The sequence below is a fragment of the Mustela nivalis genome, assembly GCF_964662115.1.
Source record: "Mustela nivalis genome assembly, chromosome: 9".
Taxonomy (NCBI): Eukaryota; Metazoa; Chordata; class Mammalia; order Carnivora; family Mustelidae; genus Mustela; species Mustela nivalis.
The window spans coordinates 83,206,816-83,275,365 of NC_139028.1; the positions used below are offsets into that span (position 1 = coordinate 83,206,816).

A 68,550-nucleotide genomic window follows, 5' to 3' on the forward strand; every position below is an offset into this window, starting at 1 on the left:
TCATTTACAGCTTTTAAGAAATAAATAGTTCATGCTTGACTAAGTAAAGAAGGGGAGAAGGAGGACATAAGCAAAATATCCCAGATAGCCACAAGGTTATGAGTTATCACATTTTATTAATCCTTAACGCCCAGTACACTGCTTAACACACAGGAGTACTCAATAAAAAGAAAGCTTGCAGAGGACTTACAGCAGTTAGACGAGTAAATTGGATTTTGGTCCGTATCACAATCCAGCTCACTGATCATCATTCAGGGTGACTTTGGGAACATTACTTTAACTCCCTGTGCTCCATTTTCCACGCAGTATAATACTACCTAGTTTTATGTCCTGCATGCTTTGAGAATGTCAGAGTGTTATAAGAACCAAGCTTTATTTTCAATTACGTTTGTATTCAATTTTAATCAAAATCTCGTCCAATCAGTTCTTTTCAGAGACACATTCCCAATTTGAACTTTCAGATTTTTCCATGAATGGCTGAAGTCTCTGTGTCACTCCAGGTAGCTGTTTACGGGGAGCCTGATTTCCTTAAACAGCACAGAAACAAAGTAGATGTAATAGTAAGACTAAAAAAAATAAACACCTGATTTAAATACAGATTTCAGATTTCAATGTTTCATGGCTTTTAAAATCACCTGACAGGCTACAATACCATAAAACAAAATGTGTCTTTGATCATCCCATGGGGCAATGCATGGAAACATACAAAATCCCCGTATGTAAGGGGCGCCTGGGTGGCTCAGTGGGTTAAGCCTCTGCCTTTGGCTCAGGTCATGATCCCGGGGTCTGGGATGGAGCCCCACATTGGGCTCTCTGCTTGGCAGGGAACCTGCTTCCCTTCCTCTCTCTCTGCCTGCCTCTCTGCCTACTTGTGATCTCTCTCTGTCAAATAAGTAAATAAAAATCTTTAAATAAAAAAACAAAATACCCTTATTTATAATCTCAAACTGAAGATCATGAAGAGGAAAACTAAACAGCAGGACAAGGCTTAGTATGGAACTGAACTTTGAAGACTCATGGAACTGAATGAACACAAGGTTTGCCATCGAGTGAAATCCCATGTTATAAAGAGAAGAGGGAAAGTGAAGTGGGTCAGACAACTGCCGTCACTTTCACAGAGGCCAGAAAGAATAAAGTAAAATGGAATTTCAAATGTAGTTTAGAAAGTCCTCAGAGGTTGATGGGATACTTTGTGTGGGCTTTTGTACTATAAATCGATCCTCATGAAGGTCTGTTGTCTGACTCTTACTTTGTGACTCGAGGGATAAAATTCCAATCTGCCAGGGCTGAGGCACATGTGGGCTTCTAAAAGGATTTCTTGTGATGAGCACTGAGCATTGATTAGAAGTGTTGAAATACTATATTGCACTCCTGAAACTAATATAAAACTGCATTCTAATTATACTGGAGTTAAAAATAAATAAATAAAATCTTGAAAATAACAAAAATAAAATAAAATGAAATGAAATAAAAATATGTAGTATTTTTAACCCTATTTAAATACAAGAGGTTCTGCCGGCAACACAGTGATTATAGTTAACGTTGTACTGTATATTTGAAAGTTTGTAGGAGAGTAGATTTTAAGTATTCTCAGCAGACACACAAGATGGTAACTACATGAGGTGATGGGTATGTTAATTAACTTGATTATGGCAATCATTTCACAGTGGATATGCATATAAAACTGTCACACCTACAGCTTGAAAAGTCATATTTTTCAATCTAAACATACAAAATTTTTGTCAATTTTACCTCAATAAAAGTGAGAACAAATAAAGAGCCAAACACACACACACACCAAAAAAAAAAAAAAAGAGCCAAACACAAGAATGAAGAAAGATGAGGATTATTTATTTCTCAAAAGAAAATCAGTGTTTATTTTAGAAGTAAGATAATGGAGATAGGATAAGCAAAAGAAAAAAAGTTCTAATATTTATATTAATTTGCATTTATATTTGTATTTGTACATGCATTTGGAGTATATTTATTATATATAAAGAAATACACAAATATACATGTTTGTATAAATGTCTGTATGCATACACATACATACACTACAATAACTCACTTCTTTCTTACTCAGCTAAAACTATTTGAGTCCCAGGTATTTGTTGATATTTGTGTGAGGGTATCTTGGGTGGCATTCTGCATGAGATCTAGGTTTTGCTTAGTATGTGCAGAGGCACATTTGGGTGATCTGACTTCATGAGTCATATGACCTACAGTTTGAGTCAGACAACTTACCTTTTTTGGAGTAAAGGCCACAAAGATCTATAACACACACTATTGCATTTCTAGGTTTTGTGGATGAATTACAAGAAGTAATGAAGCAATTATATAATTCAATCTATCAATGGAGACTTAATAGAGTGATTATTAATGCCTTCTTTAATGTTGTTCTATACTGCAGGTTTTCTAAGTGAGTAAATTAAAACAAAACAAAACGCAGGATAGTATCTTCAGTAAAACCTGAAAATAGGCAGCTTTAAAGATGGGGAAGCTGGTTAAGTCCCATATCAACATATTTCATTACAAAGTTTTATTTTATTTTTTCATTGTAAAAATTTTAAACCAGAAGAGCTTAAGATAAGCCCTTATCATGTCTTTATTGTGTAGTTTTCTCATTAGCAGCAGGTATTATAACTCTAATACAAGGCATTTACAACATTTGGTGAACATAAATAAGATCCTTAAAGAAATAAGCTTAGGTCACTAAACTATGTATTTAGTTTACATGCATATATATATATATATTTGTACCTACATATATGTATGTTTGTGTGTGTATATATATATATATATATATATATATATATGTATATATAGTGAGTAGTGTACATTGAAAGAGGCAGTTTACTAGTTTACTATATGGTGTGATACATACAAAAACAAAAATAAGACTGGATTTGGGTTGAAGTCAAACCTCTACAATTAATACACTATTGTCTTCAGGCTTAAAAATGCAAAAGTGAAAACCAAAAATATGTTGAACTGGGTTAAAGTCAGATGTTGTTACCTTTTAGCTGTATGACCTCTGGAAACTTACGTAGCTTCTGAGTCTCTTTTCTCCAGTCCACATAGTCATTAAATAATATCCTATACATGAAAAGAATAATATAGAAGTTACTGCTCCTTGTAAAGGAGCACAGTTAGCCCTTGAAAATTCATTATAGATCTCCAATTCAGTAGAATTTAGCCAATAACACAACTGGTTAAATTCTATAGGCTAAGTAAGCTATGAGTTACGTTATAAAGGTCATAATACATAGCATGTTTTAAAAAGCATTTATTAAGAGAATGAATAATTCATTTTAAGAGAAGAGATAAATGAAAAGAATAGGTGTAGCAAAACCAGGGCCAAACTCAATTATGTATGCAGACATTCTGCAAATTAAATCATACTCCTCAGATGGGATTATTTACAGTGAAACCCTGATGGATGTAATTGTCTCCCAATCCTGTTAGATTATGGAGAGTGGGTTCTCTGTATTTTTTTTTTTTTTTACATTCTCCAAAATCATTTATCTAAGTGTAGGAAGAGAAAACTTTTCCCTTCTTCCCTTCTAGATTCTTTGCTGGTCTAAGTAAAGTGATATAAGACAGACCAGCAGGAGAAAAACAAATTGAATTTAGTACTACAGGAGTCCCAAAGATATAAGACTCCCAGAAGTGACCAAAGCAGATGGTCTTAGTACCTTTTAGACAAGGAAACAATGTATTTGTGAAGAATTGGCAAAGCATAAGGGTTTGGGCTTGGGGTAGCAAATTAGTGAAGAAGTGACAAGGTTTGTTTATACAGCCTTTTGGTCCTGAATTTGATATCTCTGACATAAAGAGACTTTATTTCCTGCTTTCAGAGGGAAAAGCGGGGGGGGGGGGGTCAGAGTGTCCTTCATGCACTGGTAATTTCTAAAGTAACTTTGATTCGGAATCATTAATATGTCAAAATGGCATATTTGAGGGTGATGTATTCTTTCTGTCACAAACTGATGTGCAGGTTCTCCAAAGGGCTCTTGCTCATCTGTATTGGACTCAACAGAGTATAGAAGCTATCTGCTAAGTATCCGAGTAGCAGGTGGATGTTTGAAGCTTATGTACGAGTCCTCTGCTACTAATATGTCACTTATGGATTTGAGTATCCCTGTGACTGGTGATTTAATGTATTTGATGATGACAAGTTATGGCCTTATAGGTCCCCAAGAAGAGAAAACTTCCCCTGAAAGGAAGAGTGGCATTAGAATTCAAAATATTTCTTTGATCATCTAAAATTGCAGGGATTTTGAAACCTTACCTAGGCCCAAATTCCAAGAGGTGCTTTCCTAATACTCCTACGGCCTTCTAAATTGGATGACTTTTATTTTTCTTGCTGGAAATAGATAATGGGCCAAATACTTTCAGAGTTACTTGAAGACATCTGATGCAGTAACATACTCAAGACTCACTTTGTACGAACAAATCTAAGAAAAGTCCATTTTGATATTTCTTGGGTTAATATGATTGATAAGGATTGTTGTTTAGTGCAACAAACAATATGAACAGACATTTCTCATATTGCTTTCTACTAGACATACTGTCTAGTAGACATATTGTTCTTTGGGTGTTGAGTTTGATAAATTCTTTATAGATTTTGGATTCTAGCCCTTTATCTGATATGTCATTTGCAAATATCTTCTCTCATTCTGTCAGTTGACTTTTGGTCTTGTTGACGGATTCCTTTGCTATGCAAAAGCTTTTGATCTTGATGAAATCCCAATAGTTCATTTTTGCCATCGCTTCCCTTGCCTTTGGCGATGTTTCTAGGAAGAAGTTGCTACAGCTGAGGTCATCATCTTTATCCATTCATCTGTTGATGGACATCTAGGTTCTTTCCATAGTTTGGCTATTGTGGGCATTGCTGCTATAAACATTCAGGTGCACATGTCCTTTTGGATCACTACAATTGTATCTTTAGGGTAAATACCCAGTAGTGCGATTGCTGGGTCATAGGGTAGCTCTATTTTCAACTTTTTGAGGAACCTCCATGCTGTTTTCCAGAGTGGCTGCATCAGCTTGCATTCCCACCAACGGTGTAGGAGGACTCCCCTTTCTCCTCATCCTTGCCAGCATCTGTTGTTTCTTGACTTGTTAATTTTAGCCATTCTGACTGGTGTGAGATGTATCTAACTGTGGTTTTGATTTGTATTTCCCTGATGCCAAGTGATGCAAAGCACTTTTTCATGTATCTGTTGGCCATCTGGATGTCTTCTTTATATACAATGGAATCCTATGCAGCCATCAAAAGAAGTGAAATCTTGCCATTTGCAACGACATGGATGGAACTAGAGGGTATTATGCTGAATGAAATAAGTCAATCAGAGAAAGACAATTTTCATATGATCTTCCTGATATGAGGAATTTGAGAGGCAAAGGAATTTGAGAGGGGGCTTGGAGGTTAGGGAAGGAAAAAATTAAACAAGATAGGATCATGAAGGAGACAAACCATAAGAGACTCTTAATCTCATAAAACAAAATGAGGGTTGCTGGGGAGAGGGGGTTAGGGAAAGGGTTCTTGGGTTATGGACATTGGGGAGGGTATGTATTATGGTGAGTGCTGTGAAGTGTGTAAGCCTGATGATTTATATACCTGTAACCCCTGGGGCTAATAATACATTATACATTAATAAAAATATATTAAAAACAACCTTAAAAACAGAAATTAGTATAAGTAAATGTGGGGGAAAATCTTTAATTTCACAAGTAACAAAAAGATGATACTTTTTAAGTAAATGAAAATTTTGAAGTGATGCAGATTAATGTTGAAGGCCATTTACCCTATGTTAGCGATTTAGTGAACATGAGCGAATTATTTGATCTTTATGTGATAATTTCTTCTGGAAAAGAGAAAATTGGTAAAAAATGTCTGGAATACTTGCCTTGCATTGAGCACAATAAGATACCAACATAAATGTGCCATACAGTAAAAAAAATGTACACATTTGGTGTTATTTCTTCTCATACACATTTTCATCCCAGATACTGATCATATGCCTTTGTAGAGAATGCATTTCAAATGATTGCTTTCTAAATGGCCACTAAGAAAAGCTATCATTAAATATATATATATTTAAGGTGATATATATATATATATATATATATATATATATATACACACACCATAGAGATCTACTTCTGTTTAATGTTTTGTTTTTACTTTTTTATTCTGAAATAATTATATTTTCATACCCACTGGAAAGATAGTACAGAGAGATCCTCTGCACCCATTACCCAATTTTTCCCAATGGCTTCTTCTTACATAATTATTGTAGAGTATCAATATTAGAAATTTGATATTGCTACAATGTATGCACATAGTTCTGCAGTAGGTTTTTAAAAATGGCCTCCCAAAGACTTATTCAACTCCTGATCCCAAGAATCTGAAAATATTACTTTAGACTGTGAAAGAGTTGAATATTAATTAACTAAGGTGTGATTAAGTTAAGGATCTTGAAAGAAGAAATTCATCCTGGTTTGTCCAGTTGGGTCCTAAATGATATCATAGTTGTGGGTGACTATGTGGGTGACTATGAGAAGTTGTGGGTGACTACGGACAAACATAGAAGAGAAGGTGAAGATGGAAAGAAACAAAAGAGATGCAATCACAAACCAAGGATAGCTTCCAGCCACCAGAAACTGGAAGAGGCAAATGATGAGTTTCCCCCTACAAATTGTGGAGGGACGGTTGCCTTGCCAACATGTTACTTTCAGCATAGTGGTACTGATTTGGGACTTCTGTCCTCCAGAATTTTAAAAGAATAAATTTCTGTTGTTTTCAGCCATTCTGGTTGGTGAGAATTTGTTTCTGCAGCCACAGGAAACTTATACAAGTTCCATCTCATTTTTATCATATGGAAAGATTGGTATAACTACAAATGCAATCCAGACACAGAACTATTTCATCACAACAAAGATCTTCCTCTTGATAACCCTTATAGTCTCTGCTTTTAAGAATTTTTAAATTATTTTTTGAAATATATACAAACATAGTGATCTGAAGGGGCACGTGCACCCAAATGTTTATTTATAGCAGCAATGTCCACAATAGCATACTATGGAAAGAACCTAGATGTCCATCAACAGATGAATGGATAAAGAAGAGGTGGTATATATATACAATGGAATACTATGCAGCCATCAAAAGAAATGAAATCTTGCCATTTGTGAGGAGGTGGATGGAACTAGAGGATATTATGCTTAGCGAAATAAGTCAGTTGGAGAAAGTCAACTATCATATGATCTCCCTGATATGAGAAAGTGGAGATGCAACGTTGGGGGTTGGGGGGTAGGAAAAGAATAAATGAAACAAGATGGGATTGGGAGGGAGACAAACCATAAGAGACTCTTAATTTCACAAAACAAACTGAGGGTTGCTGGGGGAGTGGGGTTGGGAGAGGGTGGTGGGGTTATGGACTTTGGGGAGGGTATGTGCTATGGTGAGTGCTGTGAAGTGTGTAAACCTGGAGATTCACAGACCTGTACCCCTAGGGCTAATAATATATGTTAATAAAAAACTTAAAAAAATTTTAAAAAGAAATATAATGTCCGGGTTTTTATTTGTAGTTAGTGAGAAGAATAGAGAAAACTACACCTAATTGTAATTTTAAACATAAATGTAATTGAAGATGAAAGTCCCAATCTCTTATGGTAGTAGAAGTCTCCAGAGTCTGTTGTTAACAAAGTGTGCTGTGGTTTCCTTCCCAAGTAATATGCAATTCACATGCGAGTCCAATTGTATATGCCTAGTTATATCGGTTGTGAATTTTATTGTTACCCAAAGGCAGGTACACAGCTTGCAAAACTACTCATATATTTTAATGGATATTAAAGACATTATGTCTACTCTGTATTTATGTTTTAAATTTAAATCTCATTAAAAGAAGACAGTGGGTTAGCAAAACTGCTTCTCTTCAAAATAAAACTTTGAATAGGAGAGGATATGCATTTGTCCCAACAAATAACTAGACATTTTTTTAAAAAGGATATGAGATTTTTTTTTTCAAAATAAAAGTTATCGAGGGCTGCAGTTTTATAGGAAACTTGAAACAGATAAAAAAATCAAAAGCATAATAACCCTAATCCGGCAATCCCACCTCTCTGCATTCATTACTGATCTATTTATTATTTTATTATTTCTATGTCATGAATCTCGCCAAAAGGAAGGAGCCCAGGTATGGGGTTGGCAAATGCCATTTGGCCTTAGTATACATTTCTGGATGCTGTTCACTCCTCCTTCAACCCCTTTCCCCCTTTACAGTTTGCCTCAGTTTACTATGCCTTTTTAATCACAATAATATGTTAGACAATCTCTTTGGAACACACTGGTCTTCCAAACACTGGGTAATCAGGTGAGGGACAGCTGCCTGTGACTCTACGCCTCTGACAGTCCTTCCCAATGAACTCAGTGTCACCTCCTATGGCGCACTCAGGTTCCACTCCTGGCAGATTGGAGTTCTCTTCCCCACCATCCCCCCCAGCCCGACCCTCCCCATCCTCTAGAGAAGCGGGACTAAAGAATCCGCCTCTTTGGGTGTGCAGCGGGAAACCCGAGCGCGCGGGGCCATCGCTGGGCACCCCCTCCACTCTCCAACTCCAGCGAGAGACAGCGCACCCTCTGGCCTTGGGAGCAGCGGCGCCCAGCGATCCCCGGCAGGGCTCTCCTAGGCCGCCGGTGACATCACTGGTGAAACGGATTCCAGGCGCCCGGCTCCTGGTTTTAAGAGACGTAGGTCGGTCAGTCCGTCTCTGCCTGTCGGCCGCGGAAGAGGGCTGCTCATCGTGAGTTCCTGGGACACCGGAGGAGGAGGGAGAGCGCAGGCAACGAGGGAAGGAGGACCCCGGCAGGCGACCGCAAGGAGTTCAGCCCCGTGCACTTCCCTGCTGCCTCCGCTGCCCGCGCTGGGCCTCAGCACCAGGTGAGTCCGGGAGCGCGAGGGACTGGAGCCGAGGGGCTCTGCCTGTGTGAGGCTGGTCCTAGTGTGAGTCACTTATGGGAGCCAAAGGCACACAGTTCAGCTCTATGCATCTCCTGCCTCTGTTAGAGAGTTGCTGGGATCAGGATTCTGATCTGCTGGGGCCATAAAGGCCTTTTGGAGGACAAAGGATTTTTCTTAAAAGACATGTTTCTCTCCAGCCCTAAGAGTAATGAGCATACAGTCTACAAGTAACAGAGACCAAAGAAGTAGGATAGAATCAAAATACAGGGAGGAAACTGTTACCAGGGAATGTCTCTGCAGCAGCAGCCTCCAAACTCAGGTGCTTGGGTTTGGGGTATAGAGAGCCAGAGAAAGAGGACTGGTTCTAGGATACCTGAAACCTTGTACAAAAAAGAGAAGAGAGAGGAGAGAGAGAGGAAGAAGGAGGGAGGGGAGAGAGAAAGTAAGAGGGAGACAGAGACAGAGAGAGAGAGAGAGAGAAGAAGGGAGAGAGAGAGAATGAGGAAGAGAGAAAGGAAAGAAAGAAAAAATGCACAGAACTCTGCAATGACCAGGTTTAACTTCTGGAGGAAGCTAAGTGGTGTAGATAAAGAATGCATACACTTTCATTTGTGTGTCCTCTGACCTGAGCTAAATAAACAGCAACAGGGCCAATTATAGTTAGAAACATTTAGAATACTGAGGCTTTCTCACTGACTCCAGATGTGGCCTTTTAAAGGTATTATTTATAGGTAAGAGACTATGCACATTTTAAGTGAGCAGCCAAACTGAGTTTGGACAAACATATGCAAATTACGATACAGGATATTTATGTGCATCACTTCAGAAATTCCCTGAGTATCCCCCTTCAGGAAACACCCCCTTACATGTAAACCCTTTTCTGACTTCTGCCACCATAGGTTAATTTTGTCTGTTCTTTAAATTTTTATAAATAGAATTATGCAGTATATACGCTTTGTACAGTTTCTTTTACTAGTAAAAAAAGTCTCAAATTCATGTGTATTTTCGAATCAGTAGATTGCTCCTTTTTAGTGCTGAGTGATATTCCATCGCATGAAGAAAGCACAGTATGTTTTAGCCTTTTACTTACTCTTGGGGCATTTGAATTGTTTTCAGCCTTGCCTTATAAAATAAAGTTACTAAGAACATTCTTGTAAATCTTTTTTCAGGTATTTGGGAATCAATCTCTCTCTCTCTCTCTCTTTCTCTGTAATTGCTGGGTTATAAAATAGGTATAATTTCACAATATGAAACAGAGGCCACCTGTTTTTCAAAGTGCACCATTTTTTAGTGTGACCAGCAAAGTAAGAGCAATCTAGCTGTTCCCCATCATTCACAACACTTGGAATTTTAATCTTCCTCATTTAGCAACTCTAAATTATAGTTTGCCTTTTCACTTTATTTATCATGCTCTTTGCAAAGCAAGTATTTTTTCATATTGGTGAAATCCAATGAATCATCTTTTAATGATTAACGTTTTTTTTTTCCTTATCTAACAAAAATTTTCCTACCACAAAGTCTTAAAAATATTTTGCATATTCACTTCTAGAAACATCACCATTTTAGCCCTTATCTTTATGTCTGTGATCAGCTCTAATTTTATGTGTTTGGTAAAAAATAGGGGTCGGGGCATTTTTGGTTTGTTTGTTTTATTTTTCCAAATGGATATCCAGTAAGCGATTTCAACATTATTTGCTTAAAAAGCAATTCTTTCCCCCATTGGATTGCACTGGTGTCTGTTGAAAAGCATTTCACTGTACTTGTGTGGGTCTATATCTGGTATTGTGATTTTGTTTCATTGACCTACTATCTATATTTATAACTTGAGATTATGTACTTGAAGATATTTTTATAGAACTTCTTAAAATCAGGTGATGTAATTTTCAATTTTTTTCTTTCTCAAAATGCTTGTTTATCTACAAATATTTTAAAATCAGTTTATTAGATCTATAAAATGTCTACTGGAATTCGATTCAAATAACAAAGCATCTTCAGGAAAGATTGAGGAGAATTTACACTCTAACAATTATAAATCCTCCAAGCAATAAGTCCGATATATCTTTCATTTATACGGATCTTTTAAAATTTCTTTCCGGAATGTTTTATAACTTTTAGTGCATCAGACTTGCACATTTTGGTTTAAATTTAATCCAGTGCAATTTATGTATTTTGGTGCTGTTGCAAATGGCAATACATTTTCCAATTGTTTGTTGTCAATTTTTAGAAATATGATAAAATCTTGAATATTTACTTTGTATCCCTCAACTTTGTCACATTTGCATAGTATCTCTACATATTTTGTTGTTGAGTCCTTAAACATATCTTATGTACACAACTATTTTGTCTGGAAATAAATATGGTTGTGTGTTTTTCTTTTCAATTATTATGTGCTTTTTTTTTTCTTGTCTTATTTCACTAAGTAATTTCATTTGACTAGGTTCATTAGCACATACTGAATAGGAGTGTGAACACCCTTACTTTTCCTCAATCTCAGGGAGAAATTATTTAATATTTCACCAGTTAGTATTTTGATAACTATAAGGTCCTTTTACCAGAAGAAAAAGTCCTTTCTTCTCCTATTTTTGCTGGGAATTTTACAAATGAGTGTTAACTTTTGACGTTTACTGCATCTATTATAACAACATATTTCTTACTTGTACTGTTATTATGGTGAGTAACAGTTTCATATTTGGTTGTAGAAACAATCATGCATTCCTGGGATGAACTCAATTTGGTCATTTTGTCATATAGACATTGCTAGGTCCTATTTTAATTAATTGATTAATTAAGACACAGAGACAGAGAGAGTGTGTGGGGGCAGAAGGAGAGGGAGAGACAGAATCCCAAGCAAGCTCCATGCCCATTTTGGAACTGGTCCCATGACCCTGAGATCATGAGTCAAAATCAAGAGTGGGATATTTAACTGACTGAGCCATCCAGGCACCCCATTAGTTTTTATTTCTAATGTCTTATTGATGAATTTTGTGTTATGTTCATGTATGGTATTGCTTTATATTTTCTTTTGTTGTAATATTCTTTCCATGTTTTCTTACCACTTTATATTGGTCTCAGGAAATAATTTGGAAAATTATATATTGTTCTACTTTCTGAAAAAAGTTTTGTAAGATTGGTGTGATTTCTTTCTTAAATGTTTGATAGCATATAGCAGTGAGCTAATTAGTGCCTAGTTTTCTTTGAAAGAAGATGACAATAATTCAATTCCTCATAGTTATAGATAACAGTTTTTCTATTTTTTAAATTCATTTTATAGTAAGTGTGCTCTTTAAAGAGTGTCAATTATATCTAAATTGTTGAGTTTGGGGAGTATGAAGATGTTCATATTTCCTTTTAAAATTATAATATTTATAGATATAATAGCCATATCCTCTAATTCATAATTTTAGTAATTTTATTTTCTTGATCAATCTTACTTGGGATTTTTCAAGTTCCTTTTTTCCTCCCAAAAATCTTCTATTGACTATGTTAATTTCTCTTCTTGTTTGTTATTTTTATTCCCATTCTTCTCTTTATATTCTTTCCTGTACCTACTCTGAGTTTATTTTGCTCTTAATTTTCTAGTTTCTTATGGTAGAATCTTTTAAATTGCTTTCAAATTGTTTTATTTTTTAAGTATTAAATCTAAGTATAAATTTTCCTCTAAAACTGTTTTAACATTTCCTCATAAATTTGGGGGGTTTTATTGCTTTTTAAAATTCATGTTGAAATATTGACTAATTTTTTGTATGCTTTCTCCTTTGACCTATGGTTATTTGGGAGTATTCTACTGAATTTCCAATCACTTGGGAATTTTTACAATATCTTTTTGTTACTAATTTCTGCATTAATTCATTTTTCCTGAGAATGTACTGTATGATTTTAATCACGTAAAATGTATTGAAGCATATTTTATCATCCAGCATATAATATATCATGGTGAATATTCATTGTGTATCTGAAAATAATGTGTGTGTGTGGGGGGGTTTGTGTGGTTTCTTTTTTTCATTTGTTGTGCAAGGTGCTTCATAAATGTAAATTAAGTTAATTTCTGTGGTAGTAATTTTCAAAATTTCAATATTCTTATAAAAATCCCAAACTATGGATTAAGGATTTAGTACTGTCAACTTTTTTTCACCATGTTCTTTGAAGTGCCTTTCTGAGAGGCAAACACTCTTAGGTTTTTCTTCTTGATGAATTGACCATTTTATCATTAAGAAACTTCCCTCATATCTCTGGTAATATTCTTTCTTTTTCAACTAAAGTCCACTTTACAAGCTATTAATATATCATCTCCAGTTTGTTCTTTTCTTTCCAAATCAGTAACACTTTCAGTTTTTCTTTACCAATAATATTACGACAGAGCCTGTTCTTTCTAGGAGAGTTACTTATTTTATGTATTTATTCCAATCATCTGTAAGCATTAAACAGAAAAAAAAAACTTACATAATGCACCTTTATACTGGCACTTACTGCTTAGGGTTGGAGAGCAGGGGCACAAAGGTACAACGGAGAAGTTCTTACCCTGTGCTTCAGGGATCTGAAAGTCAGAAGATGGGCTGGCATAAGCCCTTTGAAATTGTTTGCAACTTCAAAGATTATGTATGTGTACATTTTTCTAGGTAGGAGATCTGAGCTTTCTACAGAAGATTTCTTACTTTCCCAAATAAGAACAAGACATAATTGAGGCAGCTTTCTTAAATCTGTAAATATCATGTGGATAGTTTTTCTCAATCAGAAGATATAACTCTAGCCACTTTGTGCCTAGCGCCCTAGCGTAACTAAAACTAATTTGTGCTAATCCCTTAACAATGTTTTATCATTGAAATTTCGGTTGCTACAGTTTATGCCTCAGCAGTTTTTACATCCTTAATTAGCCTTTTTTTCTATTATGAAAATTTTAAAACACATTTGAGCAAAAGAGATTTTAATAAGGCCATAATTATCTCATGCGTATAGATACAAATTAGAAATAAAATAAATTAAAAAAGACAATGATCATTACATAAGGAACTATTTCTGCAGAAAGAGCGCTCAGGCCCTATGAAACACTCTCCTCTTTCATGTTCTTTATAACTGTATGTCAGAGTACATAGTATATGTGCATCATTGATTTGGAAATCATCATTGAAGAACAAGAGGATCCCTGTTATGGATGTGGGGGCAGGTGACTTGAATTTGGTATCTGCCCTTGCAGTATCGCCCATAGTGATTGTGGACAGTTTCCGCCTCTCTGGGACCAATGCTATCTATTGGAAATAGATATGTGTGAACCACACATACAAGCACATAGGAATTTAAAAATTTTTTTTTTTAAAGATTTTATTTATTTATTTGACAGAGAACACAAGTAGGGAGAGAGGCAGGCAGAGAAAGAGAGAGAGAGAAGCAGGCTCTGCACTGAGCAGAGAGCCCGATGCGGGCCTTGATCCCAGGACCCTGGGATCATGACCTGGGCCGAAGGCAGAGGCTTTAACCCGCTGAGCCACCCAGGCGCCCAGGAATTTTAAATTTTATAGTAGCCATTAAAAAGAGTAAAAGGATAACAATGAAGTCAATGTTAATACTATATTTATCTCAATATCAATATTATTATCATTTCAATATGTAATCAATATAAAATATTATCAAAATGTATAATATTTTATCAAACTAAGTTTTTAAAATCTATTTATACTTTATGGCACATATCTCAATTTGGATTCGTCACCTTTCAAGGACTCAACTTTGACATCTGACTATCTTCTATTTTATTGGCTTATAGGCTTATATAAAATTACTGCTTTAATTCTATGAACATGGAAGTTAATGAGAAATAAAAATTCATCTTTAGAATTTTGATTTGTGGTTTTATTATATCTCCTGTGTCTGATTAGTATGTTCTATGATTTCTCTATCTTTTTGAAGACATGTAATAAAATCGTACTAATTTAATAACCCTATCTACTAATTCAATCACTTGCTACTATGGTTCAGTTTGGATTGACTGAATTTCTCATTATGGATTGTGCTTTCCTGTCTCTCTAAATATCTGGCAATTTTTAATTGGATGGCAGTGCATTGTAAAGGTGACGTTATTTCGTACTGCATATTTTTAGATTTTTTAAATGTTCCGAGTCTTGTTCTAGAATGCTGTTATTTGGAAACAGACTTATCTGTCTAGGTTCTGCTTTTATGTTTAACTAGCTAGGACCAGAAGGATGTCCAGTCTAGGGTTAATTTTGTCCACCGCCAAGGCAAGTTCTTTCTTAGCACACTGCCATGTGAATTATTAGATTTTCCACTATGGCTTATGGGAACTGGTGTTATTCTAGGTCTCCTGTGAGTGCTAGAAACTTTCCCTTGTAATGCATTTGGTTGGTTCTTTCCTCGACCTAAAATGGTTTCCTTATGTGCACATAGTGATCAATACATCTGAGGGGAAGCAGAATCTGCCCTTCTAAGTGAGCCACATTGACTTCTGGATTGTTCTGAGCGGAAGGCAGTTAAGACCCAGGAGATCAGGAAAGCTTTCTACCTCTCCCCTAAACTGCCTACAAGAATATAGATAGGGGGCTTGAACCAGGAAGAGAACTGTGACCAGTAAAAAGACTTTTTCGCATGGTATAGGAACCATTTGTTCATCAAACTTTCGCTCTTCTCATCTTTGTGTAAACTGTCTTCCTCTCCTTTGGAGTCCGAGTCCTCTGCCCCTTTCTCCTAAGCTGGTATATAAAGCTGAATTACTTACCAGCCTAGGAGTCTCATATTTTTACAGGACTCCCATAGGTATGAAATTAAATTTGTTTTTCTCTTGTTAATCTGTCCTTTTCAGTTTTATTATTAGCCAGCCAGAGAACTTAGAAGGAAAGAAAGGAATTTTTCACTATCCTTCAATCTAGTGTAACTGGGCTTTCCTTTCAGTATAAGGATTGTTGGATCATTCTCAAGTTTTCTGCTTTGTCTTCCTTTGCACATGAAAATATTTGAACTTCACAAAATAAAATTGGACGCCGCTAATATACATTATTTTCCAAAAAAGTTAATAAAATATGGACTGTTTTAAAGAAAGCAGTTCCTCAGTATCATTATATCTTGCTCCATTTATAGGTATTTAATTATTTTTCAATTGACTTTACAAAGAAACAGCCAAATTTAAATCATAGTTTTTCTGTGGAGCTTTCTGCCCCTTTTTCTAACTCTCGAGCTGAAATTTAATAATCACATATTTATTTTTTCTAGAAAAAAAGAAATGCTCATAATTATGCACTTAGGCAGATGCTTCTCAATATATGCTAAAACTTACTATAAAAATTATATTTTTATATACGTAATTTATAAACCCTCATGATGCAATAATATTCAAGACAGAGGAAATAACATTCCTAAAGTTGCAATGGTATATTTGCCTTCTGAGCATCTTATAATTTAAGTGTTTCAGAAATCTTTATTATTCTGGCTGCCAGAAAAATAATAATGGTTAAATTAGGTGAAGAAAACTAACTACAATTACTTTTTACTGTAAAGTTTCACAAGACAAAGGATCAAGTCTTTATTTCAAAAATTTGCATGTGTATTAGCACAAAAAATTAGAGTAGACATTCCTACTAGTGAATTTGGGTAGGAAATTTCTGAAATATAAATTTATCTCGAGGCTGTGATAGATTCTTCTTAAATTATCCTCCCCTGTCAATTCATCCAGAAAACAAAACAAAACAAAATGCAAGAATGGTCTTGAAAAACAAAACCCAAAGAATCAAAGTATAACTTGTTGGTATGTTACTGTTCAATTATTTATACTCCTGAAAACTTATGGCGCTCCATCCCTGTGGGCCGATTTGAAAATGAATATGGTGCTATCCATGGTTCATTTTGCCAAAGAGGTTATGATTTAATTGACTCTAATAAAAGGTCATTCTCTTTTCCCCTCCTTCTCTTTTTCCTCCTGTTCCCTTCCCTCTTTACATTCAACAGTCCTTGTTTACATTTAGTTATGATGCAGGCTAGAGTCTGAGCCACTCAGGTTCAGACAAGAACCACTTGCAAAACCTGCTGTAGCACTGAGTGGCAAGTTCATCTTTCTGCCTCTGAAAACGGCTTAGCTCCTCAGTAACAAAGGATTTTCTAGTTCAAAATGTCTTGTAACCTAAGTTCTATGTAAAGCAGTATCTCTAATACCCACTTTGCTAGTACTGAGTTCTTTTCAAATGTTGGGGAACGTGAGATTGAAGGCATTGATTCAAAAATGTATTATTCAGTATTTGCTGTTTTTTATTTAGTAGATCAAAAGAGCAACATTGTTTTAAGGTAACGTATGCAATTAGAAAAATGATAGTCCTTGTATAATATAATGACAAAGATAAAAGGTCTTCATTTAAGTATGAAATCTTATAAATTTTAAGGTTTTGTCCAATCTCACCTTTTCATGAACAGTTTTAATAGCTGAAGCACTGCTGCACTTATTAGTCCATAATTTTCCCCATATTGAACATATATTAGGGCCCTGGTGAGACTTTCTTTACTCAGCCTTCAGGAAAAAGCCAAGCATTTTGCTTTTTTTGAAGTGGCAAATCCCATAGATATAAGAAAGCTATTTAGTCTTGACAATTGGCTCTTCCCTTCAGGAGGTGGCAGGTAAAGTCAGTAAAAAGCAATTTAATGATACGAATAATAACCAATATAGAAGCTCATTTAAGGTATGCACAAATAACTGTGGTCAACGAAAGTAAACATGCGTTGGTTTAATGGATACAGCATAGAATGACTGCACTTTTTAAAATGCCTTCATTCTGTCGAAACATTAAATTGCTATTCCAAGACAGGCAATAATTTCCTTCACAAGGAAAAAATGTTTAGATATTCAAAGAAGTAATATGAAGTGTTCTTTAGTTCTTGGTGAATAAAGGACCAGTGGGATGCTTGAGAAGGCTTGTGTTTTATTCTGCAGAAGCTTTTTATTCCTTTGCGCTGTGGTTCTGCTGTTTGTTTCTTGGTTTGTTAAGTATGAAATGACTTGTTAGGGAGAGGGACTTCACAGGCAAGAGGGAAACTCTACCAACTTTTGGTAATTTTTGCTTCAAGCGAGTTTAGCAGATGGTTGATTGTAGTCCTTCCAAAAGGAGGCAACTTGGGGTTCTCTACTGGGCCCTCAGATCTGGAGCCATCATACTACACATTTATTTGTATTCTATTTTAAGAAAATGTTATATATTGATGACTCCTTGGCCGCCTCTTTTTCTCTCCCGTATTCTCACCTTAGTATCCAGCAAATAAGTTTGATGTTGGAAGCGGTTCCAGTTTAACTTCTCTGAAATACTCTCAAAGAAATTTGAGCTACTTTTCCTTAGTTCTGAGGGGGCAGAGCTGACACTCTCTTTTTTTTTTTTTTTTAAGATTTTATTTACTTGACAGACAGAGATCACAAGTAGGCAGAGAGGCAGGCTGAGAGAGGGGAGGATGCAAGCTCCCTGCTGAGCTGAAAGCCCATGTGAGGCTAGATTCCAGGACCCTGGGATCATGACCTGAACTGAAGGCAGAGGCTTTAAAACCCAGGCGCCCCCTAGTTTTCCTTAGTTATAGTCATAAAATAAGATTCCCACAACCACTTCATATGACTCTCTATGCATTCATTTATTTGTGATCAGTTCTACACCATTCTGAAGCGTCAAACTGTAGGATTTTATTCCTCCTATATTTAGAAGATATTAATATGCCAGTGATTTTTGGGGGGGGGGGTGAGTGTTACTTTCCTGGGCAAAAAGTGTAAAATGTTCCAAGGAATGAACAGTTTCCCTCTGCCACTCATCTTTCATCTCTGCCAACTGAAGTGCTGGAAATACTGTTTTATTTTATATTATTTCAAGAAAAAAAAATGGAAGCAAATTAATTTCACATAGTAACTTTGAGTACCCAATAACTACTCCACTGTGTGTTTTGTTTTTGTCTTATAAGGATGAAAAGTAACAGGTTTTAATAAAAGGTCATCATTTTTCTGGAAAAGTCTGACATGGACGGTACAATGGGAGGAAACCATAGAACCTCCTTGCTTTCCCTCATGTCATCAAAACAAGAACATCACCTCTACTGTACTGGCCTTTAAATTGTGTCAAAACATATATCATCTTAAGAGCACTTGAGTGGTGCAGTCAGTTATATCCAGCTCTTAGTTTCAGCTCAGGCAGCGATCTCAGGCTTGTGAGATCCAGTCCCCAGCTTCTGCTCCCCACTGCCGTGCACTGGGCTCCACACTCAGCATGGAGTTTGAAATTCTTTCTCTCTCTCTGCCCCTCCCACTCATGCTCTCTCTCTCTCTCTCTCAAATAAATAAGTCTTTACAAATGAAACAAAATATATATCATTGTATAGAAGAAAATATAGATTATAGCATAAATATCAGTATTTCCACTTACTTAATTCTAGGAACTCTTGTCAAGCATCTTTGTCAAATTGTTGGGTGTTTCTCCATTTTCCTAAAAATAATAAAAACTGAACCATGCATCTAATCATATGATTTAAAGATATTAACATACCCCTGATAATGTTAAGTGTGTCTCTCTAAGCAATCCCAGACATGAGAAGTAAGTAGAAGGTACTCCATTAGACAGAAAGTCTTTTGAGGGCAGAGTCCCAAGTCTTAGGATTCTCGATGCCCTGCATGGATCATTTTTGAGTCTGGCAAGTGTGACATATATACGTGCCATATATATATATTTGAAAATAAAGTCAGATTTTTTGTATTCTCAGCTGACTTCTAAGCACTATTCCTACTTTTATAAGATGCTGTATCTTTTGGTGTTTATATAATACACTGGGAGAATATGATATCTTTTAATTGAGTCCCATGAGTGTTATGATCATACTTTTGACAAGAAATTCTGTTTCAGTTGTATTTCTAGTTTTAGTCCTGTCCATATAATTATGATACTTTTCAAACAAATTTACAGAGTCAAACTATTCCAGATTTCTAACTTTAAGAAGTAGACAACATGCTTTTTAAAAAAATATCTTCTGGTTCCTCCTAATTTTGCACTTAGGAATTACTTCATTTATATTTACTATGTTTTTTTTCTCTGCCTTCTCTCTCTGTCTCTTTCTCTGTGAATCACACACACACACACACACACACACACACACACAAACTGCAACTTGCTACCTTGTTTCTTTCAGCCACATAATAATAACCTGACACGGATTCTTCCTATACTTCTGAGGTGGGAAAGCTGAGGGGGACTCCATTTTAGAAAAGTTCCTTCTCTGCTGGTTTTCTGCTAGGTCCCACTGACTCATCTTCTATATTTTGCATGTGAATAAGCCACAGAAGCTAAGCTCCCACTCTAAGTGGGAAGCAAGAAAGTTAATCATTCTTTGAGTTTTGTCCTAGGCCCCCAAACACATGATAACACCTAAAGAGAGCCAGATCCCAAACACATTCCAGGTCATCAGCTGCAAACAAATCTCAGCTGATCATCAGTACTCCTTAAAGAATATCTGCTCTTTACCTGTCACTCAGCTTTGATCAGAACCTACCCTGGATTCCCTCTTAGACCTTTTTCTAATACAAACCCCAACCCCAAGTGATGGAGAGACTCACTCTTCTTTCCTTCCTGAGTCTCCCAGACACTCCATCTGCTCTACTCTATCACTTAAGCTGTTTAACAAAACTCTGTTTTCACTTTCTCTGGCTTGCATATGATTTCTATCCTGTGTGAAGTCAAGGAATATTTTGGCTGGTATTGCAGGACACTCCTGAGTTCTCAGACCCAGCCTACCTCCATCACTAACCATCCAATTCATACTTCCTCTTTCTTTCAAGGCAGATCATCTGATTGTCTCTAAGAAGTCTCTTCCTGACTAGCTTTCAGCTAGCATCACGTTATAGGGTGAATCTGCCATATGCTTGCATAAGTATTACCTTCTATTTATTCTTTTTTAAAATCTTACTTAAAATCAATTAATTAATATATGGTGTATTATTAGTTTCAGAGGTAGAGTTTAGTGTTTCATCAGTTGCATATAACACCTAGTGCTCATTACATCAAATGCCCTCCCCAATGTCCATCACCCAATTACCCAATTACCCCATTCCCCCATCAACGCCCCTCCAGCAATCCTTAGTTTGTTCCCTATAGTTAAGAGTCTCTTATGGTTTGTTTCCCCCTCTGATGGTGTCTTATTTTATTTTTCCCTCACTTCCCCAAAGTTCATTTGTTTTGTTTCTTAAATTCCAATTATGATTGAAATCATGTATTTGCTTTCTCTGACTGACTTATTTTGCTTAGCATAATACTGTCTAGTTCTATCCACATTGTTGCAAATGGTAAGATTTCCTTTTTTATGGCTGAGTAATATTCCATTATATACATTAATTCTAATGTTAAACTTTTCAGTATATATATTTCTCATGTAATTCTATTTATTCTTATATACAAACTCTTTAAGAACTATAATTCTGGCCTAAACTATATGTCCTACTGAACTATACCTTATATTAGTAAAACTTCTCAAATATACAACTTTAGGAAATAAGTTCCTTCTTTTTGAAGAAACATTTAATTTCCAGCATACCACATTATATATACTCATTTTAAATTAAAGAAAAGTATAAAGACAAAAATTAAAGCCTCCTATAATCCAAGTACGTGAGCACTGTTGCCATTTTTTTTAAAAGATTTTATTTATTTATTTGACAGAGAGAGAGAGATCACAAGTAGGCAGAGAGGCAGGCAGAGAGTGAGGGGGAAGCAGGCTCCCTGCTGGGCAGAGAGCTGGATGTGGGGCTCGATCCTAGGACTCTGAGATCATGACCTGAGCTGAAGGCAGAAGCTTAACCCACTGAGCCACCCAGGTGCCCCTGTTGCCATTTTTTTAAATAATAATGAGTTCAATATATAAGAAAAGTTGAATAATGATTTGTGATTACATCAGTTCACTTAATAAGTTCCAAATTCCTTGATATAAATCAAGCTCGGAATTTAGATTAATTCTAAAAGCTGATTAAGAAAAGATTAATTCTAAAAGCTGAACTAATTTTGATAGTTCATGCTTAATAATACATTATAATGCAGGTTTGGTCATATTGCTTAACCTATCAGATTAGTAGTACATTTAGATCATTTATTTGGTTTCAATTAAGGATCTTAGTAAATAGGATTTATAAGTAAATTACCCAAAGGAAATAACTTATTACTTTGATAGTTCAAATGAGGATTTACCTAATTTCTCTGAGTGCATAATCTTCAGTTGACTTGTTTCTAAGTGTATGCCTGCATTAAAACTTTAGATCTTAATAAACCATCTCAAATCTTGGCCTTTAGAAGCAGGGCATGAGAAAACATTAGCTAAAATTGTGGCTATTATTTATAGGTGTGTTTTGTTTAAATAAGGTAAAGATTTTGAAATTTACTCTGTGTGAAAACTTATCAAAATGCTCGTTAGGTGGAGCAAAAGGAGAAAGAAGGGGTGAACTGATTTTTTGTTGTTATTTATGACAAGAATGAGACAATGTAATTTACATTTAAAAAAAATTCTGTTGGATATATAATTCTGGCCCTCAAATTAATGACCTTGAATTCTGGAAGTGCTTCCAGAATTTAGCTGGCCAGTTTCATTGTTTTCTGCCAAGTGATAGAGGTTTTAATTGCTGCATTTCATTAGGAAAACAAAATAAAGCATAGTTATTACAGCCTGCACACTGTAATTTAAGTCCTATCTGTTGGTCTCTTCCAGCGACCACCCAATGTAATGGCATGAGACTGGTTTAACCAGGCATGGCCCAACTCAACTGCCCTTTTCTGTAGAAAGATTCTATCCTTTCAACTATTGTGATTTCTAGTTTCAAGTTTATCTATTTTTTTCTTTTCATTTAAATTCAGAGTTTGAATCTTTTATATAGACTTTAAGTAACTCAAGGTGAAACAATAGTCCTTTTCCTGAGATCTGCTATGCATAATACCACTGATATATTTATTGAACAGAAAATAGCATAGTTTGCACATTAGTCCATTAACTGCTTCATATTTATTGTTTTAGCATCAAGGGAGAATGACAACATGGTTCTAAAATTAAATCAACCCACCATGTTAGATACATAGCATTGAAAAGCTGTTTTTGAAATTAAAATGATGGGCAGCAAAAGGTTAGGCTCCTGAAAAGGATCTGAAACCTTGTCTCGAATATCATTCAATATATATGCATTCTTCATTAATTTGTAGAACCAAAAAAGAAGCATTTCACCCTTTTTTGTTGTTCCAAAATTATGATCTCAAAATCATTCAGTTTTGAACATTTGAATCTCTATCAACTAGTTTACAAAGCTTATGGAGTAAGCTGTAAGTCATGGAGCAGGGACTAGAAAAAAAAAAAAAAAGAGTGCAGAATCTTACTGCCTTTGCTAAACTGAAATAATCCATCTCTTAGCTTTCAAGATTTTTATATGAAGCCACCATGAATCATAATCTTTGCTTCAGGGAAAGTGTCCAAAAAGTTTAATTTGTTAAATCAAACTCATCCTTGATTTGAAGGAGGCAATTGTAATGATGTCATTTCCTGAATTATCTCAAATAACGGTAGAATCTGAAGGAACCATAATGATTAGTGACCTCATACAGATTAAGGGCAGCCACAAATACAAGCAAGGGCATCCCCTCCCATTCTTCATCTCACAGGCAATGCTCCTTCTGCAGAGTAGTTCAACAAATATTTTAATTTCTTTATGTCTCATCTGTCCCTAAAATTATATTTTATATGATAGCAGATGACTTCAGTAGTAGATGAACAAAGGCATGGGTAGATAGGTAGGTAGGTAGGTAGGTAGATAGAAAATGTTTGCTAGATGTGGTCCATAAATTGTCTTTAAAAATCTGAGGGGTTGGGGAGCCTGGGTGGCTCAGTGGGTTAAGCCTCTGCCTTTGGCTCAGGTCATGATCTCGGGATCCTGGGATCTAGTCCTGCATCGGGCTCTCTGCTCGGCAGGGAGTCTGCTTCCCTCTCTCTCTCTCTCTCTGTCTGCCTCTCTGCCTACTTGTGATCTCTGTCTGTCAAGTAAATAAATAAAATCTTTAAAAAAATAAAATCTGAGGGGCCCTCAAAGATAAAAACATTCCAACTCTCACTCAACTAAAATTGTTACTATCCTATCGATAACATTTAAAATCACTTTCCTTAAAATGGTGTGCTACAAAATCTGACTTTGAAATTTAAAATCCAGAGTTATTTTAATATGGAAAGTTCAGTGAGTATGATAGTGGAATCTCCTACTACTTTGACTTTTTTTGTTTTTCAAGCACCCAAACACACACACACACACACACACACACACACACACACACTGTTCTTTTGCCGGTGCTTGATTTGACACGTATTTCTCCTTATGATTTTAAGTTTTTTTTTTTCTTTTCAATTACTCAGGTTTCAATTAACCTCTCAAAGATTTAACATTTAGCACACTGATTTATAATAATTATAATACTTAAAGTTCTTGTCATGAATGTATGAAACTAGGTTATTTACTGACAGTTTTTTTTAACATGAACACAATTCACAATACAGATGCCATTTTCTCTTATTTTCCAAAAGTTTATAGAATAAAATACAGAGATTTTTAAAAAATCTTTTAGCTTTATTCACTGTATGTTTTTTTCTTAATCCCACTGAGTGAAAGGATTCAGGTCTAGTGATGTCTGATTCCAAGCTGATGCATAATTGCTACTACTCTACCATTACACAGAGAATTATATTATTTATACTTCAGTACTCAGTCAATTTAACCAAAATCCTTTAAAAATAACACTTGACTGAGATGAAACATTTTTCACACCTGAAAGTTTTCCTATATGTTAAATCCTGTTCTTTCATTGAACCATTTATATTTCTTGCCTCTAAGAAATTGTGACTGTTGCAATGCCTTTAATTAGATTCCCCTCAAAAATTTTATTAGTTAATAGAGCTCAGTTTTATTAGTTCTAACCAAGATCCCATTTCCTCTTTACAATATTCTCCCTGGTTTCTGATAATACTCAAATCATTATCTGTTTTTGTTCTATGTTATTTTTTTCCTGATATGCATATTTAACGTCAACTATTGGAGAGTTTCTTCTACTAATCAGTGAAATAAATTATGGCCTTTTAAAAAAATAGATTTTGTGGGGCGCCTGGGTGGCTCAGTGGGTTAAAGCCTCTGCCTTCAGCTCAGGGCATGATCCCGGGGTTCTGGGATCGAGCCCCGCGTCGGGCTCTCTGCTGAACGGGAAGCCTGCTTCCTCCTCTCTCTCTCTCTGCCTGCCTCTCTGCCTACTTGTGATCTGTCTTTCAAATAAATAAATAAATAAATAAATAATCTTAAAAAAAAATAAAAAAATAGATTTTGTTTATTTGAGAGAGAGAGAGTGCATGCGCGCATGCCCTTCAGCCAGGGAGGGGATGGAGGGAGAGGGAGAAGTAGGTTCCCCACTGAGCAGGGAGCCCGATGTGTGGCTCCCTGGCACCCCAGGACCTGAGCAAAGGCAGACAGTTAACTGACTGAGCCACCCATGCACCTAGTTATGGCCTTTTAATTTTGGTTTCAGACTACTAAAACATTTTTTAAAGAGGTAAGTATAAGAAGACTTGCTCACACATTTAGAAATGCAGGTGTATCACATCAATGCTTATGGACAACTTAGAAAAAAACTTGAGCAAACAAAAAAGAATAATTTAAGATAATATGGTATATTAGGCAGCATTAAAAATGATGATATGTACTGAAATGAGACTCCACAGTTTAAGAAGCTAAATAAAAGTGTACAAAAACATGCATTTGACATATTTTACTGAGCATTAACATGGTATACTATAAAAATATGCATAAAATAAAAAATTTTTTTCATAAATATAAAAAAATTCAAAATTGTGTTTATAGTCTTGTGTATATTCAGTAATAAACTTGTCTTTATGCGTAATATAACCAGTAAATATAAAAAATTAATTTTCTTACATTCTAGAAAGTTTGGATTATACAGAAAAATTCAAATAATAAAATTAAAATTAACTTTAATGTGTAATGGTTTAAGATCTCTTTTTGACTTTTATTAAAAATTCTGCTCCAGATTTTTAATTTTTCCAAAGAACTTCAAAACAGAAACAGGACACACTTCATCAAGTCTTTCTGGAAAAAATCTCAGTCAATGTAGTAATTTCACCTTAATTTTTGAGCAAATATGCTAGGAATTCTAACTGCTAGTTTCTTTGTACCACATTTGAAAGTGTGTGTTCACCAATTCTTATTTAAGAATTCCAGTGTTCTTTGTAGATGACCAGGTCAGCCCAGTGCCATGTCTCTTTCACATTTGATGTCTGTTTCTCCATCTGTTTCTCCTGCTGGTCAACAGTTAGTTGATTAGGATTTTTCCCATAGATTATTTTACAGACTTTCTTGCAGCTTTTTCATCTGTTTTTGGATGTGGAAATGTCCATACATTTTTCATTACACCCTGAGGAATTAGTCACAAATTCCAAAAGTGATTTCTGTTCTTCTTCTATGTCAAACAGTTGTCTCTCTCAGTTAAATTCTTTTTGTTGGACATGTGTGTGTGTGTGTGTGTGTGTGAAAGAGAGATTATTGCTTGTCCACTTATTTTATCTTTTATTTTATTTTTGAGTTTTCCAAAAATTAACTGAAGCAGAAACAAGTTGGTCAGATCCTTGTTGGTAAAAAGTAGTTGTAATGGTATTCAAAAATACTTTTCAAAAAGTATTCTAGCACAGGTTTTCTTCACAAACTAGATTATGCTGAAAACTTTTTTTCCTAAATCTTTCAGGAGTGTTGGTTCTTAAGACAGAGATTACTCCTATTCTGATCTATCTTGTGCTCCTGAAAAACTGCAGAAAGGCATCTGAAGGCTGTTTGTTTAAGATATGGATTTCTTTTTTATTCTTGCCAGTAATCTATTGCTGCACTAAGTGTGTGTAATTTTCACTGAAGGTCATGGTGATGCCGAGAAGTTTCACTGATAACCTGCCCATCTCCAGTTTCAGCCATCTTAATCAGAAGTATCCTTTCTGATTGAGGGTCAACCAGACGGAGTGAATCCAGATTGGTTTCTCTCAGGTTCAGGGAAGAAGTGTTTGGAAGGGGCAGAGCCATCCCTCTCTCCTGCCTTCCGGCAGCTCCTTATAGGTGGCAATCTCCCCGTCAAGAGCCATCTAGACATTCTGCACATCTTGGTATTCCCAAAGGTGACCTTCCTTCATGCTCCGAATATCATCCTGCAGGCGGCCAGTAGTGTCTTGATAGTCAGCTTCAAGGGCATTCACTTCCGTTTCACTTATCTGGTGTTCAAGGGACTCCGTTCCTCTAAGTGCACCCACTTCACAGGTGAGCGACTGCACCTGCCTCAGGTACTCAAGTAACTCCAGCTTCTGGCGCAGGCCATCATTTTCCAGTCCACAGCCTCAGAGAGGTCAGCAGACTGGGACGTGTACCTCTCCGCAGCCTCTAGAAGCTTCTCTGCAGCCTCTTTCATAGGGCTGGTGCGCATCACTCATGACTTGCCTCCTTATTTTAAATTTAGTTTTACTTACATTGAACATTTTGAGATCCAAATTTATTTTCTTTCCAAGCAGTCTTTTTCTATTTTGTTGATATCCTTTTAGAAGGACATGCTTGGAATTTAGATAAATGTTTGTTATCTCAGTCTCATCAGCTCTAGGTGAGTGTTGTCATACATCTCAGGAACCTAATCCTCATTCCTTTGTGTTGCCAGAGCATTTCATGGGGGCCTTTTACAAAATTTGTTTAAACAATGATTCTTTGCTATCGTTTTATTACTGATGTTTGCCAACTGTCTATGGTAATTTATTCAAACATCATCTCTCACTCATAGTATGTGCATATGTAAAACCATATTTAATAAAAGCCATATTGTAGGGGTTAAGATTTTATGAGGTATGTGTATGGCACTGAATCTGTTGATAGTTCCCCGAACACGTTTATATCATTTATCCGTGCTCTCTCTCCCTGTTCTTTTCACTCGCCTCCACCCTTTACCGTAGGTAAAATTTTCCTGTTCTCTTTTGTAAGATCTTCCTAAACTTCTGTATTTCTCTAGTACATGATACATGGAAGGGAAAGCTCTGAACTAACATGCATTTATTTGGATTTTTAGAAGTCACACCTTTATTCAATGCAAAAGACATTAGGATTGTGGGGGGGATTAAAAATATCCTGTACAATAACCCCCCTTTTTTGTTCATATCTTAATATTTTCCTAACATCAGGCTCAAGTTAAAGATTTAAGAAGTGATTTTACTTTGTTAATTTTTATGATAAATATATGTACATTTAAAAATATATATTTTTTATTGTATATGACATATTTTTGTAAGAAGGATTTAAAGTGCAAATTAAATAGATCCACACATGTGTATATATATATATAGATCATAAAAAGGAAGAGAGAGAAACATTCCTGAAGGATAAAGTAACTGAAAATTAAATTCATTTCTGGGGCACTTGGGTGGCTCAGTTGGGTAAGAGTCTACCTTCAGTTCAGGTCATGATCCCAGGGTCCTGGGATGGAGCCCCTTGTCTGGCTCTCTGCTCAGCTAGAAGTCTGCTTCTCTTTCTCCCTCCACTCCTTCCTTGCTCATGCTCTGTCTCTCTCTCTCAAATAAATAATTAAAATCTTTAAAAATTTTTTGAAAATTCATTTCTGAAAATTATAGACAGGAACATTCAGTAATCATTTGGATTAATAATCAGAATAAAAGCATATCGATTTCTTCCAAGAAAAGATATTTTCATAGCATCAAGTTGTGAAAGAATTATTTTGTAAGACTGTCTTTTGTCAGTTGAGCAACCTGTTGGTTAATGTCATCAGGAGAGTGTTAAAATATGGAAGTGACTATTTTTTTTGCATGAGCTTTGGTGATGCAGACCGTTGGAAGTAGATCAACTGAATTTCTAACCATCCCTTTAAGACATTTCCCACCACAAATTACATAAAGATTGACCTCAGCTCTTTGATTTGTTTGTACTGAGCTCTATGAAACAAGTCAATGTGTTGATGTTTTCAGAGCTACCAGTTAGGATACAACCAAATTTCTGGATTTATAATGATATAGTTAATATATAAATGTCATTGACAAATTAAATACAAGCCTACTTTCTAAAATTAAAATGCTGCTTATTTCTGAAAAAGACCTTTGCATATGAATGTAAAAATCTTTTTATCATAATTTTTAAATTGAATGTCTTATTTTATTGGAATGTTTTAAAAAAACATCTGTAAATACTAATAATGACTTGGTCCCAAGATGACTATTTTATTAGGGATATGTTTTATTTAAGTTGAGGATATACATATTGAAATTAAAGGTATATTTATATTGACAGAGAGTAGATACTAAAAGTAAAGTGGTCATTTTTTTCTTAGGGATGTTTCAGTCTTCATTGTATTAACATATTTGCTAAGGCAAGCACCATGAAATAAATTTTCTTCCTTCTATAGGTAGGATCTATCTCAGTTTTTAGCTTAAAACTTGAAATTTTATTTTGCTGCCTAGCTTTATTTTTAAATAAGGCAAGATGTGTTAGATTTAAAAATATACATAATGTTGAGTTACCTGTGTATTTGCTTTCTTCAAGAGTAATAATCTATATTTATCACAAATATGATAATATAGTTTTATTATTGTTCATGTCTTTACAATTCTTCTATAAAATGTAGGAAAAGGCCTTACACATATTCATCCTGTTCTAAAATAATTAAGATGACATAAATTATTATAAGAATTATTCGAAGAATTATTAGAATTAAAAATATGAAGAGAAAAATCACAAACAATAAAAATCAATCAGATATATGAATATGTTCTTAACCTTCCTAATAATATATGAAGTACAAATAAAAACAATAGTACAATCGTTTCTAATATAATAGTTTTGCAAATTCAAAAAAATCAGTACTGACCCAATAAGTAGTCAAAAGTCAATTCTTCCTTTTTTCAAGATTTATTTACTTAGGGGCATCCGGGTGGCTCAGTGGGTTAAACCTCTGCCTTCGGCTCAGGTTATGATCTCAGTGTCCTTGGATGAAGCCCTGCGTTGGGCTCTCTGCTCAGCATGGAGTCTGCTTCCCATTCTCTCTCTCTGCTTGCCTCTCTCCCTACTTGTAATCTCTCTCTGTCAAATAAATAAATAAAGTCTTTTAAAAATTATTTATTTATTTATTTTGTGGGGGAGGCTCAGAGGAAGAGGATGAGAGAGAATCCCAAGCAGACTCCCTTGGAGAATGGAGCTTGATGCAGGGCTTTATCCCAAGACCCCAGTATCATGACCTGAGCAAAATCAAGTTTGACTCGCCACGACTGAGCAACCCAGGTGCCCCAAAAATGAATTCTTATACATAGTCAAGGAGGAGTACAAAATGATACAACATTTGAAAAAACAAATGATAAATTATAAATGTATCATTAAATTTTAATGCATATATTATACCAATTGTATTTTTTGCAATTTATTCTATATAAATATTTTCATGAAAGAGAAATAGTATAAAATATTCTAATATCACTAACAATGGGAATAATAATAGGCAACAGTACTTTCCTTCTCAGAAAATTTGTTTTATTTATTAATGCTAGATTAATAGTTAGAAAGAACTAATCATATGGTGCCAAGATGATAAATACATAGAAATCTTATCAATATATGATCTTCATGAGATGAATTTGTAAATGTAACTCTATCTTTTTGTTTATATTACCATGACCCCTGCCACGTTACCCCAGATTCTAACCATCTCTGCAAAGTGCATATAATCTCACACGAAGTTAATCTGTAGCACTTGCTGACTGTGTGATATAGGAACTAACTCAATGAAACTTAGCTTTCATGTTGTTATCATCATCACCATTATCAATATAACTTTCCGTGATCATCACAGTTCGTACACACACAGATACACACACACACTTAAAACTAAATGGAACTTTTATTTATTTATTTATTTTTAAAGATTTTATTTATTTATTTGACAGAGAGATCACAAGTAGGCAGAGAGGCAGGTGGCAGGGGTCAGAAGGAAGCAAGCTCCCAGCTGAGCAGAGAGCCTGAAGAGGGGCTCAACCCCAGGACCCTGAGATCATGACCTGAGCCAAAGGTAGTGGCTTATCCCATTGAGCCACCCAGGCACCCCTAAATGGAACTTTTAATATTTTCCAAAGTAGAAGGAAGTATTACACCTGTAAGAGACGCTTAGAATACTTTGAAAGGTAAGTAAGATGAGTATGTTAAGTAGTCTTACCATAAGAAATGTTCATCTTTGAAATAGAGTGGTTAAATTTTGTATTTTTAAGATCACAGAAGGATAATGTTACAGACACAGGACTGCATAAATCATGCCTATTTTCATGGATCAATTTTACATAAAGCCCAGGCTAAGTACTCTGGTTGTCTTCCATCAGAGTATCTTGTTCGGTGAATAGCAGAGGGATGGAGGCTGGGGAAAGATAAATGTGAAGATAATGTTTTTCATTATCTTTGTAACATAGTTATTGTCCCATTCTACAATCTTAATTGGATATTGTTGTCATAAAGACAAAGCAAAAGAATAAAAAATAATCTGACTATAAAATAAAACCTGTGTAGCTGTCACAAAGTAAAAACAATGAGCAGTGAGTTGGAGGCATCCTCTTGTGGATAGTTTAGTCCATATGATGACTATATTAGAAAAGAAAAGTACACTAGTATAAGGAATATCTTCGTTTGAATTTTTCAGTGTATCTCAGTTAACCTAGTACTTTACTGGTGTACCATGCTTCTAATAATTCCCAATTGAGACATCATGAAAAAAGACTCAGGAAAAGCTCATTTCTCGTGAGAAGTTCATCAACTTTTTTTGTCTTTTTATCATCTCTCTTTATCTTTGTGCTACATTTATTCACTAAGGAGTGTGCGCCTGTATTCACTTTCACCTTTCAGCTTAAGAAATTTAAATGTCAACAGATCTCTACATTTATCTAGTGATCTACATGAGACTGTGACTCTGTATTTTCATGGATGGGGTATGTGTGTTTGTGGGTGGGGTGGGGTGGTTGGAGGTGAGGTTATATAATTTGGAACCAGACAGATTTGTGTGTAAATGTTATTTTTTCATATACTACCTATTTCCTTAGTGTCAACGGACAAACATAAAGACAAAGACCAATGTATTAAGGACTGCAGAACAAAACTATAGGTAGAACTTGAAATATTGAATAGCTTCACCAACCATGGATTTCCTGCCCTTGCATAATTTGAGACGTAGGAAAAACAGTACTTTGTTTAGCTTAAGTCTAATGCTTCCTTTAGAAACATAATAGGCTATTACATAGCATTATTGACCTATCAGTGATGTTAATTTGACATGCATGTTTCTTTAGCTACCTAAATATTATACAAAACATATTCTAATATGCACTTATGATGTTATGAACAAAATGAAAATGCACTAATATGTGTATGTGTGTGTGTGTGTGTTGCTGCAATTCATGAGTATAGCTATCTTCCTGAGACACAGAGGTGAAAGTTAAAGGCCTAACAGGAAAGGGACAGGCACTAAGGAAGGCAGGAGATAACATTTCTTCTTGGAAAACGCTAATCCCATTTAGATATTATGGGGCAGTTGGGCAGAGGAAGTGGGATGAGATAATAAATTTCCAAAGTTAATGAAAATATTTACCTAGAGACATTCTGGAAGAGTGCTCTTTGTAGAGTGTGATAGATGACAACATAAAACTGTTTCCATACAATATTCTAGTTAATTAGCTTAATAATGGATTAGGTAATAGTCACTTCCAGTCATAAAAAGATTTGGTCCATGGTTCTGATGAATGGCTGTGTCACGTTTAGCAATTTAGTAGTTATTTATAGATCCATGCTGAAGATTAATGCAGATTACAGTTATTTGTCCCTGACTATTTAAGAGGTTAATCTTCAGTTAGATTTTCCCAAGCACCATATGAAGAAAGACCTGGAATAGGAATCGGAAAAGGTATAAAGGATAATACCATCAAATGTCTGCTCCAACAAAATTAAAATAAAGATAAATGTATTTCCTTTATGTCTCCATTACTCCTGGAGGAGTAAACAGTCATCAAAAATCCAAGTAATGGCATTCTCAACAGCTTGATACTTTTGTCGGGAAAAAAAAAAAAAAAAAAAAAAAACCTCAAAAACAAAACCAAAAAACACTACATTTATTTACTTTGTTTTATGATGGGATGAATTTATTTGTTTATTTCCCTGTACCCCATCTTCTCTTCTAAGAGAAATAACATACTAGATGACTGTGAAATAGTTGTCCAAGAAAACTGATTAAGAAGAAGAAAAAAATTCACTTGGCTCATTTTATTTAAGTAACACAGTTCTGAAGGGAAGGTTTTGGACTACTCTGCTTTAAAAGCCTGCTAGAAACCACTCCAGACTATAAAAATATCTGATAAAGATTAAATATACTTCTGTCTTATTTTCAAATTGGAATAACTGTATAATTGGCCTTGTCTTCAGGTAACAGATATGTCAGATCCTGAGGACTACCCTGAGTCTAGTTGGAAGTGTGCATAGGTGACTCAGCATTTCAGTTAGGAAGCAAATACAGGCATAGCCACAATAATAGCAATTATTTCTGTGCCCTTCTTCCTTCTTCTATTGAAGCAGATGCCTTTGAATGAGATCAATTATAGAACTTTATCTGGCTAAAATACTATTCATATTGCTGTGAATGGCAATTTTATGTGTTATCAGTTGGGAAATTCAGAATAACAAAAAAGAAACAAAATTGCAGTTGGTCCAAAAAGAGATCAGGAGAAGAAATCTAAACACTGGTTTAGAAAATGGTTTATGAATACTATTCTAATGACCGAACTTTTAAAATTGTGTCTGCATGATTTCTCCTTAATATTCAAACTTCTATATGAAACATTTTCAATGATTTAGGATTTTTGAATACCTATGAATCAATTTCATTGCTTTGATGTGCAATATATCTGTTTCATTACACTGGCTCATATATGTTATATTTTCTATTTTAATTCCTATAAAAGTCACTCTGGAGTAAATATTTAAAAATAGAAGCTGCAGTATACATTCTATTTTAAAAATATATGAACGAAATCATCCCTAGGATGTGTCATTGAGGAATAATTTGGGGGTTTTATTTTATGTTATTTCAAATCATTTTCCCAGTACTAAGCTAAAAAATAAATCCACTTTTCAAATTCTTTTAGAATTAGATTAAGGGAATTATTGGCAAATTTCATTTTATTAAATAGACAAAATTAAGTAGTGGAAACAACTTTGTTAGAGTGACATATTTAGACTCAAGCAGAAATTTTTTTGAAGATGTATTTATTTATTTGAGAAAGAGTGCATGCAAGCATATGCAAGTGGGAGGAGGGGAAGAAAGATAGATTCACCAGGCAGACTTCCTGCTCAGTGTGGAGCCCCAACATGGGGCTTGATCCCATGACCTACTCCTGAGATCAGGACCTGAGCCAAAACCAACCAACTGAGCCATGCAGGTGCCCCTCAAAACAGAATTATAGTTCATTGTCCTCCAACTTCCTACCCGTTATTCAGTTCCCTGTATGGAAATAAAATATCCACCAAACCACTATCTGAAACTTCTGGAGAGTTTTTAAAATAAGTTGTTTCTAATCAGCTACAAATTCCTCTATAACTGTCACTAATTTGTTCTTACTTTGTCATTAGGAGAAGGACCAACACTACTTCACACTGTGTGTGACCTTTCTCCAGTATATACATTCTTAATTGGACACTGTTTTTCTTTATAGATAACCCCAAATTAATCTCAGGATCCATTAATACATAAAACTTAGAGGTTTTTTTTTTTTTTTTTTCCTCATTCAGTGAGAAAACTGATACAAAATTAGTTTCTTGTCACTTCATGGTCCCTTGAATTTTTGGATACAATTGTCCAATGAAAGTCTACTTCCAAAATTACAAGATTATTTTTATTATGACTGGATACTTGAATTGGTTCCAAAGAATTATATTTGGGACAATTTTTAAAGATATGAGAAAGCATGTGCTCACTTGCTCCTTTCATATGGGAAGTTTAAGACTAGCTCCTAAGTTAGGTTATAAATATGTGGCATGCCTCTCTTGCTTCTGTAAATACAAAAACTAAGAAAATTCAAAGCTTTTTTCAACTGTTGTATTCTAGAGTGACTTATCTGACAGCTGATGTCACACCATTACTGAAATTGACTGAACTTAACTCTCTCTCCCCACTTTTAAGTAGGAAAAAAAAAAAAAAAAAAAAAAAATATATATATATATATATATATATATATATATATATATATGATGTGAACACTAGAGTTAACTGGGGCAATTGTCACAGTAACAGAAAGTGAATTGCGATTTTTAAACCCAAAGTAACAAAAAACTTTTGAAATGATAAATCACATCTATATTTATAGTCTTGTACATAGAATTCTTTTAAAGAATAGAGAAGTTCATGCCAAATTTTATTTTTATTTTTTTAAAGCCTTAGAAATGACAAAAATAGAACTGATGATAATAATAAAGCAAAAACTTTGACATCTCACATCAATTTGAATGGCATGTTATGTTGCTTTCTTGTAAAACGAATCCTAAGGTAAAAAATATTGCTTGTTGGATTCAAATAGGCAATTGTGTGTATTTTTTGATATTTCTGTTTGAAGAGGAAAGATCAAGGTTGCAAAAAAATTCATTTTTCACAAAAAATAATTATGTTGGCAAGGATGAGAAAGTTTTTTTCTTTTATTAGGCAGGTCCTCTTTAGGGGATAGGTGTTACCTCAGTATATAGGACCCCTAATTTCAACATTTTAATTTATGGAAACACCAAATGACAAAATATATAAGTAAAGGCTGACATAAATGGGTGAAGAATTAGTTATCCCAACTGCTTTATACCCAAATGCTCTTTTATGTGTGCTTGAAAAAACATCATTTTTATATATGATAACTTGAAAATGCATATCCATGTAGGTTCTCTTGGGAAAAAATAATTTAGTTGTACAATAAACTTAAATATGAATAAAAGCCTTTATAATGATGGAAAAAAATAAGTAATATTGTTATTTGTTTATTCTAAGTTTTTAAAAAGCTGTCCAAGGAAAAATTCCAAAATATATTTCGTGTTTAGGATTAATTGAGTTTCTTAGATCTGTGGGTTTATAGTTTTCATTAAACAGAGAGATATTTTTGTACTACTTCTTCAAGTATTTTTCCTGATCCTTTTCACTGAGGGATTCCAGTTATATGTATGTGTTACTAGGCTGTTTGAAATTATCCCATGGCTTTTTGATGCTCTATTTATTTTCTAATCTCTCTCTCTCTCTCTCTCTTCTTGGTCTGTATTTTATTTTAGATAGTTTCTATCGTGATGACTTCAAGTTCACTAATACTTTCTTCTGCAGTAACTGATCTGCCCTTAATCTCAGCTATTGCATGTGTTATTTCAGACAATGTTTATTTTTCTATTTGTCTAAAGTTTGATTTAGATTATGGTTTGGATTTTCTACATCCTCCATTCAAAATCTCAGCATTCCTCTACCTTCTTGAGCCATATATAGTTCAAGTTATGGTTATATATTTATAATAACTGCTGGCATGCTCTTGTTTATTAATTCTATCATTTGTGCCATATCTGAGTGTCTTTCTATTGATTAAATTTTCACCTTCTTATGGATTGTCTTCTTCTTTGCATACAGATAATTTTTTATTGAATACCAACTGTTGTGAATTTTGCTTTCTTGCATATTGGATATTTCCATATGCCTATAAATATTCTTTATCTTGTTTGGAAGAACATTTATTTTTAAACCATTTGATTCCCTAGAGGCTTGCTTTTAAAAACCTGATGAAACCAGCACAGCCCTGAGTTTATGACTAATCTTGCCCCACTACCTAGCCAAAATCCTTCTGACAACTCTACTTGAAGCTCTCTGAATCATGAGTTGTTTTCCATTTTGGCTTGTGACAACAAGAATTATTCCTGACTCTAGTTTTATTTCAGATTAAGTGGTAGTATAATCCTTATCAATTGTCCTTTCACTGGTCTGGGTTATTTTCCTCATGATTACATGAATCATTCCTCAGCTAGGAGCTCTAGGATGACCATTTTTACAGATCTCTGGAGCTCTCTTGTGTAGCCTTCTTTTCTATGGTATTCTGCACATGAGACTACAGTCACCTTGACTTCTACAGATACGCAGTTCTCCTTCCAGATAATTGCATTTTTACCATGGGGACTTTTGAGATTTCCTTTCTGCATATTGGTCACAGGTTCCTGACTTTTTCTGGTTTTAATTCACCATGTAGGTTGTCTCTGTTAAATTTCTGTTGCTTTTCAATTTAGCTTCTCTCTTGAAACCTGCATAAAATATTTGGAAATATTCAGAAGAATTTCGATTGTTGGTTATTTACTCCTTCTAACCTGCTGCTATTATTTTTCTCTTACTTTTTAACTTTGAATTCTATCATATGATTTTTCCTTGTTACATTATGTTAACATATCAATTATTTTTCATGTTATTGTGGTAGAAGGTAAAAACTTATTCTAGGTTTTGCATCATTTTAAGCCAGGGGTAGGCAAACTTAACCACCCATAAGCCAAATCTGGCCTTCAGCCAGTTTTGTAAAAAATTTTCATTGCTCATTTGATTATGCATTGCTCATGGTTGCTTCCCTATTATATTGGCAACACTGAGTAGCTGTGACAGAGCTCACACATTTAGCAAAACCTAAAATGTTTACTGTCTGGTACTTTACAAAAAATGCCTGCAACCCTGTTTTAAGCTTTATGTGTGTGTGTGTTGGGGGGCACTTGTATTTACCTAGTGTTTATATATCAAAGCCAAAAGTTTTTCAGACTTAGTATCAAAGCATCAGAGTTAAAATTCATCTGTAAAGCTTATCAACTATTAATTTTATCCAGGTTACTAGACCTGCTTAAGATAGCCTAATTTCAAAATGGGAATATTTATACATTTAATACTTATAATTAGGAATAAATGATAAAATGCACTGAAATTACTTCATGCATAATGCACATTTAGTAAAGCCCCTTACTTCCCCCCTTACTAAAATGAAGCTAATGAAAACCAAAATAGGGACTATATACATTTCCTATACAAAATAGAAGTATGCATATCTGAAACATCATTAGATTGGAAGTTTGTTCTCTTTCATTTTTGTTTATGTGTCAGTGTAACCTCTAAATTCAGAAATTCTTAGAAGAGGCAAGTACTCATACACAATCTTTAACAAGAACCTGACTTTTAGACTGAAGTCTTTGGGTAAATTAGATCATTTCATAGCTATGGGATAATATAAAGACTCTTATAAGTCTGGACATGTTTTACAGCAAAATTCTTTTTCTTTTTTTTTTTTTTTTTCAAAAATCCTCTTGTTGAAAGACAGTTTGTCTTTTGGAGGTTTATTTACCATTTTGTGCATATTGTTTGTGATACTCTGAGATAAGTGAGAACCTTAGTCATGGGCTGGGCACTGTAGATCTGCGCCCACATCATTTCTGTTTCATCCCCCACTTACATTTTAAGTTCTAAAACATCAATTTGCACATTTTAAGTTATTCAAACAGGCCACTTCCCTGCATGGAAACTCTTCCTCTGAGAAGAGATGAGTAAAACTCCCAGAGTCATGACTTGTCCTCTGGCTCTCCGGGGACTGAAAAGACCTTGAAAGTGTTTTTGTCTACAGTTCTGGAGAAGAAAGATTTTGGGCAGGCCACACCGGAAACTGTTTTTCCTTCTGGCGCAACTGCTCTGTAGTGCACAGAAGACTGGGAGTTTGATGTTTGGTTTTCTTTGTAAATGTGACACCAAAGTGCCGATGGCTGTGCTTTCGCTTCTGTATCCAGTCTAAAGTGCCAACAGGGAGAACATGAAAGGCTAAATTGAGAACTGCAACTTCAGAAAACTGAAATCTTTTGGGTAGGCAGAGCTTGATTTTTCTACTAGGCTGATTTATTTCCTGAACATTCTAAAAATAAATGTATGAGATGTCAGACATGTCCCGTGAAATATAGTCATAGAAGTAAAGAAAATATTTTAAAATATGTGTGCATATTATGTATTTGGATCAGGACTAAGAGAAAACAAGAAAATGAAAAGCCTATAAAAAAATAAGAAAATGAAAATACTGAATTTTTCATCATAGGCTTGTAGCACATTAAATAATATTTCTTGTTTTGAAATGTCTTGCTAGGTTTCATAATAAAAAAGGGTTTATTTTAGAAGGTGCACATTTAAGATGAAATGACAAAATGTGAAATTGTTTTGTGAGGAAATATTATGCTTCATACTGTGTATATAACTTTAAAGTATTAATTTAATTTTTATTCATAGTATTTATTAGGAAAATGTTTTCATTTTTATGTGTTTCAGTTTAGCCTATTTTTAAATCCTTTGAAAATACAATTTGATCCCTATTGTTTTCACTAAAGTAGCCCCTCCAAAAAATCTTGACTTCGTATCTTTAAAATGTTTTAATTAACAGAGGACATGTTATTGATTTTATGAATGCCGGGTGAGATATCGGAGTTTTGTGTGCCAAAATGCTAAGTCTCAGTGTTGGTTATTCATTGCCATCAAGAATTATTAGATTCAGAATCTAAAAGGCTATCGATAGACAAAAGTTTACTTTATCTTGTATCTGATGTGGCTCTGCATGTAACATATATTGAAAACATCTTGGGCATTTTAGTTAACTGGTAATTTGGCTACACATGAGTGGAATTTAGTTGCCAAGAAAATTAGTATAATCCAACTGGGAATTAATAGAAAAACAGTATCTCAGAAAAGACACTGGGACTCCCATGTGGCTGACCAAGGGTACATACTTAGGATCCTATTCTGTCTGGCTGTTGAGTTATAAGGAAAAATAAAACCCAAACTCAACCCATTCAGGGCAATGAGGACATTTTGAAAGCATTTTGAATAAGAGATGAGGGAACTGGATATGTCCACCTTGAAGAAGATTAGATGACAGGAGGAAGATGTTGTCAGTCTCAAGTATTTTGAGAGATATCATGTAGGAAAGTGTTGTAAACTCTTCTCTTTGGCTTCCTAATGGTATAATCTAGATCAAATGCCAGAATTTAGGGAGATGAGTTTGCGTTCAATAGGAGGCAGAATTTTAGTGCTACCCGGAGATAAAAATTATAGGTTTTGACAGGGAGCAAGTTCCCCATCTCTATTAGATCATCTTTTGACAGGCGTATGTTCAAGAAAATTGAAGGATTGTCAGCTCAATCAGATATTTTAAGGTTCTTTCAAATTCATAGAGTATGAAATCTATAAATTTGTACGCGCATGCACACACACACACACACACCCAAAGCAAAAACACTTTCTGCACCAAGTTACAGGCTCCTAGTCCTCAGATTTTATACTCTCCTTACTTTTGTTAACGTGATAGAAAAAACTACATAGGATACATGCATTTAGAATAAATACTAATCTGACCAGATTTTCATTTTTTAAAAATATAATTTTTAAATTTTCAAAAAAATCTGGTTTTTGTTATAGTAGAGGATGAGAAGAAAGAAAGGAAGGAAGGAAGGAAAAGAAACTGAAGGGAAGCTGGAGGTTCTAAAGGGACTGGAGACTTAGACAGAGAAGGGCTGCTGTTCCCTGCATGGCATGGTGCAGCCCAAGGTTACAGCACATATTGGTGACGAACTTGGATTCTAATGTCATGCTGATATGAGTGCACATTCTAGCTTTGCTCTTTTCTAGCTGTATGTCCTTGAGCAATTTATCTCAGCAGTCTTGGCCTCAGTTTTTGTTCATCTGCAAAACTGAAACAGCAAGAGTACATAGCTCTGTACAGTTACAAGAGAAACACAAGATAATGCTTGTGGAGGGCATGGTACTTTTAGGACTCAGTGATTATAATTATTACTGTACTGTTACACATGAAGTACACTTGCCTTTACACTGATAAATTCTCAGCTTCGATGACACAGTATATGATTCACGTTGGGGAGAGCGTGTGTGTGTGTGTGAGAATCAATAATTACAACATAGTGTTTAGAATTCTATGTTTTGTTTTGTGTTTTTTTATATGAAAGGGGAATTTGACCCTCTGCTAATAAACAAGGAATGATAATTATCTAAAGCTATAATCTCATCTAAATAGAAAATAAAATTATTTTTATGTTCCCAAGATACGTTGAATGGTTGTTTTCAAATTATTTTAAACCAATATGTTCAGATTAAAGAAATGAATTCAAATATGTGGCTGAACTCATCTTCCTGAGAAAGAAATGCTGTTCTAAAGTAGATACAATTACTTTTCTTTGAGTCTGTTCTTCCATTTAACCCATCTGTAAGTTAGTGTTTTCTTCAGTTTTTTTAATCAATGGTGAATGGTGGTGCTCTTCCAACTGAAAAAATGCATTCCTTTATACAATATAGTCTCAGTAGTATCAGCTAAACTGACAGTAAGAATCAGATGATTGTTTAAAAAATAAATAAAATAACCTTCTGTGAATTTCCAACCTCTCCACCTCAAACAGGCTTACACATTTGGTGAGATAATATTTTGATTTAATGTGTAAGTCTTATGAAAAGCCATAACATCTCTTTTTTAATGTTTTCCCCATACCTAATTAGTGTTATTTAATTTAATAGTTTGTGATTTAATAATAAAAATATGAATGACCATATTATAGAGGATTCTAAGATGTTTAAGACATGTCCTCATCTAATGGGAGAGGAAGATAAGTTTACAAATATATACAGCTCATGAATATGTGTTGAAGATACTATATAAGAGGGAAAAAAACTAAACAGAATTATACAGAATCAGAGAAAGGAGAAATAAGTTTATTTGGTTAATTCAATGGAGGCTTCATGAGGGAGGCTACATTTGATGGCTACATAAGAGAGGGTGTGAAATTTGGAGAGAGATGAAAGAAGGCACCTTAGAAAGAGTTAACAAGAGTCTGAAGAACACACTCCTGTGAAGAATTGTGTTTATGTTCTATTGACCATTTCCTGTGGCTGATGTGTGGAAGCCTAGAAAATCAGAGGTCTTTACCAGACCCCTCTTCTGACTTGAGTCACATCCATTTCTATTATTTACATTGTTTACCAATGCAATGCCCTCTGAGGTTTTCTTTCACCTCATTACCCCAGCCTCTGTTCTAGTTTCCCTCCTGTGCTCACTCTTAAATGTACAACCAGTCTCTCTCTCTCTCTCTCCCAGGACCTATGGTATTCATTTCACTTTCTCAGATCTGCTAAGCTCTTTCTGATCCTTCTGCCTAGAAAGTTCTGTATCCCTATCTGCCCTACCACCCAATCTTTCCCTAGTTAATTGCTCTTTATTTTTCATTCTGTAGCTACTATTTCCTCCAGGAAATCTTTCCTGACACCCCGCCTTGCATACCTCCTGTGTGCTTCAATCGACCAAGAATTCTGCTGCGGCACTACCACACTTGTTTTTAATTTCCTATGTTCCTGTCTGTATTCTCTATCAGCCTAGAAATGCATGAGAGCAGGAGCCGTATTACTCGTTTCTCCATTACTAGCACCGTGGTTTCCAGAACTATATATGAGCACAGCGGTTATTCTTGGTTCAGTGAATGAGTAAGCAAATGAGTGCTAGATACATTAGCATCTAATGTTTTGAGAATTATTAGAGTGTGAATATAGACTACCCAAACTAGTGGCATAGGAATCGCAGGGCTAGAGACCCTGAGTAGTCTGGGGCAGCTGAAACATCATCTTGATTAGACACTGATGACTAGTCAGTGAGACAATATCTCTTTGGAATTCACTCAAATAATTAAAATGTGAGAAAAAGAGATTAATATCGAGAGACAAAAGATCTTCCCATATTGTGTGTCAAATATAGATATATTAAAAGTATAAGACACTGACAAAAAGAGTATCAATTATACAGCTAAGAAAAAAGCCAATAATGGAACATTTTTTAATGGAACATATTTTTAAATAATGGTTATGTCAGGTCGAGTGGCATAAAATAATGGCTGTTATTGATTAGTGAAATTTTAAATAAACATGTTAACTATGGATGGAAAAATTTTAAGACCAAGTTCTATTTTATGCTTATGTTTTCATTTTTGTTTTTGTTTTTAAACATCAGTAAATGAAACATACATGTGAAGTTATAAAGATAGTTGATTTAAAGCTACACTAGAAAAGCTCTATTTTTGGGGATGCATGTATGTCTGGTTTTTTGACTCTTGGGCAAGATAAGGGCCGTTAAATTAAAAATGTAATGTTTAGGGCACCTGAGTGGCTCAGTGGGTTGAGCCGCTGCCTTCGGCTCAGGTCACGATCTCAGGGTTGTGGGATTGAGTCCCGCATCGGGCTCTCTGCTTAGCAGGGCGTCTGCTTCCCTTTCTCTCTTTCTCTGCCTGCCTCTCTGCCTACTTGCGATCTCTGTCTATCAAATAAATAGATAAATAAAATCTTAAAAAAAAAATGCAATGTTTAAGATCAGAAACTTCCTGAAGACCCTCTGGGTAATTTCTTTACTTATGGTTTGCACCTGACCTAACCAGTTTGACAAACTTCGCTTGATCCTCACCCCAAACCAAGATCCCTTATACAGATGTTAGTGGTTCAAACCACAGACACAATGACCACTTGGGGAGCTCGAACATGGGAAATCTCTTAAACTACAGATGAAAAAAGTCTGCACTCCTAAATAAACTTATAGTATTGTGCCTTTCTAGAGCCTTAAAAAAGCCGAACACTTATTTAAAAGACATGGAAACTGAAATTAAACTCATAATAGTGTTCCTCCCTTCTTCCCTCCTGTATTTTCCTTCCTTCCTTCCTTCCTTCCTTCCTTCCTCTATTTCTCCCTTTTTTCTTCCTTTCTTTTTTCTTTCCCCTTTGTTTTCATGATAGCTTTTAGCTCATCCAATTTTAATGCAATCCCCCCCAAAGTATCTCGAGATAAACAGGTAAATGTATTTAACGGCCTAAATTCAGTGCAAGTTTTAGAAAAATAAACTTTAAAAGAAGCATACCATGTATGCTGGTCAGTGTATCCAGCAAAATGATTTCTTTTATAATTCCTATAATTTATGGTTATTTGTATGTTAGATTTAAGAACAAAAAGACATGAGGGCACGTGGGTGTCTCAGTTGGTTAAAATGTCCTATTCTTGGTTTCAGCTCAGGTCATGATCTCAGTGCCATGAGACTGAGCCCTGTGTCAACTCCACGCTGGTCATGGAGCCTGCTTTAGATTCTCTCTCTCTCCCTCAGTCCCTCCCCCACACCATCTCTCCCTCTCTGGAAGGGGCGGGGCTGGGAGAAGAATAAAAGGCATGAGAAGAAACACAATTATATTTATCTTAAAATCAAGTCATTAACTATTTTATTGCCTGATTTGTTCCTCAGGTGTAATACAAAATGAAAAAAATTCAAAAAAATTCAAAAAAAATTCCAAAAAAAATAAAAGAAGAAAAAAACACTGTTTCTCAGATAGCACATAACAATAACTATGGTGATTTGGAGGCTACAAATTTTGTGACTGGCACTGTGATGAGTCCCCTACCACTATTTAATCCTCTCGCTTATTAAAATAATTATTACTACACAATTATGAATAAAGCTTTTTAAAATTTTTAAAACAAAATCCTGATTGAATTTTATATCATACCCATGAGGGAAAAGCTAATATATTAATAGCAATTGCATTAAGTAAAAAACAACAACAATAACAACAACAAAAATCCACCACCAACAACAACAAAGTTAAACAGTAGCTTAAACAAAATGAGAGAAGTCTAAAAGCAGGCATTTTAGGACTAGTATGGTGGATCCCTGATGAAATCAGGATTTTGGATTTTAATATCTCTCTCTATACACCTAATCCTTTACTCCTGTGTCCATTGTTTCCTTAGTGAAAATAATAATAATAATAATAATGTTGCTTAAATTCTATAATCTGATTTTTCTTTTAGAAAGAAAAAGGAATAGCCAGAAGGTGACAATTTCTTGCCAAGTAAGTCTGTCTCACCATTTAAGATGCTTTCTCAAACCCCTTCCAGAAACTTCCACTGAAGTATCAATAACCAGAAATACATGACTTAGTCAGTTTTCATTGTAAAGAAGTCTGGGGAATAAAGCTTTTTATCTGAGCACTTTGCTATTACATCAAAATCAGAATTCTAGTAAGAGATAAATTTTTAAAAAATGGAAGAATATATTTTGCAGTAACCAGAAATCTGTATTTATAAAGGGTCAGAGCTAAAATTTGAAGCCAGATTTTCTAATCTCAAACCCTCAGCAAATCATTACTACATTACAGAACAATCCTTAGTTGATCTGGCCTCAGTCATATGCTAAAACTTGGAATGGAATGGAATGAGATGGAATGTGGTAAAGCACTCTTTTGTGAATCCAGTGAATGTCACAAATCAGTTAGTATATCAATAGGGAAATGGAACAGTTGGGGAATGCCCTATAAATATGGTGTGGATCACAAAAGATACGTTTATTTTCTAGTTTATTTCTTTTCTAGTTTATTCTCCTGATAATTGAAACCCTGTAAAATATTTACCATTTGCCAGGCTGACTTTACTTGATTGAACTAGTTTAACTGTCAGAGAACATTGTGAAATTTCAAGAATAAGAGAAATATGTTCTGTTAGTGTAAGATACAATTTATTTTAGGTGCTTGCATAAAATCTAAGACCAATATAGCCATGCTGATTTATTACTCTTTCCATTCCCCATTTTTCTATGGCATAGAAGCATATTTCTGCAGAATTATAGGAGCAAAGTTATTATAAATACTCAAACTGCTCCATTTTAACATTTGATTTGTTTGCCTTACAAATCCATATTCCTGACTCTGATCAAACCTTAAATCATGTTGGTACTGAAATTATTACAGGATCACTGAAGATTATTTTTTTTTCTTGGCCCTTGCTTGAAAAATCAAGGCATTTTTAAGATATATTAATAAAATATACTCAGTAGCAAATCAAAGTCATGTGAAACTGAGTTAGCTAAGTATATTCTAACTGCAGAAAAATACATTAAAAATAAAATCACTTTTTTAAAAAATCCAGTTTTATGCTAAGAATATGGCCATTCAGAAAAACAACTTATGATATTTTAAAAATATGAAGAAAATACTTTAATGAATGTGGACAATTCTAAAATTAATTAATTTTGAGAGGAAACCTCTTAAGCATATGCTAAAAAGTAAACTTAGAAATCTATTATTGGTATTTATTTAAGCCACTGATATTAAGTATAATTTCTTTGCCAGTCAAAATAGACTTATATCCTAACAGAGTCAGATTCTAAGTTACATCCATAAGTTTGTGTCTGTACTACTTATATTCAAAATTTTCCATAAAGTACAATACAAGGAAAAATTTGAGCTGACAGATATGTGCTGTTCCTTGTATTTATATGTGTAGCATTTAACATTGTGGCTGGTAAACGGAATTCAATAAATATAAGTAAATTAATAAGTGAATATATTAAAAGAAGTTGGTGAAATAATTTCTAGGATAGATATTTTTTTATATTTAAGAGAAGCACAGGATGCCCTAGCTGTTACAATTTTGTGTCTGTTTTATAACTTGTTACCATACATCCCTTGGTGTTTAATCATGTTTGAGTAGAGCTTATATATGTTTATGCACAGACCTTGAAGATTTTTCTTTTTTTTTTTTTTAATTTAGTTCAATAGCACTACTCAACTTATTGAAATGAAACTTCCTTTAGGTTTTAAAATATTCCAGTTCAGTTTAAAGACAATAGTGTATATCCTTTTTCTTTTCTTTTTTTTTTTTTTGCTTCAGACATTCTAGGTCAGACAGTTAGAAGGAAGACAACAATGCATTTGTTGCCTACAACACTGGGAAGATTCATTTTCTTTACCCATTAACTGTCATATCAGATAAATAGGATGCAAGTTTATTTGTGATAAATGCACTCTGTTTAGCAATGAGACAGTCTTTTAATTGAGAACCTAGCATAGTGTCCGTTAAATCTCTTCTGCTTGATTTAATTAGCAAGAACTCAATGTTAATTATTTTGCATTTAAACCTTAGGAGCCTTAGAGATGAAAAAATATATAATCCTTTTTGAAAATGAAAAATAAAAGCCCAGTAATAAAATCAGTTTATATGGTTTTAAAGGGTGTGTAAATGTGTTAAACAGCTAATGAATTTTCAACACTGTACATGCTTGGAAGATGTAGAGATTTTAATGAGCCTCCCTAATTCTACTTTAATACCATCTTACATTCTTTTATTGCAAGTTTTTTTTTTTATTGGTTAGTATTCATTTGAAGAAATAGTCATCAATTTACCATATCTTGAAAATGAGGAAAGATAAAATACTTATTCATCACAAATTCTTATCAACTAACTGATTTTACTACCTGATATAAGGTAAGCAAAATATAAGCAGAAATCTCGTTTTGATTGCTTTTACCCAAAAGCTATATGTCAAACAATTACATGAAGTCTAATTTTAAATATGTGTCAACATTCTAAACCATTTTGTTGTGCCTCACTTTTGAACTCCTGGCTCAGACAAAGCTCAGAAAGAGAGACTGCTAGATAGACTAAACCTGGCTTCATTATAATTTTTTCAGAGCAACAGAAAACATTTCTTATTCCTTTTACTGACAAAGTGACATTGGGATGTACTGGGATGGTTCTAAACCCTGCTAAGAAGAAGTGTGTTGGGTTTTGTTTTGGCTTTTGTTTGATTTTGAGTGGAAAAAACTAAAGACAGGCTCAGCATAATTGTGTTTGAGTGTGCAAAGAGCTGTCATGATTCAGAGAATAGAGGACCTAATTTCACATCTAAGGATCTAGAAATCAGTGTACTAAGGGGTTAACAATGGATGTTTCCAGAAGAGAGAGTCTGGAAGGTTTCCTTGTTTTCTTCTTCTTTTATATATATATGTTTCCTCCTGCAATAAACATGTTTTGTCTTTTGGAATATTACAATGAAATTTTTTTAAGAAGCATAGAGAATTCTAAGCTAAAGGGTCAAGGAAGAGTAGGTGAATATCTAAAAATTGTTATTTCAGATTTCAAAATCTCCACATATTTCAACCTCAAACCCCCATTGGTGGTTACATGTCTGTGTTGGTTGCTATTCCTAACCTATTAAAAGGTTAACTGATACCACTTAATGTCCTAGTCTATCCTGGTATTGAACATGGATCTGTAGGGAATGGGGTACTGAAAATTAGAAGCAGGAACTCAGAGAAGTCTTCAAGAAAGAAGATAGATCTAGGAGGGAAAGGATGATCTAATATGGCAAGTAAGCAAATGCCAAACTTTGTCCACTTAGTTTGGCTAAATTCAAAAGAAGTTCCTCATCATTTCCAAAACAATTCAATTGTACTTAATGTTAATCCATGCTATTATACTCCAATTTATTTTATTTTAATTTTGGGATTTGGCTTCTTGTAGTAGTTTGGAATTCCTATCAGGAACACAAACTTACGTTGCATAGCCAGAAGAATTATTGTGAGGGAGTTAATCACATGGGTTCAGGAACATGACCTTGGGAAGGTGGTTTTATTTCCCCAGATTTTTTTTTTTTTAATCCAAGTGGACTTGTGTTTTGTAACTATTAAACCACAGATACATAGAAGTGGTGAGAGATTCACTAATAATAGTTAAGAACGCCCTCACTGATTTATTGAAAGTCAGTCCTCAAAACAAGGGTTTGCCAAACTGTGGGAGGAGCCAAAATACCCTTCAGCAGTTGAATGGATAAAGAAGATGTGGTTCATATAAATAATGGGATATTACTCAGCCATCAAAAAGGATAAATAGCCACCATTTGCATCTACATGGATGGAACTGAAGGGGTTATGATGAGTGAAATAAGCAGAGAAGGACAATTATCATATGGTTTCACTCTTATGTGGAACACAAGGAGCAGCACTGAGGACCATAGGGGAAGGGAGGGAAAACTGGACGGAAAGAAATGAGAGAGAGAAAAAAACTTTGAGAGACTCTGGGTTCCAGAAACCAAACAGGGTTACAGAAGAGAGAGGGGTGAGAGGATGGAGTACCTGGGTTATGGGTATTAAGGAGGGGATATGTTGTGATGAGTACTGGGTCTTACACACAACTAGTGAATTTTTGAACACTACATCATAAACTAATGATGTACTATATGCTGGCTAATTTAACATAATGAAATAAATTAAGAAAAACAAAATGCTAAAAAAAATTTAAAAAACCGAAACAAAAGAAAAAATATATATATAACACAAAATAATATTAGTAACCACTGTTGGGCACTTTCCCATATTATTTTCCTTTTTAAAAAGCCACTATTGAAGTATAGTTGATACAAATATTGCACATATTTACTATATATAACTTGATGTGTGGACAGATGTTTACCCCTGGTATACCCATCACCACAATCACAATATCCATCACCCCAAAAATTTTCCCTGTGTTCTTTTGTGGTTTTCTTGGGATTTTTTGTTTGTTTGTTTGTTTTGTTTTTGTTGTAGTTGCTTGGAATGAAATCTATCTCTTAAAATAAATGTAAGTGTACAAATGCCATATGGGTACCTATAGAAACTATGTCATACAATACTATCTCCATTTCACTGATGAGAAGTTGGTGTGTAGGGAAGGAAAAGGAACTTGCTCGTCACTGAACCCACCACTTTACGAGCCGGTCCAGGAGTCATATCTAACTGCTACCATCTGTAAACTATACTGGGGGTGCATCCCACTGAGTTCAAGCCATTATTTAATTCCTGATTGCTTTACTTTAAGGGATGTAAATCCTGTGTTCTCTAACACATATAAAAATCATCATGTAATATTCATCAGGATTCTTATTAACTTATAAAATGTTGGTTTTCTCACAAACTCTAACTATAGCCTATTTGAAAGTATTTTTTCTTGAAAAATTTTCCAAATGAGTCTGAGGTTGGCAGTAAATACAATTATTAGTGTGAATTTTGCTCACTTTAATCCCGAATTTATTTTCTATAAGAAGACAGATTGGAGAGAAAACGGCACCAATAAACTGATGTTATTATCTATAAGGAGATGTATCTGATATTTTAATTTTTTTATTTTTTTAAAAGGTTTTATTTATTTATTTGACAGACAGAGATTACAAGTAGGCAGAGGCAGGCAGAGAGAGAGAGGAGGAAGCAGGCTCCCCACTGAGCAGAGACCCCCCCCATGTAGGGCTTGATCCCAGGACCCTGGGATCATGACCTGAGCCGAAGGCAGAGGCTTTAACCCACTGAGCCACCCAGGTGCCGCTATCTGATATTGTACTATAAACTTCTGGCTTTAGCATTTTTCAAGAATTTGAGATAAAGAACTGAAAGTCTTTTTCCTTTTTCATTAATCTGATTTTTAAAATTTACGTAGGTTTAAAAACTGACCTAATCTTAAAAATGTATTACACTCTTATAAATAATGAGCACCCAATACACATTGGTTTCCTCAGGCCTTCCTCTAAAACTTTGTTAAAGGTACAAAAGTTTCGTGTATATGGTTGGTATTGTCTCTCTCTCTCGGTACTGTGTTCCATATTACATATAAGAATAATATACATAACATAGTTCTAGAAAAATGTGTTTTCTTCCTTAGGTAACAGATAATCTCTGAGTTCACTGTTCTACTTCTGACTTTGCTGTTATAGTACAGATATATATTTAAATGTCCTTTTTTATTTATTTATTAGTGAATTGGCAAGATGGTAATATAAAGATCATCTAGCTATTTAATTAGAAGGAAGTTAAAAAAGAATATATGAAACCAGTCCAAATCCTTCCCTTGGATTTACAGCTGACACATGGTGAATAGATGAGAACATCTGGGAAGCCTAACCCTATGCAACTATTTCTTGGATTTGACCAAGGAAGGAAAAGGCAGTAATGGCATGAAAGATAGCGCTGGGTGTGCTTTCATGGAATCTTCTGTGGCCAACTCTTGGCTGTCTTCTATCCTTGATCACTGGCCTTTCTTTATAGTTGGCATAATAATAGTTAAGCACATGTCCTTAAAAGACACTGACTGTGACTGACTACTTATTCCTACAGATATAGAGCTAATACTATATCAATTCAAAATTAAAACAAGCACATAATCAAACAAGTTGTTATTTCTTAGTGTTCTTTTTGTTTGTTTGTTTGTTTTTTAGGAAATGGCTTACTCTGTTCCCTTGTTCTCGGCTCTGCTTATGGGCTCAGTTTCTTCTTATAAAGTCATCTGGACCCATATTAGAGGGTTTATGTCCAGAGAGTTAGTAGATCATACTGATAAGGGCTCAGATTCCAAAACTAGATTGCTGTTTGAATCCTTAGCTCTTTTAATTTCCATATAGCATTTTTAAGTATATATATTTGAAGTGGTTAACAATTGTCCCCAGGATTTCCTATATTTTCAGAATTTACTATGTTAGACACTTCCATGTTGAGAACAGCTTATTGTGACTTGGTAAATTGGAGGGAACTTTGCCCATTCCATTTCTATTTCTCCTTACCATTCTCTGATAATCTTCCCGTGCCTTAACAATGAGTTTAACTTCTTTCTCATGTTGGTTCTGATTTTACTCTAACACTTTGAAAATTGACTTAACCTTACCATGTCAGTGCCTCATTCCTCGGATGAGGAACATGAGAACATTTACCTCATATTTTAAATACACACACACACATACACGCACATAAACAATTATTTTTATAGAAAACGTAGAATGATGGATTTTTCACAGAAGGCACTGTGTACTGCCGTTACCAAGACCATTGTCCAAGATAGCTTTGACTCATTCTTAAATATTATTAAACTTCATTCTTTTGCCAATGCACTATTATGAGAATATGAACCCTTATTTCACTCTTTTAGCTTCTTTCACTTTTACACTGTTGCCATTTGATCTAACTTAATCTACTTCCATTCCCACCCTCACTTCCCTCATGGTCTTGCCTTTATTCATGCCCCCACCACTGACCACCACAGTCCCCTGGCTGAAATTTTGGTATGACATTCAGAGGTCCTCTAGTACCTGAAATATTTATAAGTTGCTCTTTAGTCTCCCTTAGTCTTATGCTGAAATTGACATTCATTTTTTTGTTGTTGTTCACCTGGAAAGAAAAGCACTAGTCTCTATCCATTCTCTAATTATACCTCTGATTATTACTTTTCCAGGTGGTTAAGGGTGTATGAATACCTTAACTTCTCTTGATCAAGCAGAGAGCCCTCTAGTAACCTAAATGCTATTGCAGTTGTAGCTTTTTCACAGCTGTTTAGGTTTCCTAATTAAAGAATTAAAGAATTCCTCATCCGAGGAATGAGGCACCTCCATATTAGGAAATAAACTGTGCTCTAAATTTTTTAGCTCCTTGATAAATGGGCAGTGGAAATTGAAGAATCCTTAGCATGTGATCTATATCACCTGGCCATATTATACATTTAAGAAATGTTTATTGTTATGTATCTTAGGAAAATGATCTTGCAAACTGTAGATTGCAAAAGATACCAATTTTTTAAAAATTTTATTTATTTATTTGACAGACAGAGATCACAAGCAGGCAGAGAGACAGGTAGAGAGAGAGGAGGTAGCAGGCTTCCTGCTGAGCAGAGAGCCCGATGCAGCATTCAATCCCAGGACCCTGAGATCATGACCTGGGCCGAAGACAGAGGTTTAAACCACTGAGCCACCTAGATACCCCACAAAATACACCAGTTTAAAAAGGACCTACATGAAGTGGTTTAATTACATGAAGTGGTTTACTTCAAAGCTTCTATTTGTTTTATAGGCACAATTTAGTTTTGAAAGACAAAAATGGTAACAGCTAGCTGGTCCTTTCCCTTATGGAACTCACTGTTTAGTTTCATCAGATGTTCTAAAATGCACAACACACACACATGTACACACATCTAAATCAATGACACAACACAACACTACCTCAAAACCTCCTGATGAGGATATGAAACATGTTGCACTTAGAAAATATGGGAGGAAAGGGTCACTGTTTAATGATTACTTTCCTTGAGCATTAACTTAGGACAAAAACCAATCCTTTATGAATGTTATACTATATACTTTTCTCCATATATCTTGAGTTCCTCTGGTTTCTTCCTATAAAATAAATGATTCAATTTCCATAAAATTTTCTAAAAAGCTATGAATGAAATAAAGCATTCCTTTTGGCCTTTTTTTTAAAACATTTTTTTTAGAATGGTTGTCTCAGAAGATATTTTGGGGAAAGGAATGTCTTCATCAAATATGTTTCAGAAACACTACATCCCATGTCTTTATCTTGGTGCCTGAGAGTGAATTTAGACATATAAAAGTATCGGAGAAGATTTTTAAGTAAGAAACATGTATAAATGGATTAACCAAATGATTTTCAAGTTTACTGGATCAAAGAATTCCCTTTATTTTCCTCTTCCTATTGGCAGCTTGAGTTACACTGATATTTTGAGAATCGTCTTGCTTGGGGCCTCAAGTCTGAGGCTCAAATGCTGAGAATAAGCATTTTATCTTTTATCTTTTCATATTACCCATAGAGAATTCTACAGTGAGCAGTTAGATTCTTGAATGATCTTTGCTTATATTTGTGCCTACAAGCTGACCTCTACATGAAACATAAAGAAATCTCATTTATTATTATCATTCTTATTATTAACCATTATTATTATCATCTAATCATGCCCTTCTGTGTGAACAGGGTGAAGTGTGTGCTGCCACTCAGATAACCCTTCCTGTGTAGTCTGAATGCTGAAACATTGCTAGGGGAGGGTAAACATGGGAAAATAAGCAAAAAACAGGGAAAGCACACAAGGAGACTCTTTTCTTCCTTCATATTGTCTCTTCACTTTTCTTACATGCCTTGAAAGACTGTAGGAGTGCCAAAGTGAATGCTGTCTTTAATAAAACAAAATCAGTTTCAAACAGTCAGTACATGTAGTGAAGCTGTGTTTAACTGGACTTGTCCAAATGCTCCCAGCTAGAATCCAAGACCCAGGCTTACTTGTGAATCAATAGTCAATGCCAGACCCAAATAAATGTTCCTGTTATCAGCTTCTTGTGTCTTCATTTTAAGCCTCACTGTGTCACTGTAACCAACAGGGATGATTTCTCTAACTTACTTTTAAAAAATTATCTTATTTCTGCACTTCATAATGTCATAGTCATCATTCTCTTTCTTATTTAAATGACATATATCCTGCCGCTTTTTCATTGTGAAATAATAAACAAACTTCTGACTTTACTCCGCAGTGTCTGCTGAAAAGAACTTTCTCAAGGGTCATTGAGAAGGCCCTTTTGGATAGCATATTCAACAGCCAAATATAAATAACAGGAGAAAAAATTACGAAGGTGACTCCTGTTCTTTTGATGGTTATATACACCTCTATCATTCCATTTTATCTCCCATCACAAAAGCAAGATAAAACTTTGATATTTGATCCTAGAATAATGTTACTAAAGTTAAATATTAACTGCAAAGCTTATGAGTAAATTTCAGTGGCTGAGGACAAAATATAGCCATTTTATGATAACTATGATAAGAGGAAGAAAAAAATTGGTAGCACAAAAGGTTCAAAATGTGAGTTCTTTTTTTATTTTCCTGATAAACAATTCTAATCTCTCTCCTTTTATTTTTCCCCGCCAGGAATACTTCTGCTGTCAGTTAGACTATAAAAGAAGAGAAAGACCTTTGTTCCAATGGTAACAACAAAAAAAACATTAAAAAAATAAAAATCACATTTTTCTATGAAGTAGAGAAGAGTGGAGGATTGGAAGAAGCTAACTGAACTGAATTTTATAGAGAAACAAACACTTCAGAGAAGAGAGAGCAGTAGCTACTTCTTTCTGGGGGTCATTGCCAGGTCATACCATGGGAGGACTGAGAATGCCAAGAGCTAGTTGGAGGAGACTGTAGATTGGAGGAACCTCAGCTCAGACAAGAAATTGTGCCTTTCTCTCTCCCACCCCGCCCTTGAGAAAAACAAACAAACAAACAAACAAACAAACAAAAAACAGTGGATAAAGACCTAGTAGGTAAAGAGAAGTCACCCAGTCTTGGCCATTCTCCAAATGACTGGATTCCAGAACTTTGTGAAATTGAGAAACTAAGCAAACCTTTCTGAAAGTGTAGCCAAATCTTCTAGCTCCCTTATGGACACCATCAAAAGCTAGCAGAACATAGCAGAGATCAGACTAGAGTCAAAAATGAGATCCATACTTATATAACCCAATGGGTTCAACAAATACGTCAATGCACTTAAAAGGGAAAAGAGAAGTCTCTTTAAGAAGTGTTGGGAAAACTTCCTTTCCATGTGGGAAAACAACAACAACAGCAACAACAACCCCGGTCTCTATTATACACCAAACAGAAATGAATTTGAGATAGATCATACTCTTAACATAAAAGCTAAAATTATAAAACTTCTTAAAGAAAGATATGTGTGATATAAGGAGTCTGCCTCTAATTTGTTATCGCTTCAGTGTCATACCTGCCGTGGGACAGACATTGCAACTGTGTCCCCATTGGCTTTAGCCTCTCAGTGACAAGTCCCCACATCCACGGTCAGACATGTAGACTCTGTCCTGGGGGTAGCTACTGCATAGGAGCCAAAACTGAGCAGAGAGAAGACCTCACCCTTTTTCTGGGAGACCATTCAGGTGACCAGAAAAATGGCCTCGGGGCTAATAGCCAGGAGAGAGGCAGCCATTGTGTCATTCCAGGATGTAGCTGTGGACTTCACCCGGGAAGAGTGGTGGCTGTTGAGCCACACTCAGAGGATGCTGTACAGGTGTGTGATGCTGGAAAACTATAGCAACTTGGTCTCCCTGGGAATCCCATTTCCCAAGCCAACACTTGTCATTCTGCTAGAGCAGGGAGAGGAACCCTGGACAGGAGAGGGTGAAGCTCTGCCCAGCTCCTGCTCAGCAGATGCAAAGCCAGAAATTCAACTTGGTTCCTCCTCTGCTCTGGACTTCTGCAGTTGGCAACACCAACACAGGCTACATGATCATTGCCTTCCAATCTGCCCAGGCTTGCTAGCAGGCACTCTCTGCCCAGCCTACCAGAAAGAGCAGCAGCAGCAATCACGCTCTTATGAAAGCTTCTGCAATGACAGAGTGAAAGACAATGACAGAGAAGAAGGCTCCAAATCATTGTTGGATACGACAAGAAGGTTCACCTCCAGAGCTTGCCTCAGCCCACCTGATGGACAGCTAATAAGCTTGAGGGAAGGCAAGACAGTGCTGGAAATAAAGCTCAGCTCAGCTGAGAAGGCAAACCATTTAGAAACAGAGAAATTATTAAAGTGGGTAGATTTCTCAGGATTTGAAGTAACGAATTATGGAAATTGTGGGCTAGGCTTTAGCCAGAAATCAGCCCTCTTTGTTCATCAGAGGACCCACTCAGGAGGAAAGCCTTATTTTTGCAGTGAATGTGATCGAAGCTTCAGCTATAAATCAGCTCTCATCACACACGAGAGATCACATACAGGGGAGAAGCCTTACATCTGCACAGAATGTGGGCAAGCCTTTAGCCAGAAGTCTAACCTAGTCACCCACAAGATGGCCCACTCTGGGGAGAGGCCTTTCGCATGTGAGGAGTGTGGACGAAGCTTTAGCCAGAAGTCAACTCTCATCAGACACCTGAGGACACACTCAGGGGAGAAACCCTTTGTGTGCCAGGAGTGTGGGCGGGGCTTTCGGGATAAGTCAAACCTTATCACCCACCAAAGGACCCACTCATGGGAAAAGCCTTATGTGTGTAGGGATTGTGGGAGGCTTTTTAGAGACAAATCAACTCTCAGCAAACATCAGAGAATTCATTCGGGGGAGAATCCACATTTGTGCCCCGAATGTGGCCGGAGCTTTAGTCAGAAATCGTACCTCATGAAACACAAGAGGACGCACTCAGGAGAGAAGCCTTTTGTGTGTCAGGAGTGTGGACGAGGCTTTAGTGATAAGTCAAACCTTACCACACACCAGAGGACACACTCAGGAGAGAACCCCTATATGTGTGCAGAGTGTGGTCGAGGATTTAGTGTTAAGTCAGCTCTCATGACACACCAAAGGACACACTCTGGAGAGAAGCCTTATGTGTGCCAAGAATGTGGGCAAAGCTTTAGACATAAGTCAACTCTTGTTGCACATCAGAGGACACACTCAGGAGAGAAGCCTTTTGTGTGTGGGGAATGTGGGCGAGGCTTTAGACAGAAGTCACATCTCATCAGTCATCAGAGAACACACTCTGGGGAGAAGGCATATGTCTGCCCTGAGTGTGGACAAGCCTTTAGCCAGAAAGCAAATCTAGTCAGGCACAAGATGGCCCACTCAAGGGAGAAGCCCTTTGTCTGTAGGGAGTGTGGGAGAGGCTTTACCCAGAAGTCAGCTCTCATAAGACATCACAGGACACATTCTGGGGAGAAGCCTTTTGTGTGCCAAGAGTGTGAGCGGGGCTTTAGTGATAAGGCAACTCTCAGCACACATCAGAGAACACACTCAAGGGAAAAACCTTATATTTGCAGTAAGTGTGGAGAAGGCTTTAGGCTGAAATCACTCCTTGCTAGACACCAGAGGACACATCCGTTGTAAAAAACCTTCATGCACAAAATGTGTAAGCAAGGCTTTAGTAATAGATCACAAATCATACCTCGTCATGCAAGAAGAGATAACTTTAGGGAAAATCTCATGTTGTCAAGGGTGGGACTTCAGAGATACCAACTTTCATCAGAGGATAGAGAACCTACTTGTGTGAAACAATGGTTTTCGATTAGTAGCAATTTCATCCCCTGCCTCTGTGACAGTTGGTGAAATCTAGAGACATTTTCTTTTATCACAACTGGGAGGCTGCTACTGGGGTATAACGGATAGAGGTCAAGGATGCTTCTAGACATCCTATGGTACACAGAGCTGCCTCCCACCATAAAAGTCTCCCACCCTGTAAGACTTGGATCTCTTCAAGGCTTGCTTTGGTTCCCAAATCCCCACCATTGGCTCAGAGGAAAATTTCTTACTCTCTTGTAGCTGAGTCTTTTGCCTAGACCTCCATCCTTCCCACTCATTCAATCCAGATCTGATGCCTCTCCCTGCCTTATTTAACTCTTTCCATTTGTTTTGTCAAATATGGTTTTCCCAATAACTCCTTGAACATCTAATTCCAGCCTCTTTTTCAGAAGACTCCAACTCACACAATCACAAGGAAAGAATGGTAACATCATAGTGAAACAACTAAGCCTGCCTACATCACATTAACAAAATTAAGCACTAACATTGAGACAGATTGCCATCCTAAGCCCCCTAACAGGATTCATTGAAAAAGATAACATGTATTTTCAAAATATGTTTCTTCCAAAAAAAAAAAAAAAAAGCTGTTACTTAAGTCTCATCTCATAAGAAATGATTAAATTAAGTAGAATTTTATAAAACAACTCTTCTTACTTTTTAAAAACATCAAAGCCAGGAAAAACACAAAAAGGCTGACAAAGTATTGCAGGTTACAGGAGACTATGGAGACATGGCCATACAATGCTTGGTATAGGATTGACTTGTGGACTTTATATACTTAAAAAGTATATACACTCTACTTATACTTTATATAAATACTATATAGATGTGTGTGTGTGTGTATACACTATAAAGTATATATACTATACTTACACTTAAAAAGTATAGTCATGAAAGACTACAGACTAGACAATATTGCTTAATCAAGGTTAAATCAATGATAAATGCAGCATACTGTGGTCATGAAAGTCATCTTTGCTTTGAAAATACACAAGTCAATGTTTAGGATTAAAAAGATACAATGACTTCAACTTACTCACAAATTGTTAGAAAAAAAAGAAGTGATCTGAAAATGTTCATTGAAAACAAAATAAATATAAAAATATAAACACATTCTCCAGGAGTGGGAGGAAGAAAGAAAGACAGACAAACAGATAGAGGGAGGGAGAAAGAGGACACAAGTAGAACCAATATGAACTCCTGATAAATCCAGTTAAAAGGTATACAACAGTGCCTTATAGTCTTTTTGCAACCTTCTTTTTTTCTGATATTTTATCAAAGTAAAAACATAAGCAAAAAAGAAAAAAAAATGAAAAAGAAGGAAGGAAGCAAGCTCCTGGGATGGTGGGTTGGTTGGTGGTTGGAATAATTACTGTTAGTATTGCACTTGTAACACAGCCTACAATAACTCAACTCCTGAAGAAATCATAAAGATTAGCCCATATTCTAACTGACAGATAAAGGAAAGGCCTCGTACTTTTTGAGAAGTATCCATACATTAGTCTCCAGTATTTTTTAAAAAATAAACAGTGTTCTGAATATGATTAAAAAGGACCAGGTATGGAATGAAATAGAAAATGTAACCTTACTCAAAGTAAAATGGTAGAAGCAGACCAACAGGTCACCTAGTTACCGGAAATCACAGCCATGGCTTTAAATCAATTATTATAACCACTTTAAAGAGTTTATAAGAGAACTGGCAGGTAATTTCAAAAGGAAAAGCAAAAGTCAAAAAAAAAAAACAAATATGAATACTAATATTGAAATATTCAATATCTGAACTTTTTCCATGCCTGCCAATGCAGTAAAATTAACTGCCATTTTCCTTCCATTTCTTTCTGAAATAACTTTCATGAAGATGTAAATGAGTGATTTAAATAAACCCAGAAATAACATTAGAAGGGAGCCATTGGTTTGAAAGTTATTCATCGACTCATTTTTTAGAACCAGGAAAACCAGTCAATAAACCCTGATCTATTCAACCATATTATGAAGAGGCACTACATTTAAAATTTGTTTTTCATATTCTGGACTCTAAAAATTATGCTATTCCTCTCAAATCTGTCATTTGCTTCTGTGATCCTTATTTAGAATTGTTTTTATTTCCAAATTTTAAACAGGATATTTGCTTTCTTTTGAAGCATCTGCCCATGGGGCACCTGGGTGGCTCAGTGGGTTAAGCCTCTGCCTTCAGCTCAGGTCATGATGCCAGGATCCTGGGATCGAGCCCCGCATTGGGCTCTCTGCTCAGCAGGGAGCCTGCCTCCCCCTCTCTCTCTGCCTGCCTCTCTGCCTACTTGTGAATTCTGTCTGTCAAATAAATAAAATCTTAAAAAAAAAAGATAAAGCATCTGCCCAATTAGTTTTCTCTTTCATAAATAAATGTTTTAAAACATATATCCTGTTCTAGATGAGCTAGAATCTTCGGTCTCTTTCTCTGTCCCTCTCTCACTGTCTCTTTCTCTTACTCTGTTTTTTTGTCTATTACATTTCTGTGCCTATTACATTTAGACCAACCCTGTCCCCTAAGTCAGTAAATAAAACTTCTCAGTTTTTGTAAGTCAATTTCAAAGGAGCAATGGCAATTTTCCTGGTTGAGTTATTTTCATTAATCAACATTCCTTTATTAAACATGGTATAATAACAATGGAATGGCTGGATGTGATCCACCTACTGTTGGGATTACAATGGGTGAAATTTCCAGAGAATGATTAGTGTTTATTATGAGAAAGTGACCTTGCAATGAATATAATATAATGAAATGTTTTGGGCAACAATGATTTGTGTTCTTTTCCTCATATTCTTTGACATCAGAGAATGATAAGAATCAATTTCAGTTCACTGTGTTAGTATGAAATAAGACTTAACAGTTTTGGGTTATTGTAATTTATCTGTTTTCCCCTTTTGGCAGAGAGTATGAGCTTATGTTAGATGACATTATTATTTCTTTATATCTCAAATAAACCTTTTTGAAACTGAAGGGATTTTCCTTGTCATTACACACACACACACACACACAAATACACACACTTTCCAACCACAAAACTTGATTTTGTACATGATTATTATTAACAATAATAATCGGAGAGCCTGGGTGGCTCAGTGGGTTAAAGCCTTTGCCTTCATCTCAGGTCATGATCTCAGGGTCCTGGGATGGAGCCCCGCTTCTGGTTCTCTGCTCAGCAGGGAGCCTGCTTCCCCCTCTCTCTCTGCCTGCCTCGCTGCCTACTTGTGATCTCTCTCTCTATGTCAAATACATAAATAAAAATCTTAAAAAGAAAGAATACTTTCTTTGGAAAAGTTTGGAACAAAATGAGCAGCAAATGCATAAGGATTAATTCCTGTAAGTTTTATATTATAACTCAATTTGTGTAATCTTGGACCTTTCGAGGTTATCTGCTTATGCTCAAATACATATTGCCTTATGAGTCCAACACGTGAAATTAAAAACAAAATGTGAAAGAGAGCCATGGATGGTGTTAATCTGGAACTCTCACATGAGAAGTGGGTAGTAAGTTTGTCCACAATATCTCCTTGCCAGACATTTCTTTCTAGTCTCCTCCAGCAAGAACAGAAAGAATCTAGATAGAGGAGTTTCTTTCTAGATATTTGGTCCTCGAAGGAACATTTCTACAGATTCCCCATCTGCTAAATCTGGGTTGGGGGACAAGATCCTCCGTCAACTTCAAAGTACTAGTTGTGATATATAATAGTAAGAGGGCCAAAGGAAAATACTCAGAATGATGAAAGCAAACGATAGATTCGGATAGATTTGGATATTGATGCTTTCAATTACCTCCTACTTCCCTCACCTTCTTATACCCAAGTAGCTAAATCAAAATTGCTGTGTCTATGCTGTAATCTTAGGAAACACAGACAAACTGTCATAGTAATAAAGAACAACCTGCAAAATGCAGTGAGAAGAGTCATAGGAAATCATCTGCATTCACACTCTGGCTCTACCCTTGAATTTGCTCCATGAACATGAAAAAATATTGGGTACCTCTAAAAGCTTCATTTTCTCATCTGCACCATTATCAAGATTAAATGATAATATGTAAACCAGCCCTTTAAAAAAAATACCCTCTTTCTTCTGTTGTGCCCTATTTAACTAGAGTTACTAAGAAACGGAGTAGGTCCGTGGCAGTTGCAGCTTCAAATCATTTTATGACCTTGATCGAGTCACGGAACTCCTGAGTTTCTTTCGACCATCTGCAAAACCAGGATAATCAGAGTTGACACCTGTTTACCATGCTGTGAAGATAAATGTAGTAACATCCACAAAGAGCGCTGTACTTCAGAGGAAGCCAAATGCCACTTCAGTAAAAATAACAATTGTAACATTAAGAAATATTTTATTTCCCAGATACTCTCTGAAGAGATTTAGGCATCTGTTGTCCAGGACTTATTGGCCTCTAATTAAAAACAAATACTTGCCAGTTTTCATTAAAGTCCATTTTAGCAAATTGTTACTGTCCTATAATATACCTATCAAGTGTCTTGCAGATGAACAAAGAACGGTTGGAAGAGCCAGCAGCCAATGGAAAACCCCGCCAGGGCATGTTTCTGTGCACAGTTACCAGTCAGCCAGCAGCATTTTTCACTCAAATTTTACGTGCCTTCCCCTGAGCAAACATTAAGCTTTTTAACGGAGAGATTTTACCAGGATTTTTGATTCTATGTTGCCTAATAGCAGTGTGTGACAAAGATATATGATGCCATAAATCTTTGTATTACATTTAAACAGATCTAGTCTTGTTTGGGCTCTTAGTAATAGCTGTGAGATCTTTCTATATTTAATTTGAAGTTTTGATTTTTCACCATATCTCTAGAAAACGCACTGTCAACATTAAACTGTTTTTTTTTTTTTAATGCAACTGTGCATTTAAGAGATGAACAAAACAATGTGTTCAAAAGCTTGACATGTGCTTATTAAGGAAGCAAGCATGTTTTATGTATGTCTTTAGTTTTCAAAATTCTTCAGCTATCATTGTCTAGATATGGTTTTCAACATATGGCTTATAGAATTATATATGAAAATATTTCTTCTAGACAGAGTTGATGCCCGAACATATTCTATTGAAAGCTAAATGATTCAATGGAGTGTATTTAAAGCACAGTCCACACATTCAGGGCTAGAATGCTGGAGAAAACCTTTATCTGAGTGTCATTCTCTGGACTGAAAGAAAAATCATAACATAAATAACCTTCAAGATATGTTGGCGGTCAAGTCATTACCTAGTAGGTAAAGAAGGAAAACATTTTTTTTAAAGTCAGCGCCAAATAATACTACAAGTAAAGAAAGAGAATAGTGGAGAAAGAAACAGCCTTTCAGAATTCTTTGTGCTTTTCAGACCAGAATCCATCGAAGATATACATCACTGATGCACAAAATTCAAGCCATGGTTATTCTTCAGTTTTCTGCTGACTTAAATGGACTTTTAGCCTTTTCTCTGTAGGATTTGAATGTTACTTTAAAATAGACTGATTTACCAGAGTCTGTTTTTCTTGCTGAAGAAAATTAAAAGGATGAGGAATAAAAGGAATCCTGTTTATAAGGCTGAGCACGTTCAGAATTGTAAAGGCTCCCTCAGACTCAGTAACCCTCAAGGAGTCAGTGAGATGGTCTCTCAGTAGGACTGTCAGTTTCTTCCATGCTCCCCATCCATCCTCTACAGAATCCCTGGGCTGATCTTCCTGAAGCCTGCTGACTCCTGATTGTTTTACAAATAAATGCATTCAAAGCCTTCCAAGATTTTATTCCTACTTGAGTTTATGACCTCTTCTCACTGCTCCCTGATACTTCCTTGACTTTGTGCCTAAATGACCTACAGATTGAATCATGTCCATGGTTTCTGACTTCGATCCATGCCCTGGACACAGTTTTGGATTTACTGTATTCACATGTAATGTGTGTTACTTCTTCAACTACTACTCTATTTCTACCCCTTACGCCGTAACTAATTTGACTCCCTTTAGAACTGGGTTATTATTCCCAGCACTGTATCTGGATCTTTCATGGAGGGTTTCATCAGATCCTCTACTATGCATTAAACCATGTATGTAGATGCCTCATGGCCTCCACTAGGCCTAACATTTTGATCCATATATGGTATAATCTCTCTGGGGTCAGGATTTAATTTGTGATTATATCAAGGTGTGCATCAACCTCTGAGCATGCACTGTATTTAGTGAAACATATATAACTCATTGAATAGATACAAAAGGGAATATTTTTATACTAATTTCATCATTCCTTATTTCATCTGGTACAATTTTGTATTTTGCTCACATTTTTCTTCATTTGTTTTGTTGAGAATGACAAAGTTGCTTCAGTTCACAGAAAGAGAAGATAAAATAAAATACCTTAAATAAAGTCCCGAAGTCCAGAAAAGCAAGCTTTAAAACCACCAGGATTATTATTATTAAAGGACAGGGACCCAAATGGCACTTTCACAGCAGGAAAATTCCAGTTAAGATACTCCTGTCTGAAGAAATAGAAACCAAACTCTTTTCTATCCAATTGTCAAATTCCAAGAAAGGAGCATGTAATCGGTCTAATTGGTCACGCAAGGCTTGTATTGGGGAAGATGAACTACTGTTTATGGTCTGTGTCTGAAAGACTTCTTCCAGTAGTGATGACATAGGTTCAGGAAAATAAATGAGAGTGCTATTAGCAAGGAAAAATAGAAGTTGTCAAAAACGGACACACATCTGCTGCGGAAGATTCATCATGTGGAGACATTAGGTGAAGTGTGAGAGATAATTGTTATTATTTTTTATAATCTGTAATTAATGAACATGTACTTCAAATATTTTATTATACATCATTGTGATGCATCAGACCGGGGCTCTGTTTGCTTTCCACATGATTGCCACAGAATGGCTTTATTCAAAATACCTCCAGGTATGATACAATGCCATGTAATTTTCTATAATCAGATTTCTGGGCTGGTATATAATAATAGGTGCCAAACATTCTGATTGTATGCATAGTATGCTGGTGGGTGTGGCTGGGATATCCTTAAGTACAGAAAGATTTAAGGAGATAAATGGCAACTAACTTAAAAAGAGGATAAGACTTGATGTCCTTTAAAGGAAGTGATTTCTTCTGTGCACATCTAGTTAAAGCAGCAGATTCTACATGAGCCCTACAGGCTGGTCCTCATGGCAAAAACATCCTATGTTGTATAAAGCAAAATAACAGTACTTGTCTTGCAATATTATCTTGGATTTCCACTGCCTGTACATCAGAGAGCTGTTTAGACAGGAAGAAATAGTATTGACTCATTTGTTGCCTGGCTAAAAACATTCACCAAGTGCCTATTCTGTCTTGCAGGGACAGGAGGATTGGGCAAGATCCTGAGAACAAAATGAGAAAAGCTAGCAGCAGTCTTGTAGGAGATGAGTAACCTGATGATTTCAGTAATTATAGTAAGGGGTTATTATTCCCAGAGTTTTTAAGAACCTAGAGGAGAGCTAGCAAGAAGTAAAGGAGAAACACAGTTATGCGCTCATTGACTTCTATAGATGATGCTTGAGTGCCATATTTAAATAGGCTTTAAAATCATTCAGATGAAAAAGGTATGTATGTGGGTAGGGTTGGGGAGAGGTGAGGATGGGTAGAGACTAGGAGTTGGAAGTACACATCTCTCATTTGTTGATGAATGAAAAATATGTTCTGCCACATTGTTCCTGAAAATGAGCTACATTAGTTAAAGCCAATGAGTATATTTTTTGAAGATAACTCTCAGGCTAGTTGCTATTCATCTTTAGAAAAAGAGCTTTGCAAAAGTAAAAACAAAAACAAAAACAAAAACAACCGTTGAAAAACAAAAATAAAACTAGAGGCATCAAGTTACCTGATTTCAAGCTTAAATACAAAGCTGTGGTCACCAAGACAGCATGGTACTGGCATAAAAACAGACACATAGACCAGTGGAAAAGAGTAGAGAGCCCAGATATGGACCCTGAACTCTATGGTCAAATAATCTTTGACAAAACGGGAAAAAATATACAGTGGAAAAAAGACAGTCTCTTCAATAAATGGTGCTGGCAAAATTGGGCAGCTATATATAGAAGAATGAAACTTGACCATTCTCTTACACCATACACAAAGATAAACTCAAAATGGATAAAAGACCTCAACATGAGACAGGAATCCATCAGAATCTTAGAGAAGAACATAGGCAGTAATCTTTTTGATATCAGCCACAGCAACTTCTTTCAAGATATGTCTCCAAAGGCAAAGGAAACAAAAGCAAAAATGAACTTTTAAGACTTCATCAAGATCAAAAGCTACGGCACAGGAAAGGAAACAGTCAAGAAAACAAAGAGGCAACCCATGGAATGGGAGAAGATATTTGCAAATGACAGTACAGACAAAAGGTTGATATCCAGGATCTATAAAGAACTCCTCAAACTCAACACACACAAAACAGATTATCATCAAAAAAAACGGGCAGAAGACATGAACAGACACTTCTCCAATGAAGACATACAAATGGCTATCAGACACATGAAAAAATGTTCATCATCACTAGCCATCAGGGAGATTCAAATTAAAACCACATTGAGATATCACCCTTCACCAGTTGGAATGGCGAAAATTAGCAAGACAGGAAACAACATGTGTTGGAGGGGATGTGGAGAAAGGGGAACCCTCTTCTGCTGTTGGTGGGAATGAAAGTTGGTGCAGCCTCTTTGGAGTACAGTGTGGAGATTCCTCAAGAAATTAAGAATAGAATTTCCCTATGACCCTGCAATTGCACTACTGGGTATTTACCTCCAAAGATACAGATATAGTGAAAAGAAGGGCCATATGTACCCCAATGTTTATAGCAGCAATGGCCATGGTTGCCAAACTATGGAAAGAACCAAGATACCTTTCAACGGATGAATGGATAAGGAAGATGTGGTCCATATATACTATGGAGTATTATGCCTCCATCAGAAAGGATGAATACCCAACATTTGTAACAACATGGACGGGACTGGAAGAGATGATGCTGAATGAAATAAGTCAAGCAGAGAGAGTCAATTATCATATGGTTTCACTTATTTGTGGAGCATAACAAATAGCATGGAGGACATGGGGAGTTAGAGAGGAGAAGGGAATTGGGGGAAATTGGAAGGGGAGGTGAACCATGAGAGACTATGGACTCTGAAAAACAATCTGAGGGGTTTGAAGTGGCGGGGAGGGGGGTGGGAGGTTTGGGGAACCAGGTGGTGGGTATTAGAGAGGGCATGGATGGCATGGAGCACTGGGTGTGGTGCAAAAATAATGAATGCTGTTATGTTGAAAATAAATAAAAAATAAATTAAAAAAAAAACAAAACAAACAAAAAAGCAGCAAAAACAACCTAGTTGTGTCCATCTAAAATGATACTTGATAGGATATGTGAAGGCTGCAGCTGTTGATAACACAGTGGGATATTTTTGCCTCCAGAGAAACAATCCCAAAGATAGATTTGTTGCCAAAACAAAAGGGTCGGGAAGAAATAAGAATTTAGTGTAGGAATCATAGTGAAAACACTGATTCTGTACAAATGGTCAAATGATTGTTTTTCTGTTATCTGAGCCAGATTGTGGTTTTTGGAATTTTTCTCTTAAGTAGCTTGTTTAGGTAGAAATTTTATGAACAAAGATTTTTTTTTCTTTTTTAGTTTTATACTATCTGAGTTAATAACTAAGATTTATCAGCCTCCATCCAAGATAGGGAAAAAAATTTAATCCATCAACAAAGCAATGAGAATATTAAGACAGTCATCCCTTTCTCTTTGAGATAGTCAGGTGGAAAGAAAGGCACTAACATGTAGACACCAAAGGAGTTAGCTTTACTAAAGTTGAACCAGGAAAAATATATCACAGTTATAGATTCACATCTCATATTACTATTGTCACCCAAACTCTGAATATATCAATGAATCTCTACCAGTCTTCACGGGCATCAAGTCAGCTGAACTCTCTAGTTATTTCCCTCATAGAAGACAGCCTATTTCATCTCTGGGACACTTGAATTGTTAGGAAATCCTTCTGAAGTTTGTTTGCAATTGAACCTACCTTTAGTATCTTGCCTATTGTCTAATTGTTCTGCCTGCTGACCCTTCCAATGTCCACATATAGCAAACATATTTCACAATATTTTACTACCCAGGCTAACCAACAGCCCATTCCTCAAATGTTTCTCATGTACTATCAAATGTGTTCTCCTCATCCTTCTTTTCTAGAACATGTGACATTCTTTTACATCCTCCTCAAAAGGCAAGATAATTTATGAATCTCACTAGTATGAGATTTGTGTCAATAATTCCCTTAGAGTTTTGGAGACCTCAATGAATTTGGGAAGTAATGAAAAGATGAAGATTTCCTTTCTTTGATTTCACTTACATTGTTTTTCTGCAGGTGTAATCTGCAATAGCCCAAATCTTTTCCAGTCATTTACACACCAAGTGTGGTTTTCTATTTATAGACAGGGGAAGGGATATTCAAATTATAATACTCTCACCTCCCTTTTCTACAGAGTTTTAGGGTTCCCACATTAGGAAATGTTTCCCTGATGTTTGAGAATTGGCATAATGTAACAGAAAAGGCAGTTCTCAGAAAGATCTATGTGTAGATAAATCCCTGTTCTGTCACATTTAGCTATTACTGTCTTCGATTCTCAATGTTTACATCCTTTACTTGAAGACAACTTTCAAGAAGTTATGTTGGGGCACCTGGGTGGCTCAGTGGGTTAGAACCTCTGGGTTCAGCTCAGGTCATGACCCCAGGGTCCTGGGA

At 35.5% G+C, this 68,550-nt stretch overlaps 1 protein-coding gene across 4 annotated transcripts; it reads left to right on the plus strand.

The window, feature by feature from the left end:
* The first annotated feature begins 8,587 nt into the window (after window positions 1–8,587).
* Window positions 8,588–60,748, plus strand: LOC309841216 (uncharacterized protein). Of its 4 annotated transcripts, none has more exons than XM_082684147.1 (3): window positions 8,588–8,948; window positions 44,946–44,986; window positions 54,635–60,748. In XM_082684147.1, exon 3 carries the CDS (start codon window positions 55,660–55,662, stop codon window positions 57,574–57,576), a length of 1,917 nt encoding a protein of 638 aa, XP_082540273.1. In that variant the 5' UTR covers window positions 8,588–8,948; window positions 44,946–44,986; window positions 54,635–55,659; the 3' UTR covers window positions 57,577–60,748. The 4 variants fall into 4 exon arrangements, with proteins under 4 accessions (XP_082540273.1, XP_082540274.1, XP_082540275.1 ...); XM_082684149.1 differs by lacking the exon at window positions 8,588–8,948 and adding an exon at window positions 38,818–38,926; XM_082684148.1 differs by lacking the exon at window positions 44,946–44,986.
* Window positions 60,749–68,550: the final 7,802 nt, after the last annotated feature.

Coding starts and splice junctions, on each gene's coding strand:
- LOC309841216 (XM_082684147.1), top strand. CDS start 55,660: ATGGCCTCGGGGCTAATAGCCAGGAGAGAGGCAGCCATTGTGTCATTC.